The 54,036-nt window shown below is 36.5% G+C and overlaps 9 protein-coding genes and 6 non-coding genes across 15 annotated transcripts; 7 read left to right on the forward strand and 8 right to left on the reverse strand.

The window, feature by feature from the left end:
* The first annotated feature begins 238 nt into the window (after positions 1-238).
* On the forward strand, positions 239-5,414 carry LOC123423413 (DNA-directed RNA polymerase subunit beta''). Its single transcript, XM_045107845.1, has one exon. It carries the CDS (start codon positions 283-285, stop codon positions 4,714-4,716), a length of 4,434 nt encoding a protein of 1,477 aa, XP_044963780.1. The 5' UTR covers positions 239-282; the 3' UTR covers positions 4,717-5,414.
* A 91-nt stretch (positions 5,415-5,505) lies between these two features.
* On the forward strand, positions 5,506-7,075 carry LOC123423420 (ATP synthase subunit a, chloroplastic). The gene has a single exon (XM_045107851.1). It carries the CDS (start codon positions 5,901-5,903, stop codon positions 6,759-6,761), a length of 861 nt encoding a protein of 286 aa, XP_044963786.1. The 5' UTR covers positions 5,506-5,900; the 3' UTR covers positions 6,762-7,075.
* Positions 7,076-9,402: 2,327 nt separating this feature from the next.
* Positions 9,403-11,126, forward strand: LOC123423416 (ATP synthase subunit alpha, chloroplastic). The gene has a single exon (XM_045107848.1). It carries the CDS (start codon positions 9,506-9,508, stop codon positions 11,018-11,020), a length of 1,515 nt encoding a protein of 504 aa, XP_044963783.1. The 5' UTR covers positions 9,403-9,505; the 3' UTR covers positions 11,021-11,126.
* Positions 11,127-11,145: 19 nt separating this feature from the next.
* TRNAR-UCU lies at positions 11,146-11,217 on the reverse strand. The gene has a single exon. It is a non-coding gene; the product is annotated as a tRNA-Arg (tRNA).
* Positions 11,218-11,222: 5 nt separating this feature from the next.
* LOC123423415 (photosystem I P700 chlorophyll a apoprotein A2) lies at positions 11,223-14,368 on the reverse strand. Its single transcript, XM_045107847.1, has one exon. The coding sequence runs from the start codon at positions 14,270-14,272 to the stop codon at positions 12,068-12,070; it is 2,205 nt and encodes a 734-aa protein (XP_044963782.1). The 5' UTR covers positions 14,273-14,368; the 3' UTR covers positions 11,223-12,067.
* On the reverse strand, positions 14,298-16,747 carry LOC123423414 (photosystem I P700 chlorophyll a apoprotein A1). Its single transcript, XM_045107846.1, has one exon. The coding sequence runs from the start codon at positions 16,548-16,550 to the stop codon at positions 14,298-14,300; it is 2,253 nt and encodes a 750-aa protein (XP_044963781.1). The 5' UTR covers positions 16,551-16,747.
* A 104-nt stretch (positions 16,748-16,851) lies between these two features.
* On the reverse strand, positions 16,852-26,536 carry LOC123423421 (photosystem I assembly protein Ycf3). The gene is made up of 3 exons (XM_045107852.1): positions 19,093-26,536; positions 18,106-18,333; positions 16,852-17,382 (listed from the first exon to the last, which is right to left on the reverse strand). The coding sequence occupies exons 1-3, from the start codon at positions 19,214-19,216 to the stop codon at positions 17,222-17,224; spliced, it is 513 nt and encodes a 170-aa protein (XP_044963787.1). The 5' UTR covers positions 19,217-26,536; the 3' UTR covers positions 16,852-17,221.
* TRNAS-GGA lies at positions 19,827-19,913 on the forward strand. Its single transcript has one exon. It is a non-coding gene; the product is annotated as a tRNA-Ser (tRNA).
* On the reverse strand, positions 21,129-21,201 carry TRNAT-UGU. Its single transcript has one exon. It is a non-coding gene; the product is annotated as a tRNA-Thr (tRNA).
* Positions 22,798-22,870, forward strand: TRNAF-GAA. The gene has a single exon. It is a non-coding gene; the product is annotated as a tRNA-Phe (tRNA).
* Positions 26,537-27,237: 701 nt separating the features above from the next.
* Positions 27,238-29,207, reverse strand: LOC123423417 (ATP synthase subunit beta, chloroplastic). Its single transcript, XM_045107849.1, has one exon. It carries the CDS (start codon positions 28,824-28,826, stop codon positions 27,330-27,332), a length of 1,497 nt encoding a protein of 498 aa, XP_044963784.1. The 5' UTR covers positions 28,827-29,207; the 3' UTR covers positions 27,238-27,329.
* An 89-nt stretch (positions 29,208-29,296) lies between these two features.
* LOC123423418 (ribulose bisphosphate carboxylase large chain) lies at positions 29,297-31,152 on the forward strand. The gene has a single exon (XM_045107850.1). It carries the CDS (start codon positions 29,609-29,611, stop codon positions 31,046-31,048), a length of 1,440 nt encoding a protein of 479 aa, XP_044963785.1. The 5' UTR covers positions 29,297-29,608; the 3' UTR covers positions 31,049-31,152.
* Positions 31,153-39,259: 8,107 nt separating this feature from the next.
* TRNAW-CCA lies at positions 39,260-39,333 on the reverse strand. The gene has a single exon. It is a non-coding gene; the product is annotated as a tRNA-Trp (tRNA).
* Positions 39,334-39,472: 139 nt separating this feature from the next.
* On the reverse strand, positions 39,473-39,546 carry TRNAP-UGG. Its single transcript has one exon. It is a non-coding gene; the product is annotated as a tRNA-Pro (tRNA).
* Positions 39,547-40,872: 1,326 nt separating this feature from the next.
* LOC123423422 (30S ribosomal protein S18, chloroplastic) lies at positions 40,873-47,032 on the forward strand. Its single transcript, XM_045107853.1, has one exon. The coding sequence runs from the start codon at positions 40,932-40,934 to the stop codon at positions 41,442-41,444; it is 513 nt and encodes a 170-aa protein (XP_044963788.1). The 5' UTR covers positions 40,873-40,931; the 3' UTR covers positions 41,445-47,032.
* Positions 47,033-54,036: the final 7,004 nt, after the last annotated feature.

Below are 54,036 nucleotides of genomic sequence, written 5' to 3' on the forward strand. Positions count from 1 at the left end.
CATATTTCTTTTTATAGAGAAATAGAGGAAGCCGTACAAGGATTTAGTCAGGCCTATTCATACACTACCTAAACAAGAAAGTTAGATTCGGCGATGCCCCTCCCCTTTGCTTTCGGGGGGGCATTCCGATTTCCCTAGTATCATCATTATTTGCCACGCGAATCCAGATTGAGATTGAGGCAATTAAGTTAATTAAATTTTCGAATCACTGACTCAGGCCCATTGTCGAATCCTACTCAGCAATTGTCGAATCCTACTCAGCCGAAAAGGGGGTACTTATGTATGGCGGAACGGGCCAATCTGGTCTTTCATAATAAAGAGATAGACGGAACTGGTATGAAACGACTTATTAGCAGATTAATAGATCATTTTGGAATGGGATATACATCCCATATACTGGATCAACTAAAGACTCTGGGCTTCTATCAAGCCACTACTACATCGATTTCGTTAGGAATCGAGGATCTTTTAACAATACCCTCTAAGGGATGGTTAGTCCAAGACGCGGAACAACAGAGTTTTCTTTTGGAGAAACACTATTATTATGGGGCTGTACACGCGGTAGAAAAATTACGCCAATCTGTTGAGATATGGTATGCGACAAGTGAATATTTGAAACAAGAAATGAATTCAAATTTTCGGATAACGGATCCTTCTAATCCAGTCTATCTAATGTCTTTTTCAGGAGCCAGAGGAAATGCATCTCAAGTACACCAATTAGTAGGTATGAGAGGATTAATGTCGGACCCTCAAGGACAAATGATTGATTTACCTATTCAAAGCAATTTACGCGAGGGACTTTCTTTGACAGAATATATAATTTCCTGCTATGGAGCCCGCAAAGGGGTTGTAGATACTGCTGTACGAACAGCAGATGCTGGATATCTTACACGTAGACTTGTTGAAGTAGTTCAACATATTATTGTGCGTAGAAGAGATTGTGGTACTATCCGAGGTATTTCTGTAAGTCCTCAAAATGGGATGACGGAAAAACTTTTTGTCCAAACACTAATTGGTCGTGTATTAGCAGACGATATATATATCGGTTCACGATGCATTGCCGCGCGAAATCAAGATATTGGAATTGGATTAGTCAATCGATTCATAACTGCCTTTCGAGCACAACCATTTCGAGCACAACCAATATATATTAGAACCCCCTTTACTTGCCGAAGCACTTCTTGGATCTGTCAATTATGCTATGGCCGGAGTCCTACTCATAGTGATCTGGTGGAATTGGGAGAAGCCGTAGGTATTATTGCGGGTCAATCAATTGGGGAGCCAGGGACTCAACTAACATTAAGAACTTTTCATACTGGCGGAGTATTCACAGGGGGTACTGCCGACCTTGTACGATCCCCTTCGAATGGAAAAATCCAATTCAATGAGAATTTGGTTCACCCCACACGTACCCGTCATGGACAGCCTGCTTTTCTATGTTATATAGACTTGCATGTAACTATTCAGAGTCAAGATATTCTATATAGTGTGAATATTCCCTCAAAAAGCTTGATTCTAGTGCAAAATGATCAATATGTAAAATCTGAACAAGTAATTGCGGAGATTCGTGCCGGAACGTCCACTTTACATTTTAAAGAAAGGGTACAAAAGCATATTTATTCTGAATCAGACGGCGAAATGCACTGGAGTACTGATGTTTACCATGCGCCCGAATATCAATATGGTAATCTTCGTCGATTACCAAAAACAAGCCATTTATGGATATTATCCGTAAGTATGTGCAGATCCAGTATAGCGTCTTTTTCACTCCACAAGGATCAAGATCAAATGAATACTTATGGTAAAAAAGATAGGGAAATTCTTGATTATTCAACGTCGGATCGAATCATGTCCAATGGCCATTGGAATTTGATCTATCCTTCTATTTTTCAAGATAATTCAGATTTGTTGGCGAAAAAGCGAAGAAATAGGTTCGTCATTCCATTACAATATCATCAAGAACAAGAGAAAGAACTAATATCCTGTTTTGGGATTTCGATTGAAATCCCCTTTATGGGTGTTTTACGTAGAAATACTATTTTTGCTTATTTTGACGATCCCCGATACAGAAAAGATAAAAAGGGTTCAGGAATTGTTAAATTTAGATATAGGACCCTAGAAGAAGAATATAGGACTCGAGCGGAAGACTCAGAAGAGGAATATGAGACCCTAGAACACGAATACAGGACCCGAGAGGACGAATATGAAACCCTAGAAGAATCTAAATATGGAATCCTAGAAGACGAATACGAATATGAAACCCTAGAAAACGAATATGGGAGCCCAGAAAACAAATATGGGAACCCAGAGAACGAATATAGGACTTTAGAGAAAGACTCAGAAGAGGAATATGGGAACCCAGAGAGCAAATATAGGACCCAAGAGGACGAATATGGAACTTTAGAAGAAGACTCAGAAGACGAATATGGCAGCCCCGGGGAAAGCGGCGAGGAAAAATATGGTACTTTAGAGGAAGACTCAGAAGAAGACTCAGAGGACGAATACGAGAGCCCAGAGGAAGATTCCATCTTAAAAAAAGAGGGTTTGATTGAGCATCGAGGAACAAAAGAATTTAGTCTAAAATACCAAAAAGAAGTAGATCGGTTTTTTTTCATTCTTCAAGAACTTCATATCTTGCCGAGATCTTCATCCCTAAAGATACTTGACAATAGTATTATTGGAGTGGATACACAACTCACAAAAAATACAAGAAGTGGACTAGGCGGACTGGTCCGAGTGAAGAGAAAAAAAAGCCATACGGAACTCAAAATATTTTCCGGAGATATTCATTTTCCTGAAGAGGCAGATAAGATATTAGGTGGGTGTTTGATACCGCCAGAAAGACAAAAAAAAGATTCTAAGGAATCAAAAAAAAAGAAAAATTGGGTCTATGTTCAACGGAAAAAAATTCTCAAGAGCAAGGAAAAGTATTTTGTTTCCGTTCGCCCTACAGTGGCATATGAAATGGACGAAGGAAGAAATTTAGCAACACTTTTCCCGCAGGATCTCTTGCAAGAAGAAAATAATCTCCAAATTCGACTTGTCAATTTTATTTATCATGAAAATAGCAAGTTAACTCAAAGAATTTATCACACAAATAGTCAATTTGTTAGAACTTGCTTAGTAGTGAATTGGGAACAAGAAGAAAAAGAAAAGGCTGGTGCTTCCCTTGTTGAGGTAAGAGCAAATGATCTTATTCGCGATTTCCTAAGAATTGAGTTAGTCAAGTCCACTATTTCGTATACACGAAAAAGGTATGATAGGACAAGTGGAGGACCGACTCCCCATAATAGGTTAGATCGCGCCAATAGCAATTCTTTTTATTCCAAGGCGAAGATTGAATCACTTAGCCAACATCAAGAAGCTATTGGCACTTTGTTGAATCGAAATAAAGAATACCAATCTTTGATGATTTTGTCGGCATCCAACTGTTCTCGAATTGGTTTATTCAAGAATTCAAAACATCCCAATGCGATAAAAGAATGGAATCCTAGAATTCCTATTCTAGAAATTTTTGGGCCCTTAGGGGCTATTGTAGCTAGTATATCGCATTTTTCTTCATCTTACTATTTACTAACGCATAATAAAATCCTGCTAAAAAAATATTTGTTCGTTGACAATTTGAAACAAACCTTCCAAGTACTTCAAGAACTTAAATACTCTTTAATAGATGAAAATAAAAGGATTTCCAATTTCGATAGTAACATAATGTTGGATCCATTCCTTTTGAATTGTCACTTTGTCCATCATGATTCTTGGGAAGAGACATTGGCAATAATTCACCTTGGACAATTTATTTGTGAAAATGTATGTCTATTTAAATCGCACATAAAAAAATCTGGTCAAATTTTCAGTGTAAATATGGATTCCTTTGTTATAAGAGCAGCTAAACCTTATTTGGCCACTACAGGAGCAACTGTTAATGGTCATTATGGAGAAATCCTTTACAAGGGAGATAGGTTAGTTACGTTTATATATGAAAAATCGAGATCTAGTGACATAACGCAAGGTCTTCCAAAAGTGGAACAAATCTTTGAAGCGCGTTCAATTGATTCATTATCCCCCAATCTCGAAAGGAGAATTGAGGATTGGAATGAGCGTATACCAAGAATTCTTGGGGTCCCTTGGGGATTCTTGATTGGAGCTGAGCTAACCATAGCCCAAAGTCGTATTTCTTTGGTTAATAAAATCCAAAAGGTTTATCGATCCCAAGGGGTACAGATCCATAATAGACATATAGAGATTATTATACGCCAAGTAACATCAAAAGTGCGGGTTTCCGAAGATGGAATGTCTAATGTTTTTTCGCCTGGGGAATTAATCGGACTATTGCGAGCGGAACGAGCAGGGCGAGCTTTGGATGAATCGATCTATTATCGGGCAATCTTATTGGGAATAACAAGGGCTTCCCTGAATACCCAAAGTTTCATATCTGAAGCAAGTTTTCAAGAAACTGCTCGAGTTTTAGCAAAAGCTGCCCTACGAGGTCGCATTGATTGGTTGAAAGGCTTGAAAGAAAACGTAGTTCTGGGGGGGATTATACCTGTTGGTACCGGATTCCAAAAATTTGTGCATCGTTCCCCACAAGACAAGAACCTTTATTTCGAAATAAAAAAAAAAAATCTATTCGCGTCGGAAATGAGAGATTTTTTGTTTCTCCATACAGAATTAGTTTCTTCAGATTCTGACGTAACAAACAATTTTTATGAGACATAAAAACCCCCATTTAACATTTAACCCTAAGGATACATAAAACATATTTTTTACTTTACTAGACTTTTGAACTTAGAACACTAACAGGTTAAATTTTAGATTTTTAAGATTTTTATTTTAATAAGTAAAACAAGTCAGTTAATTCATTAAATTAAGGTTTTGTTTATACCATGTATCAATGTATCAATGGCCAACTCTTAGTACAAGGTTCTCTCAGAACAATTATTATTTTATTTATTTCAAGCTATTTCGGATCTTTCTTAATCTTCAAAAAGAAATAAATTCCGTAATGGAATGTTAGGATGAAAAAAAAAGGAAGTGTGGAAAAAATGACAAGAAGATATTGGAACATTAATTTGAAAGAGATGATAGAAGCAGGAGTTCATTTTGGTCATGGTATTAAGAAATGGAATCCTAAAATGGCCCCTTACATTTCGGCAAAGCGTAAAGGTACTCATATTATAAATCTCGCTAGAACGGCCCGTTTTTTATCAGAAGCTTGTGATTTAGTTTTTGATGCAGCAAGTCAGGGAAAAAGTTTCTTAATTGTTGGTACCAAAAAAAGAGCAACAGATTTAGTAGCATCAGCTGCAATAAGGGCTCGTTGTCATTATGTTAATAAAAAGTGGTTCAGTGGTATGTTAACGAATTGGTCGATTACGAAAACTAGACTTTCTCAATTTAGAGACTTAAGAGCGGAAGAAAAAATGGGAAAATTCCACCATCTCCCAAAAAGAGATGTGGCAATCTTGAAGAGAAAATTATCTACCTTACAAAGGTATCTCGGCGGGATCAAATATATGACGAGATTGCCAGACATTGTGATCGTCCTTGATCAGCAAAAAGAGTATATAGCTCTTCGGGAATGTGCCATTTTGGGAATTCCTACTATTTCTTTAGTCGATACAAATTGTGACCCGGATCTCGCGAATATATCGATTCCAGCCAACGATGACACTATGACTTCAATTCGATTGATTCTTAACAAATTAGTATTTTCAATTTGTGAGGGCCGTTCTCTCTATATAAGAAATCGTTGATTAAGAATATATAGTGAATTCTTGGACAACTGCGTAGATTTATGGAATGACTTACTATATCTTTTTTTGCATAGAATTTGTTTTGCATAGAAAAAAGAAGGGGAATATTGATATATATTAGAGGGTATTGATATATATTATGATCTGATGTGCTTTCTTGGTATCCTAAATATCAAATTAATAGTTCAAGTTGCTGAGTTGAGAAAGAGATGGTTGAATCAAAAGAATTCCTTTTTTGAAGTTCAATTTTTATCAGAGGACAATATGAATATTATACCTTGTTCCATTAAAACACTCAAGGGGTTATACGATATATCGGGTGTAGAAGTAGGCCAACACTTCTATTGGCAAATAGGAGGTTTTCAAATTCATGCCCAGGTACTCATCACTTCTTGGGTCGTAATTACTATCTTGCTAGGTTCAGTTGTCATAGCTGTTCGGAATCCACAAACCATCCCGACCGACGGGCAGAATTTTTTTGAATATGTCCTTGAGTTTATTCGAGACTTGAGCAAAACTCAGATTGGAGAAGAATATGGTCCCTGGGTTCCCTTTATTGGAACTATGTTCCTTTTTATTTTTGTTTCAAATTGGTCGGGTGCTCTTTTACCTTGGAAAATTATAGAGTTACCCCATGGGGAATTAGCAGCGCCCACGAATGATATAAATACTACTGTTGCTTTAGCTTTACTCACGTCAGCGGCATATTTTTATGCTGGTCTTAGCAAAAAAGGATTGAGCTATTTCGAGAAATATATTAAACCAACCCCAATCCTTTTACCAATTAACATCCTAGAAGATTTCACAAAACCATTATCGCTTAGCTTTCGACTTTTCGGGAATATATTGGCGGATGAATTAGTCGTTGTTGTTCTTGTTTCTTTAGTCCCCTTAGTAATCCCTATACCGGTCATGTTTCTTGGATTATTTACAAGCGGTATTCAAGCTCTTATTTTTGCAACATTAGCCGCAGCCTATATAGGTGAATCCATGGAGGGTCATCATTGAATTGACTAGTTTTGGAATATAGTATTTTTTTTTTCAGCTTAGCTCAATTCATGCATGGTTCCAGATAATCTGCTTGGTTGCAATAGTTAGAAATGCGTATGAATATATAGCCTAGAGTTGTAGGAGAGAGAATAGAATAGACTATATTATGGAATTTTCAAAGTATATATGCATTAAGGAGGGTGGAGTCAGGCTAGATCTATACTATAATAAATATCCTTAATATCTATAAGTGGAGTCCTCTTTTATGCGGGTTTCCACTTTAAGCAATGATTTTAGAATCCGATTCAATAGAAAATGAGAAAATATGCAAACAAAATAGAAGAAACAAATGTATATAGGATATTGATATTATATTATATATTCCTAGGTTAGATTCATTATCTAATCCGATATATGGATATAGAATTCCCTTCTATGTAGTTCGGACAATTCACATTTCAATTTGATTTCAATTTGTACTTTTTAGTTACTTTACTTCTCCCCAATAGAGCTTAGAAGTAAGAATTTTTTGGTTGATTGTATCCTTAACCATTTCTTTTTTTTTGACACGAGGAACTACTCACCATGAATCCACTAATTGCTGCTGCTTCTGTTATTGCTGCTGGATTGGCCGTAGGGCTTGCTTCTATTGGACCTGGAGTTGGTCAAGGTACTGCTGCAGGACAAGCTGTAGAAGGTATTGCGAGACAGCCAGAAGCAGAAGGTAAAATACGAGGTACTTTATTGCTTAGTCTAGCTTTTATGGAAGCTTTAACAATTTATGGACTAGTTGTGGCACTAGCGCTTTTATTTGCGAACCCTTTTGTTTAATCCTAAAAAAAAAAGTTCTTTCGATTTCGATTAGATACTTTTTTCTTTTTTTAGTAAATTGGTATTTGCTTCCGCAATTCCAATTATATCAATACTTTATTTAATTTACTCCTATTTATTACTCCTGGAATTATCTATTTATCGGGACAGATAATACCGCATTCTAGGAAGGGCTGAGTTGAGTATGATTAATTTAGAAGATATGCTCGCCTTCTTATTTCCCGTCCTTAGTTTAGGAAAGTGGAAAGTTTTTTCCTTTTATTTTAGGAATTTTGGGAACGGAACATTTCAACAAAGGAAGCCTTTCACCGGTCAAACAAGACCTAAGACTTAATCTAAAAGAAATTACTAGATTGAATCTATTTGCATTAAAAAAACCGATCAAAAAAGGGCGAGCGAAGTAAGTGATCGAAAAACTTTGTTCTTTGTTCGTCCTATCTATAAGAGGAGAGCATATGAAAAATGTAACCCATTCTTTCGTTTTTTTAGCTCACTGGCCATCCGCTGGCAGTTTCGGGCTTAATACCGATATTTTAGCAACAAATCTAATAAATCTAACTGTAGTGGTTGGTGTTTTGATTTTTTTTGGAAAGGGAGTGTGTGCGAGTTGTCTATTTCAAGAATAGATTGGATCTATCCGGCTGCACTTTAGAATATTTTTTAGTATTTTTCGGATAAATAAGAAAAGGGTGCACGATCTCGACGAATTACTTCTGAATAAATTCAGAAATCATATGGAAGAACCATAGCATTTCGCGACTCATTGGTAAATCAATTTTGATTCTCTATAAACCAAGAATGTGAGACCATTAACACGGTTAAAGCTAAACTGCTTGAAGTCCAGGCAAAAAGAGGTACTCTTTCTACAACTATATTAGTATTAGTACCGAATTTAAACGGGAAATAGCTAATGTAAAATTTATCTGATATAGAACACTCATATCGATAAAATGGTTTGAACTATTTACTAGAAAAAAAAAGAAGGGGCACCCTGCCCTTTTTTAACCAATGCCGAATCGACGACCTATGTATAAAAAAGAGAAATTTTTTGGATTTGAAGAAAAAAAAAAAAGAATTCTATTAATTTTCATTTTCCATTTATTTAGTTAGTTTTTCTTAATGAAATTGAAATTATTAACTAAAGGGCAAATATAAATAAAGAAACAACTTTGCTGACCATGATATATTTTTATCTAGGCGGAAGAGTCCTCTTAATATTTATCTAGTCTTATATAGGTTTCGGTATATTGAAATATAAACATAAAAAATAAGATAGAGGATAGGCTCATTACTTATACTTAAAAAAAGATATGGAAATTGCTATAGCAAAAAAAGAAAAAAAGGAGCGTGAGAGCCAAATGAATCGAAAGATTCATGTTTGGTTCGGGAAGAGATCATAAAAGTTGTAAACTTACAAAATAATCTACTTTCATTAAAAGATTTATTAGATAATCGAAAACAGAGGATCTTGAGTACTATTCGAAATTCAGAAGAATTGCGTAGAGGGACCATTGAGCAACTCGAAAAAGCTCGGATTCGATTACAGAAAGTCGAACTAGAAGCGGATGAGTATCGAATGAATGGATACTCTGAGATAGAACGAGAAAAAGCAAATTTGATTAATGCTACTTCTATTAGTTTGGAACAATTAGAAAAGTCTAAAAACGAAACCCTTTATTTTGAAAAACAAAGGGCAATGAATCAGGTCCGACAGCGGGTTTTCCAACAGGCCGTACAAGGAGCTCTAGGAACTCTGAATAGTTGTTTGAATACCGAGTTACATTTCCGTACGATTCGTGCTAATATTGGCATTCTCGGGTCCCTGGAATGGAAGAGATAATTAAATTAATTAGGCCTTGAACTTCTACTTTCGTTTAGAATTTAGGCATTATTTTTCCCCTTGCTTTCGAAAAAAGAGTCAAGAAACACTAATGGCAACCCTTCGAGTCGACGAAATTCATAAAATTCTCCGCGAACGTATTGAACAATATAATAGGAAAGTAGGGATTGAGAATATAGGTCGCGTAGTTCAAGTGGGGGATGGGATTGCTCGTATTATAGGTCTTGGTGAAATAATGTCGGGTGAATTAGTCCAATTTGCAGAAGGTACTAGGGGTATTGCTCTGAATTTGGAATCCAAAAATGTTGGGATTGTATTAATGGGCGATGGGTTGATGATACAAGAGGGCAGTTTTGTAAAAGCAACAGGAAGAATTGCTCAGATACCCGTGAGTGAGGCTTACTTGGGTCGTGTTGTAAATGCTCTGGCTAAACCTATTGATGGGAAAGGCGAAATTATAGCTTCCGAATCTCGCTTAATTGAATCTCCTGCTCCAAGTATAATTTCCAGGCGTTCCGTATACGAACCTCTTCAAACAGGGCTTATTGCTATCGATTCGATGATTCCTATAGGGCGCGGTCAGCGAGAGTTAATTATTGGGGACAGACAGACTGGCAAAACAGCAGTAGCTACAGATACAATTCTCAATCAAAAAGGGCAAGGTGTAATATGTGTTTATGTAGCTATCGGTCAAAGAGCATCCTCCGTAGCTCAAGTAGTAACTACTTTCCATGAGGAGGGGGCCATGGAATACACTATTGTAGTAGCTGAAATGGCGGATTCACCTGCTACATTACAATACCTCGCTCCTTATACGGGAGCAGCCCTGGCTGAGTATTTTATGTACCGCGAACGGCATACTTTAATAATTTATGATGATCTCTCCAAACAGGCACAAGCTTATCGCCAAATGTCCCTTCTATTAAGAAGACCTCCCGGCCGTGAGGCTTATCCAGGGGATGTTTTTTATTTGCATTCACGCCTTTTAGAAAGAGCCGCTAAATTAAATTCTCTTTTAGGCGAAGGAAGTATGACCGCTTTACCAATAGTTGAGACTCAATCTGGAGACGTTTCCGCCTATATTCCTACTAATGTAATCTCCATTACAGATGGACAAATATTCTTATCGGCGGATCTATTCAATGCCGGAATTCGACCCGCTATTAATGTGGGTATTTCTGTTTCCAGAGTAGGATCCGCGGCTCAAATTAAAGCCATGAAACAAGTAGCTGGCAAATCAAAATTGGAACTAGCTCAATTCGCAGAGTTACAAGCCTTTGCACAATTCGCCTCTGCTCTCGATAAAACAAGTCAGAATCAATTGGCAAGGGGTCGACGATTAAGGGAATTGCTTAAACAATCCCAGGCAAATCCTCTCCCAGTGGAAGAGCAGATAGCTACTATTTATACCGGAACAAGAGGATATCTTGATTCGTTAGAAATCGAACAGGTAAATAAATTTCTGGATGAGTTACGTAAACACCTAAAAGATACTAAACCTCAATTCCAAGAAATTATATCTTCTAGCAAGACATTCACCGAGCAAGCGGAAATCCTTTTGAAGGAAGCTATTCAGGAACAGCTGGAACGGTTTTCCCTTCAGTAACAAATAAATTTGGCATATCTACTCTTGTTATTTTGCATGTCTACTCTTGTTATTTGAATCATGCAAAAAAGTTTTCTTTGTTTTTAGTTTAGTATAGTTATTTAAAGAATAGATAGAAATAAGATTGCGTCCAATAGGATTTGAACCTATACCAAAGGTTTAGAAGACCTCTGTCCTATCCATTAGACAATGGACGCTTTTCTTTCGTATTTTATTCTTTCTTTTATTCTTTCTTTTATTTGTTGTCTTCTTCCGAGAAAAAACTGTTAGACCAAAACTCTTTTAGGAAATCAAAAAATCCAGATACAAATGGATGATGTATATATCATGCATATATCATTAAAGAAGGAGTATGGGGCCGGTAGTGGGAATCGAACCCGCAACCCCAAGGTTATGAGACTTATGAGCTACCAAACTGCTCTATACTCTTAAACTAAAGAGGGGTAACTAGTGGATAAAAGAGGGTTCGATACGTCCCTCTACCATATCTATACAAATAGAATAGTCCATTTATACAGAATGGTAAAGAGGGCTCCTCTATGATTATCAATTCCAGAAATCCATACAAATACGAAAGGGTATTTTATCCTTACCAACTGGATCTTGTTGCACCCGGTAATAAACATTCATAAACCATTTCTCGAAGTACGTGTCCGGATAGCCCAAAATGTCGATAGTTAGCTCTAGGTCTTCCGGTCAAAAAACAACGTCGATGAAGGCGTGTAGGTGCACTATTACGCGGTAGGGATTGCAATTTTTCTCGCATTTTCGTTTTTTCACTCAAACTCAAGGGAGAAACTTTGCTTCTTATCTTTTTTTTTAAAGATTGACGAATCAAATGATATTTCTGTTCTAATTTCTGCCGCTTCTTCTCCCTCTGAATCAAACTCTTTTTTGCCATAATGTGCCGTTGCTATTATTATCAAGTATACGGTTCTAATCCTAGATGGAAAAATAAATAGAAAAAGAAATTTAAGAAGGCGGATCCTCCCTCTCTATCAAGAGTAATGAACTAGGTGCTGATACAGTACAAAAAAACAAACTAAATTAACCAAACTTGCCTGATGTTGAGGCAATCAAGAAAGCTGCATAAGTGAATATATAACCCACGGAAAAGTGAGCTAATCCAACCAATCTTGCTTGCACAATGGAAAGAGCCACAGGCTTATCTCTCCAGCGAATTAAATTAGCTAAAGGTGTGCGTTCATGAGCCCATGCTAAAGTCTCAATTAATTCCTGCCAATACCCCCGCCAAGAAATTAAGAACATAAATCCAGTAGCCCAAACAAGATGTCCAAATAAGAACATCCAAGCCCATACCGATAAACTATTCATCCCAAAAGGATTATATCCATTGATAAGTTGTGAAGAGTTTAACCATAGGTAATCTCTTAACCATCCCATCAAATAAGTGGAGGATTCATTAAATTGTGAAACGTTGCCCTGCCATAATGTGATATGTTTCCAATGCCAATAAAAAGTAACCCACCCAATGGTATTTAACATCCAGAAAACTGCCAAATAAAATGCGTCCCAAGCAGAAATATCACAAGTACCGCCGCGCCCTGGGCCGTCACAAGGAAAACTATACCCAAAATCCTTTTTATCCGGCATTAATTTGGAACCGCGTGCGTCTAAAGCGCCCTTTACTAAAATCAATGTAGTTGTATGCAAACCTAGAGCAATAGCATGATGAACCAAGAAATCCCCAGGTCCTATTGTTAAGAAAAGCGAATTACTATTCTCATTAACAGCATTCAACCATCCGGGCAACCATAGGCTTCGACCCGCATTGAAAGCGGGGCCATTCGTTGAAGATAAGAGTATATCGAACCCATATGTCGTCTTGCCATGAGCAGATTGTATCCATTGGGCAAATATAGGTTCGATCAAGATTTGCTTTTCTGGAGTACCAAAAGCAAGCATGACGTCGTTATGAACATAAAGGCCCAAGGTATGGAATCCTAGAAAGAGGCTAGCCCAACTTAAATGAGATATGATAGCTTCTTTATGGTCTAACATTCTTGCCAATACATTATCCTCATTCTGTTCCGGATTGTAATCCCTAATGAAAAAAATAGCTCCATGAGCAAAAGCCCCTGTCATGATGAACCCCGCAATATATTGGTGATGAGTATATAAAGCAGCTTGAGTAGTAAAGTCTTGTGCTATGAATGCATAAGGAGGTAAAGAGTACATATGTTGAGCTACTAAGGAAGTAATAACCCCTAAAGAAGCTAGAGCAAGACCTAACTGAAAATGAATCGAATTGTTGATTGTGTCATAAAGGCCCTTATGCCCACGCCCTAATCGACCCCCCGGAGGAGTATGCGCTTCTAAAAGATCTTTAATACTGTGCCCAATTCCGAAGTTAGTTCGATACATGTGACCGGCAATGAGAAAAATAAATGCAATAGCTAAATGATGGTGAGCCATATCAGTCAGCCACAAACTTTGTGTTTGTGGATGGAATCCCCCAAGAAGAGTTAGAATGGCAGTTCCCGCTCCTTGAGCGGTACCAAATAAATGATTACTCGAATCAGGGTTTTGGGCATAAAGATTCCACTGACCCGTCAAAAGGGGTCCCAACCCCTGGGGATAGGGTAATACATCTAAGAAATTATTCCATCGAACGTACTCCCCCCTGGATGCGGGAATAGCAACATGAACTAAATGTCCTGTCCAAGCCAAAGAACTTACCCCGAAAAGTCCTGACAAATGATGATTGAGACGAGATTCCGCGTTTTTGAACCACGAAAGGCTTGGTTTCCATTTGGGTTGTAGATGTAACCAACTCGCTATTAAGGACAGCGTAGAAAGAAATAATAGAAAAAGAGCTCCAGTATAAAGATCTTCATTGGTGCGTAATCCTATTGTATACCACCACTGATAAACCCCAGAATAAGCAATATTCACTGGACCAGCAGCACCTCCTCGAGTAAAGGCTTCCACAGCGGGTTGACCAAAATGAGGATCCCAAATCGCATGAGCAATAGGTCTTACGTGTAAAGGATCCTGTATCCATGATTCAAAATTTCCTTGCCAAGCTACATGAAACAGATTTCCGGACGTCCATAGAAAGATTATTGCTAATTGCCCAAAGTGAGAAGCAAAAATGTTCTGATAAAGACGTTCTTCAGTAATATCATCATGACTTTCGAAATCATGTGCGGTAGCAATACCAAACCAAATACGACGAGTAGTGGGGTCCTGAGCTAAGCCTTGGCTAAACCTGGGAAATCTTAATTCCATAATGCCTTTCAAATCCTCCTAGCCACTATCCTACTGCAATAATTCTCGCTAAGAAGAATGCCCATGTCGTGGCAATTCCACCCAGAAGGTAATGGGTTACTCCTACAGCACGTCCTTGTATAATGCTCAAGGCTCTAGGCTGAGTAGCAGGAGCAACTTTTAATTTGTTATGAGCCCAAACGATAGATTCAATGAGTTCTTGCCAATAACCACGGCCGCTGAATAAAAACATTAAACTGAAGGCCCAGACAAAATGAGCACCTAAGAAAAAAAGACCATATGCAGATAATGAAGAACCATAAGACTGAATGACTTGCGATGCCTGTGCCCACAAGAAATCTCGAAGCCACCCATTAATCGTAATGGAACTCTGTGCAAAGTTTCCCCCTGTAATATGAGTTACCACCCCTTGATCACTTATGGTACCCCAAACATCCGACTGCATTTTCCAACTGAAATGGAAAATGACTACCGAAATTGCATTGTACATCCAGAATAAACCTAAGAAAACATGATCCCAAGCAGATACTTGACATGTTCCCCCTCGGCCAGGCCCATCGCAAGGAAAGCGAAAACCTAGATTTGCTTTATCGGGTATCAAACGGGAACTCCGAGCAAATAAAACACCTTTCAAAAGTATTAATACAGTCACATGTATGGTAAATGCATGAATGTGATGGACTAAAAAATCTGCGGTTCCTAATGGAATCGGTAACAAAGCCACTTTGCCACCTACTGCTACTAACTCGCCGCCTCCCCACGTTAAGCTAGTACTTGTTGTTGCACCAGGAGCTGTTACGCCAGGCGCAGTAGCATGGATATTTTGTACCCATTGAGCAAAGATAGGTTGTAATTGTATGGCGGTATCCGAAAACATATCTTGTGGACGGCCTAAAGCACTCATGGTATCATTATGAATGTACAAGCCAAAACTGTGAAAACCTAGAAATATACATACCCAGTTAAGGTGGGATATGATTGCATCGCGGTGTCTAAGGACGCGATCTAATAGATCGTTGTATCGAGTAGTTGGATCATAGTCTCTTACCATAAAAATTGCTGCATGTGCAGCAGCACCGACTATTAGAAATCCGCCAATCCACATGTGGTGTGTGAACAAGGAAAGTTGTGTACCATAGTCAGTAGCTAGGTATGGATAGGGAGGCATAGAATACATATGATGAGCTACAACAATGGTTGTAGAGCCTAGCATAGCTAGGTTAAGAGATAATTGAGCATGCCATGACGTTGTTAAGATTTCATAAAGACCCTTATGGCCTTGTCCTGTAAATGGGCCCTTGTGAGCCTCCAAAATATCTTTAAGTCCATGGCCAATACCCCAGTTGGTCCTATACATATGACCTGCGATTAGGAAAAGAATAGCAATAGCTAAATGATGGTGTGCAATATCGGTCAGCCAGAGACCACCGGTTACTGGATCTAGTCCTCCACGAAAAGTCAGAAATTCTGCGTATTTGGACCAATTTAAAGTGAAAAAAGGGGTTGCTCCTTCGGCAAAACTAGGATAAAGTTGAGCCAAAAGGTCCCGATTCAAGATAAATTCATGAGGAAGTGGTATCTCTTTAGGATCCACCCCAGCGTCAAGAAATTGGTTAATTGGTAAAGATACATGAATTTGGTGTCCCGCCCAAGAAAGAGACCCAAGTCCTAATAATCCCGCTAAGTGGTGATTCAACATGGATTCTACATCTTGGAACCAGGCCAATTTGGGAGCGGCTTTGTGATAATGGAACCAACCAGCAAAAAGCATTAACGCTGCAAAAACCAATGCACCAATTGCAGTACAATAGAGTTGTAATTCACTAGTTATTCCAGATGCTCGCCAAAGCTGAAAAAAACCAGAGGTTATTTGGATTCCTCGGAAACCCCCACCTACATCACCATTCAATATTTCTTGCCCTACTATAGGCCAAACTACCTGAGCACTGGGTCCAATGTGAGTAGGATCACTTAGCCATGCTTCATAATTGGAAAAACGGGCACCATGAAAGTACATGCCACTCAACCAAAGAAAGATAATGGAAAGTTGCCCGAAATGAGCACTAAAAACTTTTCTAGAAATCTCCTCCAAATCACCAGTATGACTATCGAAATCGTGAGCATCAGCATGTAGGTTCCAGATCCAAGTGGTAGTATCAGGGCCCTTAGCTAGTGTTCTTGAGAAATGGCCGGGTCTCGCCCATTCCTCAAAAGATGTTTTTACAGGATCCCTATCCACAACAATTTTTACTTCTGGTTCCGGCGAACGAATAATCATTAACTCCTCCTCTTTCCGGACAAGACATACAAAGAGACCCGCCAACTGTCTTTTTTTTTAGTGAATCTTTGAAAGATAGATTTTGAAAGATAGATTTTGAAAGATAGATATTGTGATTAGTTCTTTTCTTTACTATACTACCACCCTTCTTTTTTTTTAGTTATTCACTGGAGCAATTATATATTAAAGTCAATCCGAGGCAAGTGTTCGGATCTATTATGACATAAAGGTTAGGTGCCTAACGGACATTGTTTATCTTGAAAAAACAAATATTTCTCGGCGTAAGAAAAAATCTTTTTTATTTTAAATTTAAGAAACTAGTGTATTTTTTTTTAGGGCATAAGCTCCTATCTATATCTACTTTCCTTGAGCATAATATAGGGTTTTTTATTTTTTATTTGATTCTAAATTCCAAGATAACTCATTAGAATTATTAATAAGATGGTTCTAATATATTAGCAATATTTAGATTGGCCCCCTTTTTTTTATTCACTTTATTACTTCTATTCTAGACCCTATCCCTATGGTTTATTCTTATGAAATATCTTATAAAATAGAAGGTATAAGAAATGGATATAATGAAATTCTTGATTCGATCTTACGACCTAATTTATTTGATTAATGGATCAACAACCAAACCATCCATTTTAGGAAAAAAAAGGAGCATGGTCTTATTCAAATTCAAAGCGCTTCGTAATCTTCAACCAGTTTTGTGCTTCAATATAATTTCCCGGAGTAAGCGCTATAGCTTGTTTCCAATATTCAGCAGCTTGATCAAACCAAGCTTCCGCAATTTCCGAATCACCCTCTAGAATGGCCTGTTCTCCTCGGTCGGAATAGGCAGTTCCTTCCCTTAGAACCGTACTTGAGAGTTTCCTACCTCATACGGCTCAGAAATTGCTATCTTAATTTCCCCTATCTTAACTGAATTCGATTTATCAAAAATCGATCCAATTTGTTCTTGTGTTAAGCAGAAGAAATTAATTACCTAAGTTTCAAACCCTAATTTTTCTCAATAATTAGTTTGATCTTTTTTCCCACCTTCAGAAGAATGAAGCATAGATAGATATAGAGCCTTCGTTCAAATTTTCTGAAAGGTAACTATCCCGGTTTCATATATGAAATCTCTATAGAATCCTTGAAAAAGACTTTTTTCCATAAGAAAGAAAAAAGAACTTACTATCTTTGGGATCTGATACTACACCGCTGCTTAATCCCTTAGTGGATCGGCTCTATTACATAAGCGGATTCCTAAATTTTGCCCCATATCATGGGATAAGTAAGCAGTTTTTTTTAGTTGTATCGACCCAGTCGCTCACTAATTGATCTTTACGGTGCTTTCTCTATCAATTTGAGAAACTTTATCCATAGAGTAGTAGTATAGGCCATACTTTCTTCGTTTTTTGATTCTCGTGAAGTGTCCTTCCTTCCTACAGCTGATAGGGAAAAATCGTTGTTTTTACGATCCCTATGTAGAAAGCCCTTTTTTCCAGTATTTACTAGAAAATTTGATCCTCTCTTTTTTTGTCTTTCTATAGTGGAGATAGTCGCACGTAATGACAGATCACGGCCATATTATTAAAAGCTTGCGGTAAGAAGGGGTTTCGTTCTAGTGCCCGGAAATAATATTCCAAAGCCTTTGTATGCTCTCCATTGCTTGTGTGTATAAGGCCTATGTTATAGAGTATATAACTTCGATCATAGGGATCGATTTCTAGTCGCGTAGCTTCATAATAATTTTGCAAAGCTTCCGCATAATTTCCTTCGGATTGAGCCAACATCCGTTACGGTCGTTCATTCTATTCAAAAAATCTCCGTTCCAAAACCGTACATGAGGTTTTCATCTCATACGGCTCCTCCCTTCTGTACATAATAGTACTAAGCGAAATAATCTTAATCTATAGAATCAAAATAGAATTAGTCCCGTCTCATTATGAACCGAAAGGGGCTGGTATTTTTCCAAGAAATCTCTAGCCAACCTTCCCACAAGAGGTTTTTCTTAACACCAATGAATTCTATTAATGCTAGAGGAAAACGATAGCTCCAATAATTTCTTTGTTCTCAACGCCTCCTATTTAGAGGAATTAGCTACTTCAACGATCTTTGATGGTTATAGGGGTATCCAAAGTACAAACCTGATGGTTGTTTGTTATCCCAACCATTCTTCCCAGCCCTGATACCGATCAGGAAAGGGGTAATTTCTACCAAAGTTTTTCTCTTGTTGATTCCTATTTCTAGGTGTAGTGCTTTTCTCCCCTATGCTGCCTACGGATACTAATAGAGTGGCCTGTAATCCATACCATACCATATCCTGTAGGTGTAACCTTTCGCTCAATACTCAAATCTACAATTGAAGTATCTGAAGCCGCATCAATCGAGGATACACGACGGAAGGAATTGTTAGTTCGCCTCACCTTCCCGAAGCGTGGGTTTGCTTGCTTTACAAATTTGGTTCTCTCTATGCCAACCCCTTTTCTTTTTCCTAAGACTGAGGTATAGGTAGGTCTAAAAAAAAGCAAAAAAAAAAAGAGTCAAATCGCACCATCTCTATAATAAGTAAATGCCTTTTTTTCTCCTGAGGTTGTCGGAATTATTCGCAATAAAATATTGGCTATAATTGAGAAGGTCTTATCAATGAAATTTCCATTTACACGGGATCTAGGCATAATTCCCAAGCCATTCTATATAGAATTGTTTTCATTCCTTCACAAAATAACATAAAAACAAACACATTCGATTCTTATAATTATAAATAGATTGATCCATATGCTCTAAATCCATATGTTTTAAATGGATAAGAGAGATATGGATTTTCCGCTCAGCTCAAATTGTATCCTTTTCCTTCTGCTTGGACACGAAGAGATATGCAATATTTGACTAAGACTGGATTTCATTCCACTTTCCTATTTCTGAACAACAACTTATGTCATCAACTATTTCGTGTTTTCAAAGTTATTAATTGTCTCATACTCTATTTTTGATTTCAATGGTGTAGCGTATCTTATGCAAACGGAATTCTAAGGTTTCTTTATTTTATTATGCAATAAGAAGAATTCTTGCATTCTCTTTTTCTTTAGTTGCGGGAAAACCTAAATTAAAACTTTTATTTTATAGCGAGCGCAATTTCTAGTAAAAAATCCTGTATCCTTCCACCTAGATCAAAAGGAATTTTTCCAATAGAACTAGGGAACCCCCGAGCGGTTGCGGTTGTACCTGTACTGCAGGAATAAGAAAACTCGCTATTCACTCAGTTTATTTTCCATAATAAGTTATGTAGGAAAGATGGCCGAGCGGTTCAAGGCGTAGCATTGGAACTGCTATGTAGACTTTTGTTTACCGAGGGTTCGAATCCCTCTCTTTCCGTTTTTCTTAATTCATCAACGTTAAGGATCACAATGTATCAAATCAAATAGCAATTTATTCCAGTAATAATATCTTATATTATCTTATTTTTATTTAATAGAAATTAAAAATTCTCTATAGCAAATTACTGTGGTATGTAAACATAGAGGAAAAAAGCAAAAAGGATCCTAATCCTAGGGTTAATCAATTTTAGCTAGTTGATGGGAAAATACGAATTAATGGTAATGGTCTTAGGGCTATTTAGTTCGGGGAAAGGGGAAGGGGAAGAAAATTCTATGAACCTTTCCTTTTTTCATTAAGTTCAAGTCTGACGAGAGTAATATTCTACAACTAACAACTCATTTATTTTGAGACCGACCCACTTCCTATCTAGGATTTTATTTACTAGTCCTTTATATTCCAATGTGTCAATCGTCAAATGGCTTGGCAATTTCCCCGGGTCCGATGAAGCAATATAATTTTGAACCAGACCTTTTGATCTTTGGTTATCTTTCGTAGTAATAATATCTCGGGGTTTGCAACGAAAACTTGGTATATTGACTATACGGCCATTAACTAAAATATGTCTATGGTTGACTAATTGGCGGGCCCCAGGAATGGTTGAAGCCATACCCAATCGAAAAAGGATATTATCCAAACGCATTTCAAGTAATTGTAGTAAAACCTGGCCTGTTGACCTTTTTGCTTTTCCAGCGATATGTACATATCTAAGTAATTGTCGTTCTGTCAGACCATAATGAAAACGCAATTTCTGTTTTTCTTGAAGACGAATACGATATTGCTCCTTTTTCCCAGAATTGAATTTTTTTTTAAGATTACTTCCGGATTTAGGTGTTTTTCTAGTGAGTCCTGGTAAAGCTCCCAAACGGCGTATTTTTTTTAAACGAGGTCCTCGATAACGGGACATGAAGACTCCTTTTTTTTATTGAAATTTCATTTTACACAATTAATTTCATTGTATTTACATTACAGAATACATCGAAATTAAAACTGAATTAAACTACAGGATAAACAGAGTAAAATCAACTAAAGTACCACAAAAAATGGAATTTCATCAAAATCTGTATTTTTTGTATTTTTTGTATATATATTATTTATTTTATTGTTTTGTATCTAGCAAAATAGTAAGGTAAAAAACATAAAAGATCCTGGATTCTCCATTTAATTCGGAAAAAAAGAGATTCTTGTTCGTAGAACATCGATAGAGAAAAAAAAAGCCGACTATCGGATTTGAACCGATGACCCTCGCATTACAAATGCGATGCTCTAACCTCTGAGCTAAGTGGGCTTACATAACGGAAATAGTGTAACAAATAGAAATAGGTATAGTATAGGAAATCCGTAAAATCTCAGATATTAGTTATTACTCTTAGCTATTAACTAGTTCTAAATTTGAAGTTCTACTTATAAAAAAATACTAAATAAAAAAATACTAAAACTTCTTAAAGATAAAGTTAGCTTGATATGCTTAACTATAGGATATTTAAAAAGAAAATTATAGACTTTATGGGTATTTTCATTCGATCATTATAGACTTTATTATTTGTTAATAATTTGAGGATTAATATTTCACTAAGGGGAACATAAAGTCAGAGTAAATAAAATTGATAATTCTGATTAGAAAAAAAGAATAAATATCCAGCGTTATAGTATAATTTCGAATACTATAAAAAAGTAAGACGGGAGGTGGGGGAGATAAAAAGTTTTGGATATATTGATTCGGATTGAATTGCAAATACATCAAGGATAGAATCAATGTAATTCAGAATTGCAATAAGCAAGCGGGGTCTCTCAAATAGAGTCGAACTGAACTGCTAGACTACGTTGAGTGATGAACTCAATGATTCAAAAAAAAAACTAAGAGATGGATGAAATTACACAAGGAATCCTGGTCTCAAAGAAGAGGGAAGTGGGGATATGGCGAAATCGGTAGACGCTACGGACTTGATTGTATTGAGCCTTGGTATGGAAACCTGCTAAGTGGTAACTTCCAAATTCAGAGAAACCCTGGAATTAAAAAAGGGCAATCCTGAGCCAAATCCGTGTTTTGAGAAGGGATTCTCGAACTAGAATACAAAGGAAAAGGATAGGTGCAGAGACTCAATGGAAGCTGTTCTAACGAATCGAGTTAATTACGTTGTGTTGTTAGTGGAATTCCTTCTAATTCTAAATTAGAGAAAGAGGGGTTTTATACTTTATACATTTAATAAACACGTATAGATACTGACATAGCAAACGATTAATCACAGAACTCATATTATAATATAGGTTCTTTATCTTTTTTAAAATTTCAAAATAAAATTCGAAATGATTATGAAATAAAAAACTCATATCATAATTTTATTTTGAATTATTGTGAATCCACTCCATTCGAATATTGAATAATCAAATTCTTCAATTCAAATTCAAAGTTTTGAGAACTTTTAAAAAGAAAGTGGATTAATCGGACGAGGACAAAGAGAGAGTCCCATTCTACATGTCAATACTGACAACAATGAAATTTCTAGTAAAAGGAAAATCCGTCGACTTTTTAAGTTGTGAGGGTTCAAGTCCCTCTATCCCCAAATCCTCTTTTTTTTTCTTTTTATCAATGGGTTTAAGATTCATTAGCTTTCTCATTCTACTCTTTCACAAAGGAAAGGAATGCGAAGAGAACTCAATGGATCTTATCCTATTCATTGAATAGATTTCTTTTTTATTAGAGTATCGGCAAGAAATCTTGGTTATTCACTCTATTTTTAAGTATTATTTAAGTAAACCATGCACAATGCATAGGGCTACCCCCCCCCTTTCAAATTTTGAATTTGAAATACTTTAATTGATTTTTTAGTCCTTTTAATTGACATAGATACAAATACTCTACTAGGATGATGCACAAGAAAAGGTCAGGATAGCTCAGTTGGTAGAGCAGAGGACTGAAAATCCTCGTGTCACCAGTTCAAATCTGGTTCCTGGCAGAGAAAAAAAAAGATCCACCGAATAGGTATTGATCCAAATACCTCGAGATGGATTGTGATACATATTTATTAATAATATATAATATAGATAGAGTATGATTTATTCATCTAAGTGGATAAATCTATAATATAAATATAGAGGCACTTCTTTTTAGAGAAGTTTTAAAATATACCCTTTCTTTATGATAAGGAAGGGGGTGAGATTAGGTTCCCCTTTATTTTTTTGCGTTTCTTTATTTTGTATTCCACTATTCCGACGAATATTTTTTTAGTCTTGCTTATCTTTATCTTATCTTATTTTCCTAGTTGTGCTAAGTCATGTGCGCGATACAAAGTTCCTGGTAGAGAACTTCTTTGAGTCATCCTATTTTTCTGTTCATATGAAGGAAATTAATATGTGATTTTCAAAATAGGGGAATCCAAATGAAACCCTTTTTTGGCTCAGTCTATCTGGAATGCTTTTGTATAATAGGAATTAATTATAAATAGGTATTCCGTTTCATCTAGGAAAAGAACCTAAAAATATTCCTTGACTTGAATAAAATCTGGAGTTGTGTTGTATAAGTGAGCACGAATTTCTTATCATTCAATGAGCATCTTGTATTTCATAAAAATTGGGGGTTATATAGTCCTTACGTAAGGGCCAGCCTATCCAACTTTCAGGCATTAGGATACGTTTAAGGCGCGGATGATTATCATAAGAGATTCCCACCATATCATAAGATTCGCGTTCTTGAAAATCGGCACTTCTCCAAATCCAGAAGACAGACGGAATTCTAGGATTATCCTTTTGGGCAAAGACTTTTATGCAGACTTCTTCTGGATTATCTATACCGTATTGTATTCTTGTAAGATGATACACGCTAGCTAAAGATCCACCGGGTGCTACATCATAAGCACATTGGGAGCGTAAATAATTATAACCATATACATATAAAATGACAGCAATGGAATCCCAATCCCCTGCTTTTATTTGTAAAGTCTCTATTCCTCGGTGATCAAAGCCCAAAGATCTATGAACCACCTCATGTTTGACTAGCCAATTAGATAACCAACCCTGCTGCATTGTCTTCATCTCTCCCTCTTTGTATAAATATTTCCCATTTCGGATGCAAGTTTGAAAGATTGCTCTGCTTTTTCTTTTTCTACACAAAAGAGCCCCCCCCTCCTAATTCACTAATTTGTAGGAAGGTACTGGACTTTTGGATTTTAAAAAAGTTTCAGAAGATATATCTAATGTCGATGGTGATTGATAGAGCAATTCTTGCTCATAAGTTCCTGTATGAGTACTGCGCCTAACATAAAGCTTGTGACTGGTAGTAAAACATCTTTTTTTATTTTGAGATAGAGTTCGATCCTCAACTATTTCTCGCGATATCTTCTTACGAAGTTTTGTTAGGGCATCTATAACTGCCTCCGGTTTAGGAGGGCAGCCCGGCAAGTAGACATCCACAGGAATTAACTTATCAACTCCCCGAACAGTACTATAGGAATCCGTACTGAACATTCCCCCTGTAATAGTACAGGCTCCCATAGCAATGACGTATTTTGGTTCAGGCATTTGCTCGTATAATCTCACTAAAGACGGAGCCATTTTCATTGTTACCGTACCGGCTGTTAAAATTAGGTCTGCTTGCCTAGGACTTGATCTTGGTACCAATCCATAACGATCAAAATCGAATCGTGAACCTATTAATGAAGCAAATTCAATGAAACAACAACTGGTACCGTATAGAAGGGGCCATAAACTGGAGAGTCTTGACCAATTCGAAAGATCATTTAGTGTAGTTGAAATAACAGAATTGGAACTTGTTTGGTCAAGTAAGGGAAACTCAATCAAATTCATAACTGTCTCAATAGAATCTTTTCCTTCTTTTTTTTTGTCTAAATATTCAGTTAAGACCATTCCAAGGCTCCTTTTCGCCATGCATAAACTAAACCGACAACTAAGATAAGCACGAAAATCAAAGCTTCGATAAAAACGGATACACCCAATACGTCGAAACTCATTGCCCAAGGGTATAGAAAGACGGTTTCCACATCAAAAACAACAAAAACGAGCGCAAACATATAATAGCGTATTCGGAATTGTACCCAAGCCCCTCCCATGGGTTCTATACCCGATTCATAACTAGAAAGCTTCTCTGGTCCTTCACTAACCGGGGCTAAAAGCCCTGAAATCGAAAATGCCAAAATAGGAATAAGGCTTGCTATTATTAGAAATGTCCAAAAAATATCATATTCGTGAAGCAGAAACATAATGTACTCCCATTAATGTGGAATAGGCGGAACTTAAATTAGTCAATTCAATTCAGCATTGTCAATTTATCCAGAACTTCTCTCTTTTCCTCGGTGAAACAAGAATCTTTTTTGTTCAAACAAAAGCGCTTAGTTTAGCCTTTGTTTCCTCTGTGCTGCATCTTCTTTAAAGATTCATCCAATGGAATCCCAACTCCCTTTCTTTTGGATTTCCATTCTATTTAGATATGGTGTATGTAGATCTAATTCTTATATAAAGAAAACTTTATCGTTTCACTTTGTCTCGCTTTCTCTAGAATCTCTATAAAAAAAGAATAGCTCTATCCTTTATTTACTATTTAATAATAATAAGAGACTATTAAATAAAAATGAGAATACTACTAATTAGAATAATTAGAACCTAATTAAGATAGTAGGACTAATCTATGCAGTATAATGAGAAGTAATACTATAAAAATAAAAATAAAGAACTCTATTTCAGAACTATGAGACAGAATATTCTGTTTTCTTATTTACTCTTTACTTTATTTTTTCTATTTTTCGTTTTTCTTTTCCTGTCTGTATGATTTTGATTTTCGATGAATGAGCCTTTGGTAATGCTTTTATCTCTATTCTATGTCGCAGGCGCCTATCCAGTCTATAAACAAATACTAATGCGAAAATGAAAACTATACTAAACTAAAGAAAACATAGGATAGAGATCCTAAAATAGAAAAAAGGGCATATTAGGGCTATACGGATTCGAACCGTAGACCTTCTCGGTAAAACAGATCAAACGGATTATTATCGAAATGATTTGAACTGTTTCAAAGACCCAACATGCATTTTTTTGCATTGGGCTCTTTCATAAACTGATTTAAAGATCAGTTAGTCCACCATAGTTTTTCTTTACGGAAAGATAATGAGATGGCTCCCTGTGCTCTGATTGATTTTTTGTATTATGATCTATCTAGGAGCAATACCAAAGTGTTTCAAAGGAGGATTACCTTGACTTAGGTCTGCCTCTGGTCTAAATTAAATCAACCTAAGTGAAATGGAGTCTCTATCGTTCCACTGCAAGAGTTAACTATGAGACTTCATACACCTTAAAGTTCATAGAACGAAAAGAAGTTTTTTGGAGGCCCTTATCCTCATTACGCCTAGCATTTAGTGGGCTGGATATTTACCTTATCAACTAGCAAATCCATAAGGGTTCTATTTGATTAGGCACCTGAATTGGCACCTGAATCGGACTGAACCGACTGTTTGTCAGGCTACTGTTCTCCTATTCTCTCGAATCTATGAAGTAAGACATTGATTTTGCAATAAGATCGATTATGTTCATTGCATAATAAGCTCCTTTGAAAAGCATTGGCGCACGTGTAAACGAGTTGCTCTACCGAACTGAGCTATAGCCCTTATCAGAGATATCTTAACATATAGAGAATTTCTTGTCAAGATGAATATTTTCTAATGCCAGAGGATATCCCTTTGATCTGTATCTGTTTAGTATTTAGTTTAGTATTTAGTATATAACAGACCAATAACAGAGCGGTATTGCTTAGAAAAGGGATTCAATATATAATCGATCGAAGTAATGGGTCTTCCTTTGTGGTGATAAATTGCCTACTTAACTCAGTGGTTAGAGTATTGCTTTCATACGGCGGGAGTCATTGGTTCAAATCCAATAGTAGGTAAGTAGGTAGAAAAATTACTAGATAGCATTGGACTTACTTCGCTTCGCTATCTAATAACTTTTTCTACCCCTCTTCCCTTTTTCTTTGTATCAACTATAAACCACTGGATTGTCTTCAATTGGATGGGGGAATCCAATTGACAGCCTCGATTCGTATCCTAGCTCGTCTGAGAGCGAGCTTCGCTTCAACCAAATCTTTCGTACCCTCAGCTTTACTCAAGTTAGCTTCGGCTATTTCAAGTGCCTTTTGAGCTTCTTCCGGATCAATATCACTACCCAGTTCCGCATCATTTCCTAAAATGATGATCTCATTATTAACTATTCTCGCAAAACCGCTCCACAGAACCGCCGTTAACCATTGGTCGTTGAGGAGGCGTATTCTCAAAGGACCCATATCTACTGCTGTGTTAATAGGGGCGTGGTTTGGTAATACGCCAATTTGGCCACTATTCGTGGATAAAATGATTTCTTTCACTTCACAATCCCAAATAATTCGCTTAGGAGTCAGTACATAAAGATTTAATTTCATTTCTGCGATTTGTTCTCCTCTTCTAAGGTTATAGCTTTCGTGCTAGCTTCATCGATGTTACCCACCAAATAAAAAGCCTGTTCAGGTAGGCCGTCTAATTCTCCGGAAAGGATTAGTTGAAATCCCCTAATAGTTTCCGCAAGAGCAACATACTTTCCTGGAGAACCAGTAAAAACTTCTGCCACAAAGAACGGTTGTGATAAGAAACGCTCAATTTTTCTTGCTCTTGCTACAGTTAAACGATCCTCTTCCGATAATTCATCCAAGCCAAGAATTGCGATAATGTCCTGAAGTTCTTTGTAACGTTGTAAAGTTTCCTTAACTCTTTGCGCAGTTTCATAATGTTCGTTGCCAACGATCCGAGGCTGTAACATAGTTGATGTTGAATCTAAAGGATCTACTGCTGGATAAATACCCTTGGAAGCTAATCCTCTGGAAAGTACGGTAGTAGCATCCAAATGTGCAAATGTTGTGGCAGGGGCAGGGTCGGTCAAATCGTCCGCAGGTACATAAACTGCTTGAATCGAAGTTATAGATCCCTTTTTAGTAGAAGCAATTCTTTCTTGCAAAGAACCCATTTCTGTACTAAGAGTAGGTTGATAACCCACTGCGGAGGGCATTCTCCCTAATAAAGCGGATACCTCTGATCCTGCTTGAACAAAACGAAAGATATTATCGATAAATAAAAGCACGTCTTGCTTATTAACATCTCGGAAATATTCTGCCATAGTTAGGGCAGTTAAACCAACTCTCATACGAGCTCCCGGTGGTTCATTCATTTGGCCATAGACTAGAGCTACCTTTGATTCTTCAATATTTTTTTCATTAATTACTCCGGATTCCTTCATTTCCATATAAAGATCATTTCCTTCACGAGTCCGTTCCCCTACTCCACCGAATACGGATACGCCCCCATGAGCTTTAGCAATGTTATTGATTAATTCCATGATCAGTACTGTTTTACCTACTCCAGCCCCCCCAAATAGTCCTATTTTTCCTCCACGTCGATAAGGAGCTAAAAGATCGACGACCTTAATACCTGTTTCAAAGATGGATAATTTCGTATCTAACTCGATAAAGGCAGGCGCAGATCTATGAATAGGGAACGTTGCACTACTATCTACAGGACCCAAATTGTCAACAGGCTCCCCAAGAACGTTGAAAATTCGTCCGAGAGTAGCTCCACCGACCGGAACACTGAGAGGAGCTCCCGTGTCAATCACTTCCATTCCTCTCATCAACCCGTCCGTAGCACTCATAGCTACAGCTCTAACTCGATTATTTCCTAATAATTGTTGTACCTCACAAGTCACATTAATTTGCTTATCGGCAGTGTCTCTACTCTGGACTACTAAAGCGTTATAAATATAAGGTAACTTGCCCGGGGGAAAAGTGACATCCAGCACGGGTCCAATAATTTGATCGATACGACCTGTACTTTTTTCTTCACTTGTGGAAACCCCGGGACGAGAAGTAGTAGGATTGGTTCTCATAATTATCACATAATTAAAAAAAAGGAATTTGTCGAAATTTTTCTTTTTTTATTGTTGAATAATGCCAAATCAAATCAAAAAAAATCCAAAAGTAAAAAGGAAATGAATTAGTTAATTCAATAAGAGAGAAAAGGGGACCAGGACTTGATTTCGTTGCCCAAGCGAATCCCATTCAATCGTTTACTCATGGAATGAGTCCGTTGGAAAGTTCAATCAATCTTTTTTTCATATACATTTTGCCTTTTGTGGAGGATCTGTGCCTACTCTACTTTCCTATCTAGGACTTCGATATACAAAATATATACTACTGTGAAGCATAGATTGCTGTCAACAAAGAATTTTATTAGTATTTAGTTAGGTATTTGCATTCCAAATAAGAAAAGAGACCTATTAAGAACTTGTAAAATAAGGATTAGGGATTAATTTGGGTTGCGCTATACCTATCAAAGAGTATACAATAATGATGGATTTGGTAAATCAAATCCATGGTTTAATAACGAACCGTGTTAACTTACCATAACAACAACTCAATTCCTATCGAATTCCTATAGTGGAATTCCTATAGGATAGAACATACACAGGGTGTACGCATTATATATGAATGAAACATATTCATTAACCTAAGCATGCCCTCAATTTTCTTTAATGAGTTGATATTATATTAATTGAATATCCTTTTTGTTTTACGAGATTTTTGCTAAAGTTTCATTTACGCCTAATTAACATCGAGTAGACCCTGTTATTGTGAGAATTCTTAATTCAAGAGTTGTAGGGAGGGACTTATGTCACCACAAACAGAAACTAAAGCAGGTGTTGGATTTCAAGCTGGTGTTAAAGATTATAAATTGACTTACTACACCCCAGAGTATGAAACTAAGGATACTGATATCTTGGCAGCATTCCGAGTAAGTCCTCAGCCTGGGGTTCCGCCCGAAGAAGCAGGGGCTGCAGTAGCTGCCGAATCTTCTACTGGTACATGGACAACTGTTTGGACTGATGGACTTACCAGTCTTGATCGTTACAAAGGACGATGCTATCACATCGAGCCTGTTGCTGGGGAAGACAGCCAATGGATCTGTTATGTAGCTTATCCATTAGACCTATTTGAGGAGGGTTCCGTTACTAACATGTTTACTTCCATTGTGGGTAACGTATTTGGGTTCAAAGCCCTACGTGCTCTACGTTTGGAGGATCTACGAATTCCCCCTACTTATTCAAAAACTTTCCAAGGCCCGCCTCATGGTATCCAAGTTGAAAGAGATAAGTTGAACAAGTATGGCCGTCCTTTATTGGGATGTACTATTAAACCAAAATTGGGATTATCCGCAAAAAATTATGGTAGAGCGTGTTATGAGTGTCTACGTGGTGGACTTGATTTTACCAAAGATGATGAAAACGTAAACTCACAACCATTTATGCGCTGGAGAGACCGTTTTGTCTTTTGTGCCGAAGCTATTTATAAATCACAGGCCGAAACCGGTGAAATCAAGGGGCATTACTTGAATGCGACTGCGGGTACATGTGAAGAAATGATTAAGAGAGCTGTATTTGCGAGAGAATTAGGGGTTCCTATTGTAATGCATGACTACTTAACCGGGGGATTCACCGCAAATACTACTTTGGCTCACTATTGCCGCGACAATGGCTTACTTCTTCACATTCACCGTGCAATGCATGCAGTTATTGATAGACAGAAAAATCATGGTATGCATTTCCGTGTATTAGCTAAAGCATTGCGTATGTCTGGGGGAGATCATATCCACTCCGGTACAGTAGTAGGTAAGTTAGAAGGGGAACGCGAAATGACTTTAGGTTTTGTTGATTTATTGCGCGATGATTTTATTGAAAAAGATCGTGCTCGCGGTATCTTTTTCACTCAGGACTGGGTATCCATGCCAGGTGTTATACCGGTAGCTTCAGGTGGTATTCATGTTTGGCATATGCCAGCTCTGACCGAAATCTTTGGGGACGATTCTGTATTACAATTTGGTGGAGGAACTTTAGGACATCCTTGGGGGAATGCACCTGGTGCAGCAGCTAATCGAGTGGCTTTAGAAGCTTGTGTACAAGCTCGTAACGAAGGGCGTGATCTTGCTCGCGAAGGTAATGAAATTATCCGAGCAGCTTGCAAATGGAGTCCTGAACTAGCCGCAGCTTGTGAAGTATGGAAGGCGATCAAATTCGAGTTCGAGCCGGTAGATACTATCGATAAGAAGGTCTAAAAAAAAATAAACGAAATAAAAAGAGAAAAAAATAAGTTATGAAATGCAGTAATTCTTCTTTATTCTTCTAATTGATTGCAATTAAACTCGGCTCAATCTTTTTTTTTATAAAAAAGATTGAGCCGAATAAAAATAGATCATGATATGATCATGAGACTTGACAAATCGAGATTCGTCTATTCTATATATCTAGAATATATATATATATTAAGGTATAATACAATAAAGAAATAAAAAGAAAATAATAAAATATAGTAGTATCATATGATAATGGAATCAAATACGCAGTATTTACAGAAAAAAGTCTTCGTTTATTGGGAAAGAATCAATATACTTTTAATGTCGAATCGGGATTCACTAAGACAGAAATAAAGCATTGGTTCAAACTCTTCTTTGGATTAAGGTGGTAGCTGTGAATAGCCATCGACTACCTGGAAAAGGTAGAAGAATAGGACCTATTCTGGGCCGTACAATGCATTACAGACGTATGATCATTACCCTTCAACCGGGTTATTCTATTCCACTTCTAGATAGAGAAAAAAACTAAAGGAGAATGAATGAAAAAAGACATAGTTTGGAAGTTAGACCTTTTTATAAGACTCTCTTTCAATTTCAAAAAAGAGGACGTTTGAAACTTTTAACAGGCGTAATCGTGAGTCAACATGCTAGAACTAGATAAGGAAGTTTTCTATAACCTTAATAAAAAGGATAAAAAGGTAGTTTTAGTTTATGACTCCGATCAAGAGCGAGAAATCCTTGATTTGGGATTGGACATAGAACCTGGACCCATCGGAGAGACGTTGAAAGGAGCGTATCCTGATGGTAAGAATTATACTTTCGTGGAAATACAGCGCTATAGACTTCAGTGTGGTAGAGTAGACGTTTTGTTCCTAATTTTTCTGGACCAAACCTCCGCTCCGACCCAACGATACAATGAATTTTTTCTGTTCATATTCATAAATAAAAAAGATTAGGAATCGCAATGCTACTATATGCGTCCAGAGCAGTATTTTGAATACTATTCTTCTATAATCCATTATTGCGCGGGGTCTTACTAACAGGACTTCGCGGCACAGGACGGGTCTTCGTCGAAAAGCTAACACCACCCGGCATTTTCATACCCTTTCTTTGGGTGGTATATCGCCTTTAAAAGTCTAAGAGGGTAGTAGGGGGGATCTTAAGAGGGTAGTAGGGGATCTTAAGAGGGTAGTAGGGGATCTATAGTAGGTAAGATAATTTGCCCTTTGATTTTGATTGAATATACTATTTTTCTGCCTTTACCACGCATTATTGTATGCGCTTCTAGAGAAGTATGTATGCAGGAAGTAAATTCTAGTCGCTTTCTTTTGAATCCAATTTCAAATTAGATTAGAAAGATAGAAAGGCCATGAGGATGGGAAAATAAAAAAAATCTTTTTAATTAGTTCTCCTTTTTTGGAATTTTCTTATTATCCTTATCATTTTTTTTACAGAATATTTTGCAAACTAAAAAAATACAATAGTCAATATTCCTTATAATAGATATACTTAATTATATCATAAGAATCTTAAGATATTTTTCGACTAGATAGAAATAGTAAATTTGAATTGAGACACCTATTCCATGACGGATTTAAACTTACCTTCTATTTTCGTGCCTTTAGTAGGCTTAGTATTTCCGGCAATTGCAATGACTTCTTTATTTCTTTATGTGCAAAAAAAAAAGATTGTCTAGTATTTTTTAGTGTAAGTAATATAATATGGTAGGGTATGTGACTTTTTCTACACACACTTTCTACACACAAATGAAAAACGGCTATGGATGCAGATATAGGCTACGAGCATAAATGCATGAATATGCAGAGCTTGGTATAGCGAGTTTTTTTTTATTTATTTTAATTGAATCAACGAATATTTTTTGAATAGAAAGTCAATGTATCTAACCTATTATTTCACAGGAGTACTAGTTGCTGAAGGCGATTTCAGAATCAAAAAAAGTAAAGGCAAAATTATTTAGCTTATTCTCTCAATTTCAATCGACCGCTGCTGGATTTAGTATATCTAATATGAATTGGCGATCAGAACACATATGGGTAGAACTTCTAAAAGGTTCTCGAAAAAGGAGTAATTTTTTCTGGGCCTGTATTCTTTTTCTAGGTTCACTAGGATTCTTATTGGTTGGGACTTCCAGTTATCTTGGTAAGAATATTATATCTATACTTCCATCTCAAGAAATTCTTTTTTTTCCGCAGGGGGTCGTGATGTCTTTCTACGGAATCGCAGGCCTATTCATTAGCTCCTACCTGTGGTGTACTATTTTGTGGAATGTAGGTAGTGGTTATGACCGATTCGATAGAAAAGAGGGAATAGTTTGCATTTTTCGTTGGGGATTCCCTGGAATAAAACGTCGCGTCTTCCTTCGATTCCTTATGCGGGATATCCAATCAATTAGAATTCAGGTTAAAGAGGGTCTTTATCCTCGTCGTATTCTTTATATGGAAATCCGGGGCCAGGGGATCATTCCCTTGACTCGTACTGATGATAAGTTTTTTACTCCACGAGAAATTGAACAAAAAGCTGCCGAATTGGCCTATTTCTTGCGCGTACCAATTGAAGTATTTTGAGGTATCTTTTTTGAACTGAATTGAATGAAGAAAAGATAAATTGGAAGAAGAAAAGTTTTCTCAACATGGGGAGGAAGTCCCTTCGAAATTGGATTTGTTATTGTAAGGGGATTTTTAAGTATTTATCTAAAGGAAGGAACAAACGAGGATAAGATAAAATTATTTTAAATTTTTTTTGTCGAAGTTAGATATATTGCATACTATTCTTCTCTTCCATTTTCACCCGAAAGGGCTTTTTTTATTCTATTTCACTATTTCATTCCATCTAGATCTAAGAAAGAACCCAATGCACTGAAATTCCACTAATATACAAAAAAGAAGAATAGATACAGGGTATCAAACCTATAGAGTTTTTGCTTCAAAGAAATAGAAATATCATGAAATAGAAATATCATCATATAGAGTCAGGGAATGGAATAGAGTCAGCGAATGAAGCATATTCATTAACAACTCCATTTACAGATCAAAAATGAAAAAAAAGAAAGCATTGCCTTCTTTACTATATCTTGTATTTATCGTACTTTTGCCTTGGGGGGTCTCTTCCTCATTTAACAAATGTCTGGAACTTTGGATTAAGAATTGGTGGAATACCAGGCAATCCGAAACTCTCTTAACTGATATTCAAGAGAAAAGGATTCTAGAAAGATTCATAGAATTAGAAGAACTTTCTCTCTTGGACGAGATGATAAAAGGGAAACTAAAGACACATGTACAAAAACCTCCTACAGGAATACACAAGGAAATAATACAATGGGTCAAAATAAATAATGAGGATCATCTCCATATCATTTTGCATTTCTCGACAAATATAATCTGTTTGGCTATTCTAAGTGGTTCTTTTTTTCTGGGTAAAGAGGAACTTGTCATTTTGAATTCTTGGGTTCAGGAATTCTTCTATAATTTAAATGACTCAATAAAAGCTTTTTTTATTCTTTTAGTTACTGATTTTTTTGTTGGATTTCACTCCACCCGTGGTTGGGAACTAGTAATTCGTTGGGTCTATAACGATTTTGGATGGGCTCCTAATGAGCTTATTTTCACTATTTTTGTTTGTAGTTTTCCAGTAATTCTAGATACATGTTTGAAATTTTGGGTCTTTTTTTGTTTAAACCGTCTATCTCCTTCGCTTGTAGTCATTTATCATTCAATTAGTGAAGCATAAATTCATTTGATCTCCCGATATTAATATTAATCAAATTAGCATCTTTCTTTAGAAAGAAAGCCCTTTTCCATTTTACCAAAATTCTTTCTATTTATACCTGCTTTAAGGTATTCATCATTGCAGTACAACTGTTGCAGTAGAATGCCAACAAATTCGTGTATAGGGAACTAGATTAGCTTAGCTACCTATCTAATTTATTGTAGAAATTCTGGGATCTGTGATTGGACATGGAAAATAGAAATACTTTTTCTTGGGTAAAGGAACAGATAACTCGATCGATTTCTGTATCGATCATGATATACGTAATAACTCGGACATCTATTTCAAATGCATATCCCATTTTTGCGCAGCAGGGTTATGAAAACCCACGAGAAGCAACTGGGCGAATTGTATGTGCCAATTGCCATTTAGCTAGCAAGCCCGTCGATATTGAAGTTCCCCAAGCTGTGCTTCCCGATACTGTATTTGAAGCAGTTCTTCGAATTCCTTATGATATGCAATTGAAACAAGTTCTTGCTAATGGAAAAAAGGGAGGGTTGAATGTAGGTGCTGTTCTTATTTTGCCCGAGGGATTTGAATTAGCGCCGCCCGACCGTATTTCCCCTGAGTTAAAAGAAAAGATAGGAAATCTTGCTTTTCAGAGTTATCGTCCCGATAAAAAAAATATTCTTGTGATAGGCCCTGTTCCCGGTAAGAAATATAGTGAAATTGTCTTTCCCATTCTTTCCCCTGATCCTGCTACGAAGAAAGATGCTCATTTCTTAAAATATCCTATATATGTAGGGGGAAACCGAGGAAGAGGACAGATCTATCCTGATGGTAGCAAGAGTAACAATACAGTCTATAATGCTACGTCAACAGGTATAGTAAGAAAAATACTACGTAAAGAAAAAGGGGGGTATGAAATATCCATAGTTGATGCATCAGATGGACGCCAAGTGATTGATATTATACCTCCCGGACCAGAACTTCTTGTTTCAGAGGGGGAATCCATCAAGATTGATCAACCATTAACAAGCAATCCTAATGTGGGAGGTTTTGGTCAGGGGGACGCAGAAATCGTGCTTCAGGATCCATTACGTGTCCAAGGCCTTTTGTTCTTCTTCGCATCCGTTATTTTGGCACAAGTTTTTTTGGTTCTCAAAAAGAAACAGTTTGAAAAGGTTCAATTGTACGAAATGAATTTCTAGGTCCCGGAATTTCTTACCATCAAGTTGGTAAAAAGCCTCGATTTATTGGCAATTGCTAGAATTATCTATGATCTTTTTTGGAAATCCTTTTTTTGTTTAGACTTTTTTTTGTTTACGAGATGTCTGGAATTCCTTATTTATATCTCATGCAAAAGAAGAGAATCCAAGGCAAAGGCGAGAACAATAAAATTTAAATTTCTTTCGAGGGATTGCAGGTCTTCTTAATCGTCTATTCGGCACAAGAAAAAGGCTTTTTCTTGTGCCGATTCTTCTTGTATCAAAATAAGAATCCTTTTTCTTCCTAATTCGTCAAAGATTACTTTACTATTTCTTCTTTATTCGGGTCTGTCTCTTGGGCCTCTTTTTCTTTTGCTTAGGTTTAGCCGAGGTAGTGGACAAACAGAGGGGAAGAAAATATGGCGGGGGACAAATTTCTTGTGATTGTAAGCAAATAGAATTGCTTGGCTTGTTTAATTAAGTTTAACTTCAAACTTACAGAAATTTTGCAAAAAAAAGTAAACTCTTCCATTGAAGGTTTTTTTTTTATTTTTAGGCTAGTTGAATAGTTTTGATTAAGGTTTTATTAGTTTATTACTCGAAACTAAATCAAGGATTTTCAGGATACTTCCTTTGTGGAATAAGATATTGGATCCTCGAGTGATCTCTTTTTCTTGTTGCTTCATAAGAGTGAATCGAATAGATTCAATTCGCGTTATAAGAGTAAAAATTCCGCGGGTCCTTTCCGCTCTAATCAGATAAAGGGGGTAAGGACCCGCTAAGCTCCTACTTTTTCATGTTTACAATCTGGTCCCTCCGATTACTATAGAGATGAACCCAATCCAGAATATGAACCATAAAAGAAAACACCTACTAAACCAATCACAGGAATACCAGCTACAGTACCTATCAGCCAAAGAGGAATTCTTCCAGTAGTATCGGCCATTTCCCCTACTTTCCTCCACATTTTATCAATTGGTCATGCTAGAGACAAAAACAGTCATGGGTAGTTATAAGGATGGTATCTTTCCAAATGGGATAAGAGAATTCTTATTAGTCTCTTTCTTTCTCTCAATTGAAGAAGTAATTGGAAAATAAAACAGCAAGTACAAAAATGAGTAATAAACCCCAGTATAGACTGGTACGATTCAATTCAACATTTTGTTCATTCGGGTTTGATTGTGTCATAGTTCTATAGTTGGAATTTGGTTTATCGTTGGATGAACTGCATTGCTGATATTGATCCCAAGAAAAAAACAGTAGGTACAGCTAGTCCGTGAATAGCCAGCCATCGCACTGTAAAAATAGGATAGGTTCGATCTATGGTCATTGAGGGCCTCCTAAAAGGATCTACTAAATTCATCGAGTTGTTCTAAAGAATCAAAACGGTCGGTTATTAACGGAATTCCTTGTCGGCTTTCCGTGAAATATTCGTTTGGCCTAGGACTTCCAAACACGTCATAAGCTAAACCCGTACTGACAAATAACCAACCCGCAATGAATAGGGAAGGTATAGTAATGCTATGAATAACCCAGTATCGAATACTGGTAATAATATCAGCAAAAGAACGTTCTCCCGTGCTTCCAGACATGCTGAACTCCCAAAATTTTTGTACATTCAAAAAAGGAATTGATTCCGTAAAAGATGGGATCAACCAGTAAATAGAAAATTACTGATATTTCATCCTTGTGAGATTGTCAATTTTGTACCAAAGGTGTATTTTGAGTATACCGAATTAGTATAGCTATCCTTCCTATGGCACAGCAATCTGGTTTTGCCTGGTTCCGAAACATAATTACTTTTTTTTGTCTATAGGTAAGCTATATGTTATTCAAGGCGTCAATAGAAAACCCCTTTTTTGTAGGTTCTATTTATTTTCCTTGGCTTCGGAATAATAGAGTAATTCGGAATAGCAGCCAAAATCTTGGGAAAATCTAAGTTAATGATCAATAGGTTTGGATAAATAATTTAGGAAGGATATTCTCATACTGACACAATACAAGGACAAGTATATATATGTGAAATTTATCCTTTCATAATTCGTAATTAATCCTTGTCTTGTTTGTTGGATTAGGTCTAACTTTCTTGACCAAACTGCGAGCGTGGAACTTTACGAGATGAAATAGGGAAAGACAGAAGATAGAATAGAACTTAAAAGGATAATTGAAGTGACTCGTCTTCGAATCTACTTTGGTTGGAGTTCGAAAAAGGAATAAAAATAAAGTAAATTCAAGGAAGAGCTTTCTTTTTTTTTTAACAGACCCTCGGGAGGTCGTGGAATGCTTTTCTTCTCCTCTTATTCCATATAGAATACAATCAGTTAAAATTAAAATAAGAAGGAATAGGGGAATATTCGATCGTTCAGTCCAAAAAGAGGGTCCTATTGAAAAAGAAATTATCCAAAATAGAAAGAAGTTTTTTTTTCAAATTCAATTGTTTATTTATCTCTTATTCCGAAATTTCCCTGAAAATCCAATTTCATTTTTTCATTCAATGGGGTTATATGATCTAGTTCTTAATATTATTACTTTACTCAATTGAAAAATTCCATAACAAATCTCTTGATTCGAAATTAGGGACTCATGTATCATCTGATGAATCCACTTTCTTTTACACTTCTGTATCTCACTCTATCTTGTTTTTTAGTATTATCTAAAATAACTGATGAATTATGAATTTTCCATAACTTAGGTAAATGCTTTACCAACATATGTAGTGTAGTAAAAAAAAATAAATGGAATTTAACTCTTTCATGCTTACTTTAACTAGTTATTTCGGTTTTCTACTGGCTGCTTTAACTATAACCCCAGCTCTATTTATTGGCTTGAACAAGATACGTCTTATTTGAATTGACTGAATAATAATAATTCAGAAAAGCAAAATCTTTCTTTGGGATTCCTGATATTCTACGACTCTTTTCCAGACTAATTAGGAATTCTTTTCTTGGTCATTGAGATTCGTGGATAATTTAGAGTACTATTTAGGGATAGATCGTACCTCTTTTTTTATCCCCCCGAACAAATCGAAATGATTGAAGTTTTTCTATTTGGAATCGTCTTAGGCCTAATTCCTATTACTTTAGCGGGATTATTCGTGACTGCGTATTTGCAATACAGGCGTGGGGATCAGTTGGATCTTTGATTGAGTCATTTTTTTTTTTTTATTGACCTCCTCTCTGGTCTGGAGGAGGTCAAATTGGAGTTACAATTCAATTTTGTTAAATTATTTTACTCTGCTTCGACATAAGATAGATGGAATCACGCTCTGTAGGATTTGAACCTACGACATCGGGTTTTGGAGACCCGCGTTCTACCGAACTGAACTAAGAGCGCTTTCATTCATTCAAAAAGAAAATCTTTTTCTATTCCTAATGTATCTCACGTACGTATAGTCTCCACAAATTCCAGTTATACCCACTTTACTTTAATTGATCTCGTTGCTACTGCCTATAAAGAAGAAAGAAGTAATAGGTAGGGATGACAGGATTTGAACCTGTGACATTTTGTACCCAAAACAAACGCGCTACCAAGCTGCGCTACATCCCTTTTCCAAATTAAATTGTTGTGCAATGCCATTGTACACAATTCCTGTCTTCTTTTCCACATCATAATTTTCTTATTCTTTCTCTATCTATATATAGAACCCTCGTGTCATTTCTTCTTTTTGGTCTCATATAATTAAGGAATTATATACAGCTAAAATCCAATAGAATTTCGCCTATAAAAGAAAGATTACTTTTCCTTGATAATATATAGGAAGAAGGGGTCATCTTTTTATTTTTTAGGGATAGGACAATTTCGGAAAATTTCGTCGATTATGGTTCAGTTTATATATAGCATAAGTTTATGATCATATATGTATTCCAACAAGGAAGGAGGATTTTCAATGCGGGATATAAAAACATATCTCTCTGTAGCACCCGTGCTAAGTACTCTATGGTTTGGTGCTTTAGCAGGTTTATTGATAGAAATTAATCGTTTATTCCCGGATGCTTTGTCATTCCCTTTTTTTTAATTCTAGTTATTGCTATGGGAGGGATAGATTTCTTCGTGATATGACAAAATTTTATCTTATCCTTTTCAATCTTTTTTTAGTATCGGAAGGAAAAAGAAAGAAAAGATGGATTGGGTTGAACCTCAGAGTCATTAAAAATTTGGTAAACCCTATTTTTAAAAATAGAAATTCAATTTAAAGGGGTACCCAAGCTAAATCAGGCCTCAGAAATCAGAGCATAGAAAAAGGCGGGGCTGACTAATTAAATGAAAGGATTTCGAACCAAAATCTTTGCTAATTCGACAAGGATTGTATTCTTTAATTATTTCTCTATTTTTTATTACTTAATTTAAGAATAAAAAAAAATTATTCTAATGAATTTTATTCTTCTTCTTCGGATTCAAAATAGAAGAATAAAAGAATAAGTAGAAGAATTAAATTAAGTCAATCCAAAAGGAAAAGGAGGTTCATGGCCAAGGGAAAAGATGTTAGAATCAGAGTTATTTTGGAATGCATCAGTTGTGTTCGAAAAGGTGCCAATGAGGAATCGACGGGGATTTCTAGATATAGTACTCAAAAGAATCGCCACAATACACCCGGACAATTAGAATTCAAAAAATTTTGTCGTTATTGTCGCAAGCATACGACTCATCACGAAATAAAGAAATAGGAACATCGTGTATTCGATCTTTCCAAACAACAGAAAGAGTAAGAACTTCATATTTTATATATAAATAAAACATAGTATAGAATACAAAATACAAATCAACTCATCTGATTTCCGGTCGATATTATTTCATATGTATAGAGGGTATTCATATACTATAAATATGAATCAAATAAGATATGGATCAAAGAAAAACTACTTCTTCTGGATCCTAAATTAATAAAATAAAGAAGTGCATTTTCCAATTTTAAATTAAATAAGGAATAAATCATGTATACATCTAAACAACCTTTTCTTAAATCTAAGCAACCCTTTAGTAAATCCAAGCAAACTTTTAATAAATCCAAGCAACCCTTTCGTAAATCCAAGCAAACTTTTCGTAAATTCAAACAACCTTTTCGTAAATCTAAACAACCTTTTCGTAGGCGTCCCCGGATTGGCCCGGGAGATCGAATTGATTATAGAAACATGAGTTTAATTAATAGATTTATTAGTGAACAAGGAAAAATATTATCGAGACGAATAAATAGATTAACCTTGAAACAACAACGATTAATTACTCTTGCTATAAAACAGGCTCGTATTTTATCTTTTTTACCGTTTCGTAACTATGAGAACGAAAAACAATTTCAAGCCCAGTCAATTTCAATAATTACAGGTTCTAGACCCAGAAAAAATAGACATATTCCTCAATTAACGCAAAAGTACAATTCCAATCGAAACTTAAGAAACTACAACCAAAATTTAAGAAACAACAACCGGAACTTAAGTTCCGATTGTTGATGTTTTATTCGAATTCGCAAGGGCCAGACCTATATATATTATAAAGAAAGTAATCCAGCTCGTCGATTCCTACCACTTAATCTTAATTTATTGTATCTTCCCGGAGTTCCCTCTCCGGGAATTCATCTTTTATTATTCCAGTATATTACTTTATTTATACCTTTAATTGATGATCTTTATTTTATTGGAAATCGTGTAAAGATTATTTGGATTTGATACAGCTACTTGTGCAAGCATTTTACGATTAAGAATCAATTTCTTCTTGTACAGGTTGTGTATTAATTTACTATAACTATCGAATACTTTATATACCCGCGTTGCTGCGTTTATCCGAGTGATCCACAAACGACGAAAATCCCTCTTTTGCCTACCTCTATCTCGATGAGAGGAAACAAAAGCTCTTTTTACTTGTTGGGTAATCATTCGATTAAGTCTTAAATGAGCCCCTCTAAAGTTTGAGGCAAATGAACGCATTTTTGTTCGTCGTCTCCGGGCTATATATCCTCGCGGAACTCTGGTCATTGAATCAAATTAACCTTAATGAATAACTAATGATTTCTCTTCTTTTAGCCACCCTTTTTCTCATTAATAACAAAACTAATTATTCCGATATATAAAATATTAATTCCAATGGCTTTTGCTATAGTAACCTTCCCAACCACGATTTTTTATTCCACTCCGTTCAGTTATTTCTATACGAAATAACAAATTCATTCTAAATAATACTAAAAAAAATAGTGGGTTCCATCGTTTCTATGGTTCCCTTTTAAACGGTGAGGCCCTCTCTATACACCGGAGCCCTTTCTTTCATCAAAAAGTATTACGAACTTGTATAGTTCACATTCTTTGGCTCTACCTATCCATTATAGAGTAAATAGCTCTTTTCACAATAAGAGTTATCCATACAGTGACGGTATTTAATTATGAAAGTTGGCTAAGTAGCTGACCCTGTTAGTCCGTTCTTTATAAGATAAAAGAGCATAAGCCTTTTTCTTTTTATTACTATTTCCTCCGCTTAATGGATAACCATTTGCTACCAATGGGAGAATTGCTTCTTATTTCCAAATTTAGATAATTCGATTTGCACCAAAGGAAACCAGAAATTCCATATACCATAGAAATCTAGGATAGAGAAGCTATATCCTATTCATTGGTACTAATCAGGGATACTTCAAATTTTTTTTATATTTGTTTGAAGTCATGATCTGAACGAGTCGCACATACACCCTAGCACATGTTCCTCGACGCTGAGGGCATCCTTTAAGCGCAGCCGTTTTTCTAGCATTTCGTATTGGCTGTCTTGCGTTTCTAATAAGTTGTTTAACCGTTGGCATGTTGTATGTATATAGAAAAAAATGGATTGGTTTAGATCCATCTTAACCTGATGATTGCTCATCATGAAGTCTTTCTATTTTCTATTAAATCGAGGAAAACACGAATTTAGCTGTGAAATAACTTTACAAGAAATCCGGACACTACCAATCCTTAAACATTTCCGGAAACCACACTGGATCAGTATCGCAGTGCTTGTCAATCATTTCATCCCCTACAATATCGACAAGTCCATAAGCTTTGGCTTCGTCTGCTGACATAAAAACATCCCTTTCCATGTCTTCGGATACAACCCAAAAAGGCTTGCCTGTTCTTAGTGCATAAACCCTTGTGATCATTTCGCGAACTTTGTGTAACTCTTCTACTTCTAGTAAAAATTCTGGTGTCCTTGCCCGATAATAAGCACTAGCAGGTTGGTGAAGCATAATCCTCGCGTGAGGGAATGCTATACGCTTGGCGGGTTCTCCTCCAAGCAGAATGAAGGACGCCATGGACGCGGCTATTCCGAGGCATATTGTATATATATCTGGTGTCACCGTTTGCATCGTATCAAAAATAGCCATTCCTGAGATTAGCCAACCGCCTGGGGAGTTTATAAACAAAAAAATATCACTAATTCCATCTTCTATACTCAGATATACCATGAGACCTGTAATATGATTCGTGATCTCGCAACGAATCTCTTGACCTAAAAAAAGTGTCCTTTCTCGATACATAACATTGTATAAGTCAACCCAAGTCGCTTCTTCATCTCCAGGAATCCGGTAAGGTACTTTTGGAACACCAATGGGCATATTAGATTAATATTATTAAATTTAAGTAAGAAACACTTTAATATGGAAACGTAAGAATGGAACAGAAAGAAAGAATCTGCAGTTTATTGTCTTAATTTTTATTCTTATTCTATTCTATTTTATTCTTATTCTATTCTATATGAATACTATAGATTCTATTAATACATAGATGGAAAGGTTATACATATAAGAAAGGTAAGACAGATTGAATAAAGAAAAAGGAATGGGTGATTCGAATGCTAAACAAAGAGGGGTAGCGATCTATTCTTCGTTTTTTCCAAATTGGCCAAGTTACCCATTGCATATTGGCACTTATCGAGTATAGAATAGATCTGCTTCTCTTTCTTCTTATGAACAGAATTGGCTTCTTATTTTTAATGGAATGAAATAAATATTCGCGCTTTCTGACACAGAATCCCCTAGAAGGGTTAGGTACAATGGATAATCTTTTTCAATGCGATAAAATAAAGCGACATCGTGTCTATTTTTCTTTGCTAAAGGGGTATTTCCATGGGTTTGCCTTGGTATCGTGTTCATACTGTCGTATTGAATGATCCGGGTCGATTGCTTGCGGTGCATATAATGCACACAGCTCTAGTTTCTGGTTGGGCTGGCTCAATGGCTTTATACGAATTAGCAGTTTTTGATCCCTCTGATCCTGTTCTGGATCCAATGTGGAGACAAGGTATGTTCGTAATTCCCTTCATGACTCGTTTAGGAATAACGGATTCGTGGGGTGGTTGGAGTATTTCAGGAGGAACTGTAACAAATCCGGGTATTTGGAGTTATGAAGGTGTGGCAGCTACGCATATTGTGTTTTCTGGCTTGTGTTTCTTGGCAGCGATCTGGCATTGGGTATATTGGGACCTAGAAATATTCTCTGATGAGCGGACGGGAAAACCCTCTTTGGATTTGCCCAAGATCTTTGGAATTCATTTATTTCTTGCAGGGGTGGCTTGCTTTGGCTTTGGGGCATTTCATGTAACGGGTTTGTATGGTCCTGGGATATGGGTATCCGATCCTTATGGACTAACTGGAAAAGTACAAGCTGTAAATCCAGCGTGGGGTGCAGAAGGTTTTGATCCTTTTGTTCCGGGGGGAATAGCTTCTCATCATATTGCTGCGGGTACATTGGGTATATTAGCGGGCTTATTCCATCTTAGTGTCCGTCCGCCTCAACGTCTATATAAAGGATTACGTATGGGCAATATTGAAACTGTACTTTCCAGTAGTATCGCTGCTGTTTTTTTTGCAGCTTTCGTAGTTGCTGGAACTATGTGGTATGGGTCAGCAACGACCCCAATCGAATTATTTGGGCCTACTCGTTATCAGTGGGATCAGGGATACTTTCAGCAAGAAATATATCGAAGAGTTAGCAATGGTTTAGCCGAAAATCTTAGTTTATCAGAAGCTTGGTCTAAAATTCCCGAAAAATTAGCCTTTTATGATTATATTGGTAATAATCCGGCAAAAGGGGGATTATTCAGAGCGGGCTCAATGGACAATGGGGATGGAATAGCTGTTGGATGGTTAGGACATCCCGTCTTTAGAGATAAAGAAGGACGTGAGCTTTTTGTACGCCGTATGCCTACTTTTTTTGAAACATTTCCGGTTGTTTTGGTAGATGAGGAGGGAATTGTTAGAGCGGACGTTCCTTTTAGAAGAGCAGAATCCAAATATAGTGTTGAACAAGTAGGCGTAACGGTGGAGTTCTATGGTGGCGAACTTAATGGAGTAAATTATTCTGATCCTGCTACTGTAAAAAAATATGCGAGGCGTTCTCAATTAGGGGAAATTTTTGAATTAGACCGGGCTACTTTGAAATCCGATGGTGTTTTTCGCAGCAGTCCAAGGGGTTGGTTCACTTTTGGTCATGCTACCTTTGCTTTGCTCTTCTTTTTCGGACACATTTGGCATGGCGCTAGAACATTGTTCCGAGATGTTTTTGCTGGTATTGATCCAGATTTGGATGCTCAAGTGGAATTTGGAACATTCCAAAAAGTGGGAGATCCAACTACAAAGAAACAGGCAGTCTGATACACATTGTTATGGTATCTTTCACCTCTCTTTTTTGATTTGACATCTCCCATCCTTTCTTTGACTCTTTTTCTTTCTTTATATGGGAAATTCTCCCAAATGACAAATGAATAGGTGTGGAAGTTATAATTGTAAATAAACCACGATCGAATCTATGGAAGCATTGGTTTATACGTTCCTTTTAGTTTCGACTTTAGGGATAATTTTTTTCGCTATCTTCTTCCGAGAACCACCTAAGGTTCCACCAACTCCAACTAAAAGAATAAAATAATTTCATTTAAGTAAGAAGTCTCCCAGATAGGGGGACTTCTTACTTAAATTAGTCTCCGTGTTCTTCGAATGGATCTCTTAATTGTTGAGAGGGTTGCCCAAACGCGGTATATAAGGCATACCCAGTAAAGCTTACAAGTAAACCAGATATGGAGATGGCGACTAAAGTTGCTGTTTCCATTTTTATAGAATTTCAAGATTACAATGGATCTACGAAAAGATCGTGTATTTACAACTACAACGGAATAGTATACAAAGTCAACACCAATGATTAAATATAATTTATGGCTACACAAACCGTTGAAGATAGTTCTAAACCTAGGCCAAAACGAACTGGTGCAGGTAGTTTACTGAAACCCTTGAATTCGGAATATGGGAAAGTCGCCCCGGGTTGGGGGACTACTCCTTTTATGGGGGTCGCAATGGCTTTATTCGCTATATTCCTATCTATCATTTTAGAAATTTATAATTCTTCCATTTTACTGGATGGAATTTTAACCAATTAGGTTTCTACTAACTAAAACTAGGAAGTCAGAGTTTTTCCATCCAAAAAAGCCTTTCTAGTTTAAGCTCTACATTTCTAGATATTATGGTAGTTCGACCGCGGAATTTTTTTGTTTCGGTATCTCTGGAATATGAGTGTGTGACTTGTTAGAATTGATCCTATTGATAATACATAGAAAGGGCCTGTTATCTCTATCAAGATGATTCTAATTCGTCAGATATTATTTATTCTAGTATCTGGAACACGAAATAGATAGAGTGGATCAAAAAAAATGGAACTATGATTCATACTCACTATTAAGACCTCGCAACCAGACTGAAAAATTCAAGTAGTTCTTAAATAAAAATAAAAAAGAAATTTTCTTCCTTACAATTTTGTTTGCCCAAAAGACAACTTTTTTTCTATCGATTTTGTCGAGTCATTACACTGATTCAATTTCAATAAATGATTATCAAGCGGTTCTTATTCGAAGAACCCTTGCCTTTTGTTTAGCTTGAGACTAAATCATCGTGGCTCTAGTATGAATCTAAGGTTTTAATTGAACTGATTCATAGGATCACAACAAGATAATTTCTATATTACGCATAAAAAAAAATCCAAAATAGGGAAGAGAAAAGTCAAGAAGCCTCTAATGACCAACATAAGGGAAAGGAAGAAAGAAAGACGCGCCAACTTGAGATTTTTTGGCATTATCATCACAAAGAAGATATTCCGGATTTTTTTTATTTGCTATCTTCAAGGCAAATCGACCCGATTCAGTGGCTGATGAAGTTTTGAACCTTTTTTCTAATATTCGTTGAAAATTTGTGTGTTTCTGCTTGAGCCGTACGAGATGAAATTTTCATATACGGCTCTTAGAGGGGGGCGTGGGTTAGTTACCTATCTCAATAAAGTATATGATTGGTTTGAGGAACGTCTTGAGATTCAGGCAATTGCGGATGATATAACTAGTAAATATGTTCCTCCCCATGTCAACATATTTTATTGTTTAGGGGGAATTACACTTACTTGTTTTCTAGTACAAGTCGCTACCGGTTTTGCTATGACTTTTTACTACCGACCAACCGTTACAGAGGCTTTTTCCTCGGTTCAATACATAATGACCGAGGCCAACTTTGGTTGGTTAATCCGATCAGTTCATCGATGGTCAGCAAGTATGATGGTTTTAATGATGATCCTGCATGTATTTCGTGTGTATCTCACAGGGGGATTTAAAAAACCCCGTGAATTAACTTGGGTGACAGGTGTGGTTTTGGCTGTTTTGACTGCATCATTTGGTGTAACTGGTTATTCTTTGCCTTGGGATCAAATTGGCTATTGGGCAGTCAAAATTGTGACAGGTGTACCTGACGCCATTCCGGTAATAGGATCGCCTTTAGTGGAGTTATTACGCGGAAGTGCTAGTGTGGGCCAATCCACTTTGACTCGTTTTTATAGTTTACATACCTTTGTACTGCCTCTGCTTACTGCCGTATTTATGTTAATGCACTTTCCAATGATACGTAAGCAAGGTATTTCGGGTCCTTTATAGGGAAGGCATATCATAGAGAATTCTAATTCTCATATATCATATCGGGTAGGTTGTGGTATTTCATTGCTACAAGCATGGGTTATTGTAAAATAACACATGTCATTTGGATACTTCTCTTCAACTCCGAAGTATTTTTATACGATACAAATAGTTGAAGTTAATTTTACGAAAGAAAAAAGGCGGATTATGGGAGTGTGTGACTTGAATTATTGATTTGGCCATGCAGATAAAGAATTGGATCTGCCACATTAGAATTCACAACCAAAGGTGTCTCCGCATCCAATCAACATGTAAGTCCCCTACCTAGGAAGGATAGGCTGGTTCACTTGAGGAGAATATCTTCTATGATCATACCGCAACCATGTCATCCATGAACAGGCTCCGTAAGATCCCATAGAGTGGAAATGGAATCAGTCATGTGACATGATCCAATTCTCTATTTATTACACTTACCTTTTTATTATAGTATGGAAATGCATTCATTTTCTTTGCATCGATTGTGATCCGCAATACTATCGGAGTAAAAGAAGGGATCTAAGGAAGAATGTAGGCTAAACTTTTTGATTTTTTATTAGTAACAAGTAAATATTTTGTTTGGAGGTAAGAAACTTGCGATATTGAGGGGATAAATACCAACTAATCAAGAGACATGAGACAATCCACAAAGCAATTGATCATGATCAAATTTGTAAGCCCACTTGGATATTGAGCATTTACCCATAAGAATAGGATTATTTTCAATGAGTAGTGGTAGGTGCAACTTTGGAAAAGAGAATCTGATAAAGCTTTTTTTGTCTAGAGTCATTGAGTCATTATATACCTTAATTCTATTAAGGATCTTCCGCGGTCTTATTTCTTTCACTCTTGCTCGAGCCGGATGATGATAAATTCTCATGTCCGGTTCCTTTGGGGGATGGATCCTAAAGAGTTCACCTATCCCAATAACAAAGAAACCAGACTTAAATGATCCTGTATTAAGAGCTAAATTAGCTAAAGGGATGGGACATAATTATTACGGGGAACCCGCATGGCCCAACGATCTTTTATATATTTTTCCAGTAGTAATTCTAGGTACTATTGCATGTAATGTAGGTTTAGCGGTTCTCGAGCCATCAATGATTGGTGAACCGGCAGACCCGTTTGCAACTCCTTTGGAAATATTACCCGAGTGGTACTTCTTTCCCGTGTTTCAAATACTCCGTACGGTACCCAATAAGTTATTGGGCGTTCTCTTAATGGTTTCTGTGCCAACAGGCTTATTGACAGTACCTTTTCTAGAGAATGTCAATAAATTCCAAAATCCATTTCGCCGCCCAGTAGCTACGACCGTTTTTTTAATCGGTACTGTAGTAGCTCTTTGGTTAGGTATTGGAGCAACACTACCCATTGATAAATCGTTAACTTTAGGTCTTTTTTAGATTTTTTTTGATTCATTCAACCATGAAGTACCATAGGTATCTAGGAAATAGTTACTTCCAAGTAGAATCTTCCCTAGATACCTAAAATCCATTTTATTATTTTATTATGATCCATTTCGCGAAAATATAGATTGTACCAAAGATGCAAAATTGTTTTCTTTTTTCTTTTTATTCTATTCTAACTCGAAAAAGAAGAAGAAAAAAAATTGCAATGGATTTAAAACGAGAGTTTATTCTTAAGTAAATCAATTGGGAGATGCTTCTCTAGAGTGTCCCATATATGTTTTCTATCTTCCATACGAAAACTGTCAATTCTCATAAGATCTTCTTCAGTCTTACTCAAAAGGTCCAATAGTGTATGTATATTGGCCCTTTTTAGACAATTATATGTTCTAGAAGTTAATTCTAATTGATCAATAAAAATACAATTCAATGGAATTCCTTTTTTGTTTTTCTTTAGATTAGTTAATCTTTTTTGAAAAGTAAAAAGGGGTGGAGTAAACCTGTTTTTATTTTCTTCGAAACTAGTGCCCTCTTCCTCGGCGTGTAGAAAAGGAAGAAATAAATCAATCAAATTACGAGAAGCCTCATAAAGCGCTTCCTTAGGGGTTAAACTTCCATTAGTCCATATTTCTAGAAAAAGTATCTCGTGTTTTTCATTTCCATTCCCACAAGAAAAAATACTATAATTCACATTTCGAACAGGCATGGATACAGCATCTATAGGATAACTTCCATCTTGATAGTTCTTTCTGAGTTCTGTCTGATATCCACGATCTCTCTTGATCTGTAAATCAATACAGAAATCAATGGGCTCTGTCAAGTTAGCTATAGGTTGTGCCGTATCAACGGTTTCTACGGAAGGCGGTAAGATGATATCTTGAGCAGTTATGTATCTAGGACCTTTGACGCAAATTGATGCGTCTCTAACTCCATAGAGATTACTTCTCAATACAATTTCTTTCAAATTTAGTAAAATTTCTTGTACGGATTCTTCAATACCTGCTATTGTAGAATATTCGTGTGGCACGCTCCCAAATTTTGCACGTGTGATACATGTTCCTTCTATTTCGCCAAGTAAAGCTCTTCGCAAGGCAATACCAACGGTGTCCGCTTGACCTTTTCTAAGCGGGGACAGAATGAAACGACCATAATAAAGACGCTTACTATCTACTCTTGATTCAACACACTTCCACTGTAGTGTTTGAGTGGATCCTGCTACCTCCTCTCGAACCATAATAGACTAGTATTATTATTTTATCATTGAATCGTTTATTTCTCTTGAAAGTTGAAAGCGGGTTAATTCTTTTACAGACGTCTTTTTTTAGGTGGTCGACATCCATTATGCGGCATAGGTGTTACATCGCGTATACAACTTAATCGCACACCACTTTTAGCAATGGCTCGTAATGCGGCATCTCTTCCACTACCAGCGCCCTTTACCATAACTTCTGCTCGTTGCAAACCTACTGTACGAATAGCATCTACTGCTGTTCTTTGACCAGCATAGGGTGATGCTTTTCTTGAGCTTTTGAATCCACAAGTACCGGCCGAGGACCAGAAAACCACCCGACCTTGTGGGTCTGTAACAGTTATAATGGTATTGTTGAAACTAGCTTGAACATGAATAACCCCTTTTGTTATTCTACGTGCACTCTTCCGTAAACTAAAACGTGCATTCCTACGTAAACCAATACGCACTTTCTTACGTGAACCAATTTTTGGTATAGCTTTTGCCATATTTTATTATCTCATAAATATGAGTTAGAAATAAAAAAAAAGATACAAAGATATCCGTTTCAGGGTAAAATACACCCTTTACTTTAATTATTTGAAATTATTTTATTTGGAATTGGAACATTTCCGCGGGTACTTTTTTTTTACTTTTTAGACAGTAAAGTTCTTTTTCGAAAGATTACCCCTGTCTTTGTTTATGCTTCGGATTAGAGCAAATCACTCTAATTCGTCCACGCCTACGAATCAGTCGACATTTTGTACAAATTTTACGAACGGAAGCTCTTATTTTCATATTTCCGTATCCTTTTTTAAACTATGAATCTAATATTTTGGAAAAAAATAAGTCTCTTCGCTTGAATTTTAGAACTTAGAATTTATTACCCTAGAAAAAAAAAAGAAAAACCTAATCCTTTGAATCTTTGGTATTCTTCAAATCTTCGCTATCCTTCAAATCTTCGCTATCCTTCGAGTCTTCGATACGCTTCGAATCCTTATGGGGAAGTCTATAAATTATACGTCCCTTGCTTGAATCATAACGACTTACTTCAATTTTGACCCTATCCCCCATCAGTATTCGTATAGAACTAGACCGGATCTTTCCTGAAATATAGCCTAGGATGATGGTGTCATTCTCTAGCCGAACGCGGAACATTCCATTGGGTAGGGCTTCCGTAACTAAACCTTCAAAAGTAACTTTTGCTTCTCTCGGGTTTTTTTTTTCTCTCCTATTTTTTTTTTCTGTCATATTTTTTTCTCCTATTTTTCCATTTTTATTTTCAAAATAGGAAGGGCGAGGTAGAATTCGAGCACTATAGGCGGGGCGATTACCATATATAACATAAGACTTCTCCCCCAATTCTGTTTAGTCGAGCTTCTCGATCTGTCATTATCCCTCGAGAAGTAGAAAGAATAGCAATTCCCATTCCACCCAAAACTTTAGGAATTCCTTGATAGTTGGTATAAATTCGTAAGCCGGGTCGGCTAATACGCTTTAAAAAAGTTCTTGTTCTATATATTCCTTTTCGAGTCTTTCTCTTTTGATGTCGCAAAGTTGAAACCAAGAAATATCTGTTACGTTCCTGATGTTTCCGAACACTTTCAAGAAAACCCTCTCGTAGAAGTATTTTAACAATGTTTTCGGTAATATTTGTAGATACTACTCGAACTGTTCCTTTTTTATTCATGTCCGCGTTTCTTATAGAAGTTAGTAAATCAGCAATAGTGTCCTTGCCATAAGACTCTAATTCTAGGTTCCTCCTAATTTTTCTATAATCAACATGTTTTCTTTTTTTTTCTTTTCATTTTGGATTTTAAAACATATACGTAAAACACAATCTACTAATATTAATTCTTTGATCTAAATTTCGCCTACTAGTATTTATAATACTTCAGGAGCTAATGAAACTATTTTGGTAAAATTCAATTCTCTCAATTCCTCGGCAATCGCGCCAAAAACTCGAGTTCCTTTTGGGTTGCCTTTTTGATCAATTATAACCGCAGCATTGTCATCATAGCGGATTATTATACCGTCTTCGCATTTGAATTCTTTACATGTACGTACAATTACAGCTCGAATTACTTCGGATCTTTCTAGAGGCATTTGGGGCAATGCGTCTTTGATTACAGCAACAATAACATCACCAATACGAGCATATCGCTGATTACCAGCAGCTCCTATGACTCGAATACACATCAATTTTCGAGCTCCACTATTGTCTGCTACATTTAAAAGGGTCTGAGGTTGAATCATATTATTTTGATTTCAATTTGTTATTTCAATGCAAAAGGATGAAAGAAATATTGTCTTTCCAGAAAGAAAAACCGGGCATTTTTTTTCTTCCATACCCCTTTTAGGGTTCTATATCTCTAATCGAATAAATTGACTTCGTATGGGCATTTTACTGGCCGCTATGGAGATAGCTGCTCTAGCTACAGTTTCAGATACTCCCCCCATTTCATAAAGTATACGACCTGGTTTAACAACGGCTACCCAATATTCGGGGGACCCCTTTCCCGAGCCCATACGTGTTTCCGTGGGTCTTAGTGTAACCGGTTTGTCGGGAAATATACGTACCCATATTTTTCCACCACGACGTGCATATCGTGTTATTGCTCTTCGTCCTGCTTCTATCTGTCTCGCCGTGATCCAAGCGGGTTCAAGTGCTTGAAGAGCATATCTACCAAAACAAATACGATTGCCTCGGAAGGATTTTCCTTTCATTCTTCCTCTATGTTGTTTGCGAAATCTGGTTCTTTTGGGGTTATAGTCGATGGTTCTCTTTCTTAGTTCCATCTCTACTCCAAAACTGGACATGAGAGTTTCTTCTCATCCAGCTCCTCGCGAATGGAATGAGAAAGCATGTAAATAAATTTCTCTAATTCCATAATATTTAAAAATATTACGGTACGGATAGATACACATTAATAGATAATAGAAAAAGTTAGGTTTTTTTTTTATTTTTATATTGAATTTGTTAAAACAGAAAAATATAATATATAGTCAAAAAAGAAGATCTAGAATATATCCAGATGTGTGTGGATATTTATCTAAATTCTATATTTATAGATAATAATGTAGTCCTTCTAAAAAATATCCTTATTTTTACTCTTATTGAATCGCGGTAAAGTATTCTAATTCAATAAGAATTTCGCGGGCGAATATTTACTCTTTCCTGTCTTATTTGTTAATTTATAAACTTACCAAATAAGACAATTTTTTTGGTTTGTTCCGCCATCCCACCCAATGAAGTGTTAGGATTCTTTTCAATAAAATCCTATGGAATCATAGGTTCTGTCGTTCCCCACTGCTTCTCCTTGAATGGTTAGGTCTGAATCCCGCAACGGAGCTTCCAAAAAATTTCTTTCCGAGTTAATTTTCTCAGTTTTATTAACCCGGGCGGCTCTTTATTATTGCTTAAAATTTGTAGTTCTTCTTTCAAGTTACAATTTTTCATTCTCTATTAGTTTC

The sequence above is a fragment of the Hordeum vulgare genome, unplaced genomic scaffold (genome assembly GCF_904849725.1).
Source record: "Hordeum vulgare subsp. vulgare unplaced genomic scaffold, MorexV3_pseudomolecules_assembly, whole genome shotgun sequence".
NCBI classification, from domain to species: domain Eukaryota; kingdom Viridiplantae; phylum Streptophyta; class Magnoliopsida; order Poales; family Poaceae; genus Hordeum; species Hordeum vulgare.

Coding starts and splice junctions, on each gene's coding strand:
- LOC123423413 (XM_045107845.1), top strand. CDS start 283: ATGGCGGAACGGGCCAATCTGGTCTTTCATAATAAAGAGATAGACGGA.
- LOC123423420 (XM_045107851.1), top strand. CDS start 5,901: ATGTGCTTTCTTGGTATCCTAAATATCAAATTAATAGTTCAAGTTGCT.
- LOC123423416 (XM_045107848.1), top strand. CDS start 9,506: ATGGCAACCCTTCGAGTCGACGAAATTCATAAAATTCTCCGCGAACGT.
- LOC123423415 (XM_045107847.1), bottom strand. CDS start 14,272: ATGGAATTAAGATTTCCCAGGTTTAGCCAAGGCTTAGCTCAGGACCCC.
- LOC123423414 (XM_045107846.1), bottom strand. CDS start 16,550: ATGATTATTCGTTCGCCGGAACCAGAAGTAAAAATTGTTGTGGATAGG.
- LOC123423421 (XM_045107852.1), bottom strand. CDS start 19,216: ATGCCTAGATCCCGTGTAAATGGAAATTTCATTGATAAGACCTTCTCA. Junction 18,334..19,092: donor ATTTACTTATTATAGAGATG/GTGCGATTTGAC, acceptor AACGACCGTAAC/GGATGTTGGCTCAATCCGAA. Junction 17,383..18,105: donor TATGGCCGTGATCTGTCATT/ACGTGCGACTAT, acceptor CTGCCTATTCCG/ACCGAGGAGAACAGGCCATT.
- LOC123423417 (XM_045107849.1), bottom strand. CDS start 28,826: ATGAGAACCAATCCTACTACTTCTCGTCCCGGGGTTTCCACAAGTGAA.
- LOC123423418 (XM_045107850.1), top strand. CDS start 29,609: ATGTCACCACAAACAGAAACTAAAGCAGGTGTTGGATTTCAAGCTGGT.
- LOC123423422 (XM_045107853.1), top strand. CDS start 40,932: ATGTATACATCTAAACAACCTTTTCTTAAATCTAAGCAACCCTTTAGT.